The 72,089-nt window shown below is 37.6% G+C and overlaps 4 protein-coding genes and 2 long non-coding RNA genes across 7 annotated transcripts in view; 1 reads left to right on the top strand and 5 right to left on the bottom strand.

Moving 5' to 3' along the window:
• The window catches only part of LOC105436534 (basic helix-loop-helix transcription factor scleraxis-like), a 19,339-nt gene extending 14,278 nt beyond the window's left edge, over positions 1-5,061 (bottom strand). Inside the window, exon 1 of the mRNA XM_030990163.1 lies at positions 3,684-5,061. Within this exon, the coding sequence (XP_030846023.1) occupies positions 3,684-4,220 (537 nt within the window). The 5' untranslated portion in view covers positions 4,221-5,061. The remainder of the gene's footprint in view (positions 1-3,683) is intronic.
• Positions 5,062-17,683: 12,622 nt separating this feature from the next.
• LOC105438946 lies at positions 17,684-28,880 on the bottom strand. Its single transcript, XM_030990162.1, has 8 exons — positions 28,782-28,880; positions 26,987-27,085; positions 26,013-26,119; positions 25,179-25,306; positions 24,000-24,112; positions 22,692-22,904; positions 21,783-22,083; positions 17,684-21,116 (listed from the first exon to the last, which is right to left on the bottom strand). Exons 2-8 carry the CDS (start codon positions 27,068-27,070, stop codon positions 20,827-20,829), a joined length of 1,236 nt encoding a protein of 411 aa, XP_030846022.1. The 5' UTR covers positions 27,071-27,085; positions 28,782-28,880; the 3' UTR covers positions 17,684-20,826.
• Positions 28,881-34,169: 5,289 nt separating this feature from the next.
• Positions 34,170-46,618, top strand: LOC115925907. 2 transcript variants are annotated; one of them, XR_004064848.1, is made up of 4 exons: positions 34,170-34,278; positions 43,760-43,895; positions 44,215-44,280; positions 46,141-46,618. XR_004064848.1 is itself a non-coding variant. In XM_030989951.1 (4 exons), the coding sequence occupies exons 1-4, from the start codon at positions 41,319-41,321 to the stop codon at positions 46,152-46,154; spliced, it is 333 nt and encodes a 110-aa protein (XP_030845811.1). In that variant the 5' UTR covers positions 41,281-41,318; the 3' UTR covers positions 46,155-46,618. The 2 variants fall into 2 exon arrangements, 1 of the variants encoding a protein (XP_030845811.1); XM_030989951.1 differs by lacking the exon at positions 34,170-34,278 and adding an exon at positions 41,281-41,435.
• A 2,978-nt stretch (positions 46,619-49,596) lies between these two features.
• On the bottom strand, positions 49,597-50,570 carry LOC115925996. Its single transcript, XR_004064918.1, has 2 exons — positions 50,366-50,570; positions 49,597-49,688 (listed from the first exon to the last, which is right to left on the bottom strand). It is a non-coding gene; the product is annotated as an uncharacterized LOC115925996 (long non-coding RNA).
• A 2,008-nt stretch (positions 50,571-52,578) lies between these two features.
• LOC115925994 (sulfotransferase 1C2-like) lies at positions 52,579-67,072 on the bottom strand. The gene is made up of 8 exons (XM_030990160.1): positions 66,965-67,072; positions 65,037-65,216; positions 57,556-57,683; positions 56,925-57,038; positions 55,408-55,534; positions 54,616-54,710; positions 53,466-53,664; positions 52,579-52,704 (listed from the first exon to the last, which is right to left on the bottom strand). The coding sequence occupies exons 2-8, from the start codon at positions 65,200-65,202 to the stop codon at positions 52,598-52,600; spliced, it is 936 nt and encodes a 311-aa protein (XP_030846020.1). The 5' UTR covers positions 65,203-65,216; positions 66,965-67,072; the 3' UTR covers positions 52,579-52,597.
• Positions 62,743-64,583, bottom strand: LOC115925995. The gene is made up of 3 exons (XR_004064917.1): positions 64,499-64,583; positions 63,255-63,350; positions 62,743-62,969 (listed from the first exon to the last, which is right to left on the bottom strand). It is a non-coding gene; the product is annotated as an uncharacterized LOC115925995 (long non-coding RNA).
• Positions 67,073-72,089: the final 5,017 nt, after the last annotated feature.

Below are 72,089 nucleotides of genomic sequence, written 5' to 3'. Positions count from 1 at the left end.
TCATGTTTTCCCCCAACTAGTATAGTGTACAAAAATCTGTGCCTCTGTAAACGGAAATAGCAACATCATTAGGTACTAAGTTAATGCAGGGTATCAATTATCATTTACCGACTACCGAAAACATCCGTTTCCTTCTGTTTTACGCACTTTTGATTAAAGACCCCAGGGCCCCGTCTTACAAGGAGTTGATATCAATCGTAACTTATTTGCGATTGATATCAATCGTAACTATGTACATAAGAGATAGGAGACTGCAAACTTGCGATTGATTGGAGGACTTACGATTGATTTGGATCGATCGTAACTCTTTGTAAGACGGGGCCCAGAACTACAAAGCGGTGCCGATAATGAGGGTATTATACCTGTATTTGCGGTTAGGCGGCGGAAACACTTACAGCATCAAGTGTTACATAATCATAGAATCCCTAGGACAACGTTTTGACCAAAACAACAGCAAATAGTACGGTTGATTCCAGTTGGGATTATATTTTGAAATCTATTTTTTCTCACTTATTCATTCTTTTTTTCTTCTTCATATTGCAGTACGCTTGTATAAAATAAACAGGGAAAAAGGGAACATATAGCCCTGAATAATGATTTCTTTGGTCACTGTTGGAAAAGTTAAAGGAGTTCTCTAGTCCACTTTGAAAGACAGCCGTCAATAATATCGATCTTTTCTAAGATTTGTACTTTCTGGAAGTTTGCATGTCTTTTGATATAAATATCATACCATGAGCTCTTCTGCTGGAGTTCTGTATAAACCACATGGTCTAAAACAAAACTAGAGACTTGCATTGAGTTCCATCTGTCCATGGACTCGTCTTATCTTCCAAAGTACATTTTCTGAACATTGATATCTATTATGATATGAATAAATATCTGAACGTTATTCTCTGACTGTGTTACTCATAATCTTTAAACTCCCTTGGAGTTGTGGGTGGCCAAATTGAATGGATACAACAGCAGGACTATGGACCACGGGCATGCTGGGTTTGCATACACCCTACCGCATTAATGTAGTAAACCGTATAAAGCAGGCTCTTTTGATGTAAGTATGAAATTCTGCAAGATTATGTGATATAGGCCTAAGTTTGTTTGTGTATGATATTATACGATCAAGGAACACTGTGAAAGGGTTTTCTTAAAAGAAAATTTGAAAGAGAATTATCTGGACATTAGCTATTCTCACCCGAGTGTTTTAGATCAATCGTGGACTCTCATGATTGTGATCACGAAATGGATAACTCCTCACAATATGGCCCTACAAGTTCTAAATGGGGTAATAGCTGGACCTCAAAGGTAAAGACCAGTTCTGGTCATGCGATTGCATTGTGAAAGAAACGTTGTGGAATCGATCAGAATTGGTTGATCCTCTAGCATAAGTATTGGTGTGTACCGCAAGATTCTGGAATTATCAAAATGATAAGAAATTTGACCCAGTCTTGGTAAAGTTACAAGCACTGTACACAGAAAGATGTATATGGGACTACGCGATATCTATCCAGGCCGGATAGATATGATAATTTACCAAATATATTCATTAGTACTAGTAGAAGGCTTCACAAAATGTGTATCATCACGTATTAGTAAAAACATATTCTTTCACATGATTGGTAATAAGAGCTTCCATTTCATTTTTGAGAGGGGGGGAAGCGTTTCCAAAACATGTCTATACTTTTAAAGTACACGGACCTACTCACTGTCAGGTCAAGATTCTCTAGATGTTTTTAATCTATTGTCACCTCCATACTTGACGCCATGGAGGCAAGGCCAGCATCGCAACGGAAGCCGACAATTGCAGCGGGCCAGTTTCAATAGCAATCACCCATTCTTGATCTGAGTAATCACATTCCTATGGACCAGGATACAATCCCAAAACATTGCTATGAATCCTGAATGAACTATTTCGAAGCCAATGAACCAGTATAAATGGGAATCAGATCGGAATTTATTGAAACATGTTTCTGTTTAGATACAACTAGAACGAATAGAAAAATCGAAAAGAAATAATAATAATATTAAAAAAAGTGCATCGATGGAACCATTTCGAAGCAAATGAATTAATGAACCCAATATAATTTTTGTACAATTACAACAGGCAGTGGCGCGGCACATGGCCTCTATCGAATAAGGAAAAGGGGTGAAAGAGAGCAAAATAGGGGAGGGGGTCGAAGGCGGAAGGCAATTTGTACAAGAGAGGAAAAGACGCCACGCCCACTCCCCCTTTACAGTTTACACCATTCGACACTACCGCATGGTACTATCGCATATCATCACCTAACACTTCAGACCCCCCCCCCCCCCCGCATGAATACCACATTCTATTGCTGGACTTTTGCTACGCCAGTGACTTTACTGCAGCAAAATCGTAATAAAGTAAATTTGTTGATACAAAAATACAATGATAGGAAAATTGGAAATAAAAATCAAACGAGTAAATAATTATGTTTTAAAAAGGAGGTTTGGGGAAGCAAAATCTTTGCTCAGTATCGGAAGAGATTGGGAAGTATGATTCTATATATATTCCTATTTAAAATCATAATAAATGCAATTCCCAATTAATGTTTTTATCAATACGTGAAGGGAACACGAGTCACCTTGACAGAGTAATGTCGGAAATTCATAAATGAATTGATACACAAGTAGATAATAATATGGAGAAGTAGAAAATTAGAATAACATCCACCGGGGAACTCCAAAACAGCGCCCGGCGAGGATAGCGTATTTCCCACTAATCTTTGGGACTATAAATAATACTACATTACGTATTTCATTTCAGCTATTCATAAACGAGAAAGAAAAGAAAAAAAATCCCCCCATGAAACAGGCCACTGTTGGTGCCACCCCCCCCCCCCCCCCCCCCCCCCCAATAGAAGGGAACGATGCTACTGTCCGTAAAAGACCTAGTTTTCATGTACCCGAAACTAAATGAGAACTGCGAGACGGAAATGCCTTGATATATTTTGTCATAGATGCTGAATATAGAGGGGTTTATTTATATACATATGTTTTTGTTTGATTGTTTTTGTTCATTGTTTTTATTTTATTACAAAATGCAGTGAAAAACTTCAGTAAATACATCTCAAATATATTCTGTGTTTTCTATCCATGTATACAACTAAAGCATAATTTCAGAATTATACGAATTTCTTTTAGGAAAACGAATCAAGGGTTATTCAGTTGCAGATCATATAATTTCTTGATCATAGATAATTATGCAACGCTACAATGAGTTAATGTAAGATCAGGAGACAGCATATTTGAAGCATCATTTGACATCGAATATATTGTTTTAGTTCCTTTGTTCTCATTCATTGTGTTACTAAGCTTCTTATTTGTTGGTACACACTACACATTCCTACTGAACCTATGTTTTTAAATCAATAGAGTGAAACTCTTTGATCATTAAATCATTTTATCCACAAAATGAGAAAATAATCCCACGGCGAGTATGTTTCGAAAGAGTTAGGCTTGCTCGTATACGGATTGTTAGATGTAAACAGGCATCAAACCCAAAACAGTTCAAACATTGCGCGGAATAATGAAGTAATATCTGTTCATATAGGCCTACTAGTACTGTACTACTTCGATTTTTAAAAAACAAATTTTCGTATAATAATCATTTCAGTTTCTTTAAAATATATTTTTGAGAAAAAAAAATCGTGAATAATGGGAAATGTTACCTGATGGTGTACGTTCATGACAGCTCTGTTCCTCATATTGCTCATATGATTCTGCAGGCAAAAGGTACAGATAATCCTAGGGCCTGCCTCGCTACCAGGTCGGAGCATGGCCCGATGCATGCACGGCTGTTCAATCTCCTCATCCCCGACGAGAAGGAGAGTACCTAAATGGTTGATATAACTTGTCGCTAACCTTAGGGTCTCGATTTTAGAAAGTTTTCGATCCCTGGGTTCAGTGGGGATAAGATCCCGTAACTGCACGAAGGCGCTGTTGACGCTATGAGTCCGGTCGCGCTCCCGGGCGTTGGCGGCACCGCGCTGCCGAGGGATACCCTGAGAGTCAAGCTCGTAGGTGATGTTGGAGTCCATGTTCATGTTGTAGTTGTTGGCGGATGGTAGAAGGGGACGATCGCCGGAGACTCGGCGATAGCCTCCCGGGTCGGAGCGGTCTGTTGACGAGGAACTCTCGCTGTCGGAATCAACGCCTCGGCCGCCTTCGCTTTTCGAGAAGGCGTCGTGAACTTTCCGCTTCGGCATTTCTTCTACTTTTGAAAATATAATTCAAAGATCTTGGTTGGTAGCTGAACAAAAATCAAAAATTGGTTTGCAAATTTAGTCATAAAAGTGACAAATCAGTGATGTCCAATGATCAATCCTTTCAGAAAATTCTTGCGAGGCGCTGGCTCAATCTTGGCTATAAATACTTCCCAATGAGTCAGTCGTGCTTAGAATCTGATCTCCAAGAAATAAAGCTGTTGCATCCACAATTCATTTAAATAAACGTGGCACAAAAGTTGGATTACGAAATAATCAGCGTCAAATTTATCAGTCACCAGGTCCTGGGAAGAGGTTCTCAATCAAACGTTGATCCTATTTTTTAGTTTTGGATATAAACCACGGACCTTATCGTCTGATTTCGTTATATCCTCCAACAACTAAATCTAAAACTAAAAGCGCGGTAAAGAAAGAAATCGCATTTATTTTACAGACTTCTCCCAGTCGACGATGTAGATTTTATTCCAGTTTTCAGCCAAATTCTGGGCCGGTACCCAGTGGGTGAAGAAACGTTAATGGTCTTGCTTGAGGGGTAGAAAGTGCAACCCTCTCTTCACTGATCCAAAGCCGCAAATGGGACCAAGTGTTGTCGCCATAAATCAATGGTACGCAGCTGGTTAGAGCACGAGGGAGATTCGGCACACAGCAGACATGAGAGACGGACTGCTAGGCACAGGTTCTCGTCAGTCGATGTGCATTACAGTGTCTGCACGGTGAGACTATGATGACGGCATACTGCATAGGCTTTGTAGTTTAGCTGCCCCGTACTTGACAGGCTAGGAATAACAAAGCCAGGCTCTGCTCAAGGGCAAGGTGTTTTTTTAGGAATTGTAGTAAAGTGTCAAATTGGAGTGCGTGCCTGCAGACTATACCTGCAGCGCGCGCGGGAACAAATAATATAGCAACATTTAACTGCCAGGACGCTGTTCAGAATATACCAAACTATTATAGAGCAGTGGGGGGCAGGGGGTTCAAATGGCACCCCCCCCCCCCCACGCCCAGATATGCCTTGATCCTCCACTGTATATTTACTCATCCAAGATGTGAAGTGGGGGGGGGGGAGGTGCCCTTTGGACCCCCTGTCCTCCCCCCCCCCCCCCGGCCAAAGTATGACTGGGTAATACAGTGGCGCACGTGGGTCGAGACATTGAGGGGCTATGAAATCAAAGGGCGGGAGGGGGGCATCGATCTTACTACTTACTAGGTGGATGGAATCTAAATTAACAATGCCCTTCCCTCTTAATTTTTTTTTGACCAACCACTAGTGTTCTATGAGTGTAAGCAAAGGACTGGTCCTAGCAGGGACGTGAGACTTTAACTCACATGCCCTGGTCCTAGTAATATCCATAACACTTCAAACAGTTTATTTTATGTTTTAAGAATAGAGCATATTAGAAAGATAAAAGCAAGAGGCTCATTGTTTTGAACTCTCTTCTTGCTCATTATTTAGGAATGTTAACTCCAGTAGGCCTGTTAGACTGTTAGATAGAAATTTGAGAACTGTTGTATGAGATATCCTTTTTTTTCTATGACAGATTTGTCGGTATTGTACAGCATTGTTGTTGTAGCTACGAGAGGGACAGAGACCCACTTGTAGCCCCCCCCCCCCTAAAAGAGAAAATATCACAAAAGGACACGAAAGAGAAATGGGAAGAAAGGAGAGGTGCGACGCAAAAGTGAGATGATATGACCATGGACCTGATAATATTGATATGACCCTTTCTAACACCCTACCCCACATCCGAATACACCTCATGTTTGATCCTGACAATAATGTCTGCCCCATTTGGCAGAACGACTGTATCAAGCCAGTATTGAAACACTGTCATGAAATAGAAAGACTGGAACCCTTTCTAGCACAAACCCTAACCCACGATACTCTCTCTCAGCGTAGTAGGTCCATGCTCTAAGTCACTTTACAGGTACAGATATGATTTCAGTCTCTTTCATATTTCTTCTGTTGCGTCATTTGACCCAAGAAATTAGGGCGAACCATCTCGACCTCTGCTCTGAGGCGCCATCTTTAATGAGTGATATTTATTTCGCTCGTTACTCTTATACCGTCATGCCGAACAAAAGGTAATCCATTGTTTATGTAAGACTCTGTCTTAAACGAGGTTAAAGATGTCATCTGATATTTCCGAAAAATTATCCTGAAGTAGATTCGGGCATAATGTTTTTGATTTGTCTCGAATAAATTTGTAATTTTATCAGTGATGATCAAATATATTGGAAAGTAAGTTGTAACCCTAATGGTTAATAGAAGGGGAATTTGTGCCTTTTTTTTGGGGGGGGGCGTTTATCATCATTAGGCTACTTTGTTCACTATAACGTGAGGAAAGGTGCATTTTGTTTACGAATGTCATTTTATTGACATGCGTTAATCGGGTCCCGAGTTGATCTTTAAATCGTATAAGAAATAGTGATGGCTAATTTGTGCAATACTATAATGATTGCATAATTTAGATGGTGCCTTTAAGATGTAGGCCCATGCAGAACCATCATGAAAAGTAATGTGATGTCACCCAATTACCTTTACATTTTATGCACATTATGAGGTCTATAAATCTTATTTTCAGCTCGGGCAAGAATATGCGGACCAGTCAGATTTTTAAGCCACGAGTATATATAACAAAGCAGCGCATTTTTACCAGACCAAAGATTACATAACGTTTTAGAGACTTCGGTGGTAAGCGCTTTATAAGCACCGTTTTTATTATTGTTTATTTATGATGGCTAAAAAATATTTCAATTTGACGCAGAATTCAAGTTTCTATTTTAAAAGCTGCTGAAAATATAAAGCTATACTGAAAATAAAATTTCTCAATATTTCTGAAATGTATAGTGATCCGTCTATCCAGCTGAATTGGAACAACGGCAGCCTCTATTGTTAGTTTTTACAAGCAAATTTCATTTGCAATGGTATGATTGAAATGTAATGGTATGATTACAAATACTAGTTTGATTAAAAACAAATTTCATCACAATCTTGACCGAAAGGTATAAATGCCCTTTGTATATCACATTCATAAGTATGACCAGGGATGATGGAGCTACAACCAAAGGCCTTTTGTTACTTTTACTGCAGCTAATCCATCAATTTTATATTAGCAATCTGTCTACAATTAACATTAAACTCAAGCGAAGGGCTCCCTGCTGTTTGGGGTAGTTTCTCAATGCAAAATCGCGGATTAGTTAGGGCTTAAAATCTCGACATGTTGTACCGTGTCAAAAGGACCGCCCCTTGCCAAAATACAATCGCTTTCTATTCTGTTCCTTTTGCGGGTCAATTTCTAGAACTGTCGTAAATCAGTAGGACTTCATCTTTAAATTTCAGAGTTTTTCGTTTTTCTAGATTTTGGTAGAATGCGAAGAGATTGTTAATTAGAGACAGGAAATGATGCGTTCATTCGGCTCAAATAAGAGACGAACACCTGCTTAGACATTTCAAGTTCGGTGTCATTAATGTTCAATTATGGAAGGTGTTTTCAAATCTTTCTTTCGAAAAATAGAGAAGAAAATAACTGCAAACTTGAGCGATATCAGTGGTTCGTTTTAATAAGGTTTACAATGTAAGAAAGTTTCCTTTTTCATCCTTTCGGATGTTTATTCGAAAAACTGTATCCACTCTAAAAACAAAAAAGCAAACAAAATGTTGGTATTTTCCCTCTGTTTATTTAAAGGTAAAGACCAGTTATGGTCATGCGATTGCATTGTGAAAGAAACGTTGTGGAATCGATCAGAAAAGGTTGATCATCTAGCATCTAGCATCTGCAAGGTTCAGGAATCATCAAAATGATAAGAAATTTGGCCCATTCTTCGTAAATTTACAAGCACTATACACAGAAAGATGTATATGGGACTACCCTATATCTCTCACAGACCATGAGAGAAACAAATTTACCAAATATATGAATTAGTAGGCGGTTTCCCGGCAAATTTGTTATCATCATGTATTGGTCAAAACATATTCTTTCACATGATTGGTAATGAGAGCTTCCATTTCATTTTTTGAAATTGGGGCGTTTCCAATACTGGTCTTTACCTTTAACACATTGGAAAAAATACGTAATATAATATATGGGAAACTATATCGTTGTGTTTATAATCATAAGAGAAACATAAAAATAAAAGGTATAGACAAAATAGAGTAGTTATAATAATGATAATAATTTTGTTTACCGAAGGACGCCTCATCAGCTTCAATGCTGTTCTCCCTGAAGGCTCTGCAATTATTATTACCACGACAAATGCCTGGTTTCCATTTACACCTGGATGGAGAGTGGCTATTATGGATTAATGTCTTGCCAAAGAACGTTAATGAATAGAATTGAGGAAAAAGAAAAGAGAAGAAGAAGAAGAATAGGGTATTTAATGTTTATATTTTGTATGTATCCCCCTTGCTTTCATTTTCATATATGTTTAGATGCCTTTTGTTTTACAAGCCTTCTGCTATTTTGGGGAGTATCTTTTCATCTAATTTTTGCCAATTTGTGTATTCATGACTGTTATATGTGTTTTTTACACTGCTGAATGATGAATAAATAAAATTGAATTGAAGAAAGAAAATGGACGGTCTACATATTGACTAACAATCACTGGAAAGCCTGAGAAAATATCAAATATCTGCCATTTCTAATTCATCATCAGTGCAATTTATGAGGGCGGTTTCACTAGGTTCACATCTTACCATTTTAGTACGTTTGGCGTGGCGTCAAAGAAAGAAGACTGGTTCTGAACATTTTACGGAGGAAACTTGATACATAGTATCTGCGCTGACCCTGCGAGAGAAAGGATTGAATACCACTCTTGCTTACTTCATTTTCATGACACAAGCATGGGGTATTCCAATATGAACGCGGTTTTACTTGGGAACTCTGCAGAACACATTGAAATCTTGAGTTAGCGACCCAATGTTAAAACCATCTAGAAAGCTGCATTAGCTTTAACTTCATTATCCTGAGTACACGGAACCCAAACAACTTCCGTGGTTTTAGCATCATTATGAAAAAAGGGGAATTTGATTACAATATCAGATTTGATCTTTTTGTGCATTACTTTTTTTTTTATCATTTCATTTTTTGGGAAGTGCAAGCAGGCGCCGATCATTTTGACGCAGGAAGCTCCGGGCGCCTGTCTGTCCGGCAGGATGGTGAAATCATTTCTTTCGATGCAGGTACAGTATGATTCCAGGCTCAATCACATACGTCTCTGCCATCACCTCTTTACAAGGATTTAAAAAAAAAAAACACACATTTTATTCCCATTTTCTTTGGGAAATCTAAAAGCAAGGAGGGGTGGTGTACTCTTAGGAAATTCATGTAATTTTTGTGCCAATAGGGCGGGTTCAATATGGTGAAGTTATATAAAATAAGACGCGCACGGGACACGTCCCCCCCCCCCCCCCCCATCGAAAAAACAGATTTCAAAGAAAGAGGTTAAGAGGATGAAGAATGATGATGATAATGATAATTTCATTTACCCCTGGAAGCCTAATCAGCATTGATTCTGTCCTTCCAGAGGTCCCTGCAGTTATCATAACAAAGGAGTTTCACCTTTAATTATCTCCTTGTTATAACCTCAGTGCTTACCAGGTATAACCCATTACGATACACCTGGGTGGAAAAGGGAAAAACCTCGGTAAAACCCAATGAGATCCTCGGGGGAAAATATTAAGTTCAAGGTTTTAAGCACGAGAGAGGAGCAACATCAGGACCTCTCAATTATTATGAGAGGCAAGAGCCTTCAAGAGAGAGAGAGAGGGGGGGGGGGGTCCACCCTGATATTGAGTTGGTTTCATTACAAGCAGAAAATGCAGAAAATGCAGATTATGCTCAAACTTTCACTGATCTATTTCTCTCATTTTGCTGTTTCTATTAAAACCGATGTAATATCAGGCTGGGCCTCTCCTCTCAGTGTTTAGACGTTCTAGAAGAAAGGGAAGGAGAGAGAGGGACTTGAAACGTAGACGAGAGGGGTCCTTCCCATATCTTTCCCATTGTCGATGACCCTGTTAGATTTGCGTTTCGTGCACCAACTGTGACCGGAACCCTCTCCTGCCCCCCCCCCCCCCCCCATCTGCCCAAACTTAACGTTTATACATGTATTCACGTTTGATTTATGATTTTTTTTCTTTTTTTTTCGTATGTTAAGTTCGACATTTTATAAAATTCTTCTTGTATGATTCTTCATTTAGTAGTATTTGTACATATATGATTATGATGTTGCTCTGAATCTCCTCTTATGCCTTTTGTAATATATTGATCACTTGTATACTTGATATATTTTCAACTAATCTTGTGTTACCTGATTTGATTCTTCTTTTGTATGGTTATAATCCAACATTGAGAATGTACTTCAATAAATTTCATTAGCTTTGATTTTGATTTGATTTAAAACAGGGACATGAATCACTGCAATGCCCTCATCTTAAGACTGAGGAGGGGGGGGGGGGTGGTCGGGGTCATTTATCCTAAACGTTAAACTCTCTCGATGCCGAACGGAGATGCCCTGCTTGTCTCGGCTTGACCCGGCTTCAATCGGATGTTATCGTACAAACCTCCGAAGCCGTCCGCTTCGGCATTTCAGTCGCATACACAGCCAACATATTTTTAGGAAAGGTAGAAAACAAGGATAGCATTGTATGTAGGGGTGAATCGTATGTTTGTAGCATCATTCTATCTGAAGAGGAGTAATCCGGGAACAAAATCAAAGCCTCTAGATATTTAGTTTGTCCTTTTAAGAATGTTTCGTCTGACATAGAATGGCATTCCGTCATGCTCCGAGCGACTTTTCTCAATGAGCATGATGAGCTACCACGGTGAATGCTGACTAGGCTATAAATATAATGTAATATCTTTTTCATTATACATATACCTTCTCATTCACTTATTTTGTTCCCTCCTTTTTTCAATAAGCAAGTTCCATTGGACATTTTTTGTTAGCCTTTATTAAACTTTACTATATAAAAAATAAAAAATAATCTCCAGGAACGTATATAATATTTGATTTTAATGAACGATAATGTCAGAACACTGCCATTATTGATTTTTGGTTTGCTTGTTTGTTTCTTTTTTTGTGTGTGTTCTTTGGGCAAACAGATTTTCCTATGATAGAGTATACAAATCCATCTTTTAATTTTCACATCAAGAAACGACTAAAGAATAATGATATTACATCGTTGAGATACAATTATGTTATACCAATTGGGATTTGTTTTAAGGGATACCATTCATAAGTGTCATACGAAATCCATGAGTTTCAACTAATTATAATTTTTCCATTTTATGTATTGAGAGGATCGGATACTACCGTATATTCGCCGTTTTTTCTAATAATGATTTAGGCCTACATTGATAATTGTATGTTTCTTCCCCAAAATTATTCCTTTTTTATTATCGGAATATATAGATCGAATCTTGAAACGTGAAATAATTTCCAGTGTTATCACTGCTATTTTTTCGGCCAACACAGCATGAATTCTAATGATTTTAATTAATTTGAAAAATAATAGTAGGCCTATACGAAAAGAACGAAAGCTTGCCATTTTTAGATCATTATGCCTATCCGTTAAAATACAGTTGCCCTACATCGGTTCAACAATGAATTTTGTAAAATAATTCCCTGTGTATAATCATTTCATTGTTATTGTTTTTCGGTTAACAAAGCATGAATTTTATTGCTTCTAATTAATATGAAAACACCAGTCAACGAAAACAACGAAAGTATATGATTTACAGATCACAGACCTATCCGTTCAGCAACGAATTTTGTATATAAAAAAAAGAAACAAAATATTGTTATATTCTAGCATTTATCATTTTGTTACAATACAAAGTGAATCAAACCAACCAAAAATGTTACTACATGCATAATGGAATTCAGTTATTTTCAATGGAAATTGTATACACACTGCAATATGATTCAGCTCTGCTATACATGGCTGTATAATGATAGAGAGTGCTTTAGGCCTTAGGCCTTATAAACAGAAAACGAAATCCCCATCTTGTCATCAAAACAAAAGGGGGCATCGCGTCGGTTCTCGCAGATTTTAGGGGCATTTATAGCAGGTTTTAGGGGCATTTTCAATATTCTATAGAGAAGCAATGTTTGAATAACTTTCAAGTTGATCATTATTTAGTTCATAGGTCGCCATTTAGTTGGTTGAAAGGGGGTAACTTTTACAAGATTATCCGGGGGTATTTTAGGGAGGCACTGTCTACCCCCTCTGGCCCCCTCGCTCCTCCCCCTTTTGGCTGAACAATGTTGAGATCCAATTGCTTTTGCAGATGGAGTGAGTAAATGATTTAACGGTGCTCTTTCCCGCGTGAACCTGTGAGAAAAATTCATTAAATATGGAAGGGGCTCGATTAATCCTAGATTATCATGATTCTGTCAGACACGCAGGGCTAAACTTCTTGATATTTAAGGACAAGATTGAGTTCTAGGGTCGTTTGATAAATACTAAGATCAATTTAAAGTTGAACTTGAACTATGGCATGCCGTTCATGTGACTAGTTGCCCGCATCATTCATGACAATGAACTCTCAAGGGATTTTCAAATCATAGTAAAAAAAAAAAATCTTCAAATTTGACCTTTTTTGTATAGATCATTGCGGAAGAAAAACAAATTACATAAAATGAATTTAACTGAGGCTTACACTATCGTAGGCACCCCCTCTCCCCCCCCCCCCCCAAAAAAAAAGAGCCTTGAACCAGATGTTATAGGAAATACGCATAAGTTCTTATAAAATTCTTTCAGACACTTTCTTTCACAATATAATCACATCACCAGTACTCAAATTTATCTTGGAATTATTTTGCGATGATTATTTGCGCTACTCCAAAGTATTCATGCTTCGTCTCATAATCACAAAAGACAACCGATGAACATCATTAGTCTTTCGGGAATCACACGATATGGAATCCGATCTTGGTTTTCACAGTAGTTGAGTTGCAATCGGATACTAGAAAACGGAATCAAATACGATCTATTAAATACAGTGACTGATCAGGGACGCACAAGGGGAACATGCCCCTTCCCCTGATGAAACCCATATGGTATGCCTCAAGTAAGACAAAAGAAAGACAAACTATGCATATAGTTTTGGTCCCTCCCCCCCCCCCCCCCCCCCTCCACCGCCCCAGCCGCAGAAATCTTGAACCAAGAAGGCACCTGAAAATGTCATTAGTTTTGGAGTAGTAAATTAACGAGAGTTACAAATATCCACGAGTCATCTTCTAAAAGCATGTCTTATTATTGTTACATAAATTTCGCCAAAAAAAATGATTGAATTATTCATAACAAACAACACATCCATGTCCCTTTTTTAACCCAACTTGTTAACATTTTACCCAAATTGTACATGTTTATACTTTTGATAATTCAGGTGTGTCTTTAGTGTACGTGAAAACACACCCAAATGTTTTAAAAACTAACAGAGTTTGGTGTTTTGATCTCGTTGGAAACATCGTGCCAAATCAAATATATACATAACCTCAATACAATAAATAATATTGTACAGGTTGTTAAACTAATAAACAAGTCTAGCGATTTCAGCTTTTCCTTTGGAACGTGTTTAATCTGAGATAACGTAAAGTCAAAATATATATTTTTTTAATGTAAACAATGTCTGTCAATATTATTTTATTTTACTTTCAGTCGGCCAAACACTGCCAAATTTTAATCCTTGGATGCATGTTGATTTGCTTACCAGATTCTATCATTTCTGTGAGAAATTTCACGATTTTTAAACTATATATTTATAGTTCTTTTTTGTATGTATGTTTGCATGTTTGTTTGTTTGTTTGTTTGTTTTATTTCGATTTTATTTTTGTTCGACACGCACTCTTTTATACTTGCCGTAATGATACTTCATGCAATTACCACTATCAACATGCAATGAATTAAAATAACCTTCTTTTTCATAGCTGTATGTTTTTAACAGACTTTTAACACTTAGGATCAGGAAAACAATAAATAAAAACAAATTACATTGTCTTGAATGAATTTGACGAATCTTGAAGGTCAAATTCCTTCAATTACTTGTCAGGTTTCGGAGGGCAAGGATAATAAAATATTATGATAAGTACTGTCCTTTTAATTAAACTGTTTCTCGTTTTCTTTCCTGCTTGTAGGAATGTTTGACTTCCGAGGGCAGACATTTGGCGCAGGTCTTCTTCCTCTCAAGTGTTTAATTCTTCCTTTCTAAGTATTTATTATTCCTTTCTAAGTATTTATTCTTCCTTTCTAGTATTTATTTCACCCTTTCTGAGTATTATATAGATTATAAAGATGGAGGAAATGAGTACCACAAGACCTTTATCTTAGACAGACATACAATCTCTTATATTAATATAAAGGGAACGAGGGAAATAAAAAGGAGAATTCAGAAACAAAACCAAGTTTTGTTGTTTTAACATGTTTGATGAAGTAAGCACACTTTAATTCTCCGAAGATTGTTATTCCTGACGGAGATCACTTTGTACATGGTTTGTGTTTTTTTTTACAACGACTTTAGTCAAAGACCTTATTAAAAGTAACGTAAAGAAAAGGAAAAAAAATAATAAAGAAGAAGAACAACAACAAGAACAAGAACAAGAACAAAAACAAGAACAAGAACAAGAACAAGAACAAGAAAGAAAAAAACAAATAGAAGAAGAAGGAGAAGAATAAGTAGTTGAAGTAGTAGTAGTAGTAGTAATAGTAGTAGTAGTAGTAGTAGTAGTAGTAGTAGTAGTAGTAGTAGTAGTAGTAGTAGTAGTAGTAGTAGTAGTAGTAGTAGTAGTACAAAAGGAAGAAGAGGTAGAAGAAGAAAATTTTCCTTTTACATGGTGATTCAAGACGGTCTAAGGTCCGGGTATATAGGGTTGTATACTGTACGGTGAACATGATATTGATTCCTTTTGCCGAAAATTGAGATGAATTAAGCTTGAAATAAACCTGATGTAGGCCTAAGCTCTGAATAAGCAATGTTCTAAAATTCGTATATTTCTGACGGAATACGTATTCCACCTTCTCCCTGTAAACTTTTCTTGGAAAAGGTGGATGAACTAGGAGAAGATGAATGCTCATTTGAAAGAGAACAAACTACACAATAGATCAAGTATCAGCATGGTCACTGTGACAGTTGAATAGTCAACAAATTATGAAATCCTTTCTCTTGCTTTCATCATTGGTGGTATATTTTGCAATTTTACAAATATGATTTTAACCACTGCAACTTATTTTCTACATCGGAGTTACCATAAGTAGAGCCAAGATATCTTTTTTGATACACTTAACCAGAAATTGTATATAATCGAAATCATTTAGAAAAATAATAAAGTAAATGGCTGAATCAATATAATTGTTGAATATTACTGTTATACCCATCATACTCGGAGACTATTTTTAATTTGATAATTTATGAAATATTTACTTGATTGCCTAAAACATTTATTTCCTGATTTAACATTTTAATAATTTTGTCTTGTATGTTTTTTAATAATAATGATAATTCATGAGATTTATATAGCGCCATTATCCATTCTAATTAAATGTCAAGGCGCTTCAAATTCGTTTACTTCTAATTGTAACTTTGTTTCATCATCCTTTGTCTGTATCTATACCGTCCATATCATTTTGTGTTAAATTCAAAATGTCTTCAAGGAAAACAGTGTTGTAATCACTGATCATTAAAGCCACCCTGGTTTTAATTTTAAAAAAGGTTTAAAAAGATTTAATTAATATTACTGCCTATTTTCTCATATTTTGTGGAAGTACTTTCGAGTGCAACTCCCGATCAACGAACCCTTATCAGAATATGGAGCAATATTATCCCGAAAGGTGTGAATTTGATGGGAATAGGTTCGCTTTTATTGATTTCCCGTTTTCCTGTCTGTATGATCGAAGGACAACGCGACTATTAACAGGTTCCGCAGCCATTGTTTTACTGTCATCAAAACGTAAAAACAGATCGATGTACTTTATAACGCGGAGGAGTTAGATATTATGGAGAAGTCGGTCGGGGAGGGCGGTATACATAATGGCTATGGCCCATGGATCTAACGATGGATCAGTACAGCAACGATCAGTACAGATCACTTTGATATTAAAAGTAAAAAATCAACCGTAGAGATCATTTCCTGGGACTCTGTGGATGGCTATATATAATTGAAAGGTTCAGAGTACAGGCACTGATCTGAGATAGTGGTTAGAGATGTAGATTAGGGCAGGGTAATGTTTATAGCGATGATAACATGAAAAGTATCGATACCAACGACTTTGCATTGATTATCAAATACGGTTGTCATAATTGTTATGATTCAAATTCAGGAATTGGTATTAATTGAATAAATGGATGAATAAATAGATAAAAGCTTACATAACTTTTTTTGTAAATACAATAAAATCAATGGTTGATAATACTTATGTCGAAGCTTTGTAATTTATTATGGTCTTAATAAATAAAAGTGATTTTACTACAACTAGTCGATGCCTCTGTAGTGGTTTACCCTACCACCATCACATATAACTACCACCCCTCCCCTTTCTCTCTCTCTTTCTTTCTTCTTGCTTCCATAATTTTTTAATAACATAGCCTTCCTTCACCTCTTCTCTCATCTCCAAATTAATTTCATCATTAAATAGTATAATATTTACAAACACCAAATTGATTTATCATTATAGATCATTTATTTTCAATAAAATATACAGATTCTTCATCCTATTTTTTTTTTCTTCTATTTCTTTTCAAATAATTGATTACAATTATATACAGCATCAGTACAAATCAATGGACAGGAAAAAGCAATGTAGTTCAGAAATGTTTTTAAAATATTTTGAAAAGAATTAACCCAGACACGACTCCCAAGAATTTCATTAAAAATGAGTAACATATACAAACATAATCAAATTATATATTTTCTCCATTTCCCCTGTACAACATTTGATGTAAACTACGAGCAGAACGCCAGATCATATTGGTGCATTATCAAAATTACTTTTGTTTCATACTTTTAAAGTTGGCAATGCGTTCTAAATACAATGTTGTATGACACACACATGTTTTTTATCAATATTTCTCCTTTTGAAACAGCAGGATACAACAAGTATAAATACAGATGGAGTACAATATGCATGAACAGTCAAACCTGCTTTAGTGACCACCTGTCTACAAAGACCACATTTTTTGTTTCCCTTGAAAACTGTTTCTCATTGAAACATGTACCACTTTTTGTGTTTCCCTTGGGCGGTCGCTATAGACAGGTTCGCCTGTATTAGGATATACATGTACATCTAAGGCAATCACATAGACTTTCAAAAAGTCGACTCAAGCCAGGGGCAATTTCAATAACCTTTTGTATGAATTATGTTAAGATTACATAATGCATCAATCTTATGTTCACAGAATTAAGTGGGTGATGGAAAAAGCTCTTGAATTTGTCTTGGGTTACTTTTTCCAAAGTCTTGCTGCAATCATGTAATATCTCATGATCTTCCAATCTTCTTTCATTTAATCAACTCTGCTGTTAAAGATGAAACTGGTAAAGATTTAAGTTCAGCTCTATTACTTGAGGACCTTAAAAAAACAATTGGTATTAATTCGGCTTGAACTTTTGATAGTGTTCAGTTCTTATATTTGAAAACTAATAGTTACTAATAACACCTTTAAGATAGAGTCTTTGCTCGACTTCTCAGATTACAGAGTGTTCATTTTATATTTGCACTAGCTACATTATAAAACATTAAAATAATGCTTTAAGTTTTCTTTTCTGGCATTTCATTCATTTGAAATCACTTAAAACAAAATCAGATGGTATCTCTTTATAAAATCACAATGCCAGTATAATTTAGGTGAAACTATTGATGACTGTCTACAACTACAATCTTACAGAATTTTGGCAAAATTTTTAGTCACTTTAAATTATATAACAATATATGTGAATAACAGCATTAGGTGAAACAATTATATAAGTTAAATACATGGATAATATGACCAAGTAATTCAGTTAGTACATTAATAAGTATTGCTAGCAACTCAGGACACTACACACAAAGCTGTAACTTAGCTCCTCAAAAAAGTTTCTGCAATTCAAGTTTGATCGATTGTATCTCACTTTTCATGGCATAATTATCGTTTTGTGTAGTATCAATAGAAAGTATGGTTATTCCTCTTTAGAATGATATCATGTTTGGTATGATGGTGTGTCCATAGAATGAGCAGTGCATCAAAATAAGGGGCAGGGTCAAAAGTAAAAAGTTGCCAAATGCAGTGGTAAGCACTGCGGAACACTCTTCTTTCTTCGACATAAAAGAGTACGATTTTGATCATGACAGTGGGCTACTGTTCCCTACTGGTCAGCCGTGAATGCCAACTTCCAAAGATTCTGAAACTAGAATTCATGCACTATGGTGACATGTCAGGCAAGATTCACTGTTGTTTGGTCATCAACTTTCTGAAGCATTATGCCTAGGTAAACAACTGTTGAAAAGGCCTGGCCAAATAGGGCAACTTCAACTAGGGCACAGTCTAACAAGAGCTGTGCATTTTGCAACTTTCCGCTTTCGAAATTGCCCCATATCTACTGAACTTTCCATGCCTGAAAAATCATTACAAATGGGGTATCATTTTCAAAAGGAATAAACCCAAATTTAAATGATACTAAACATAGCGATGGTTATGCCATGACGAGAGTGATATATTTGATCATACTCAAATTTTCCAAACTTTTTTCCGAGAGGTTTATATAAAAACAATAACAGACACAACAGTATCTTCTGTGAGGATGAAATATAGCACTTAATCCTATATTTCTCAACTAAATGCTCACTTAATTTCTCAACTAAATGCTCGCTTAATTAAACAAGCATGCAATAGGTCTACCAGCATCTCTTCCTAATTGACTATTGGAAGACAACAAAAATTGATATTTTATTTACTTTTACATACATGTAAATACATTATGTAATTGCCTACTTTCTATTTTCAAAGCCTTAATGTACTAGAAGCACTATCATAAAAAAAAACCTCTAGCGCCATCTCAGGTCAGCTGTAGCAGTATGGTCCCGTAACTGTTCGTAGAGTCCAAGGAAATTTACCAGTCTCAAAGCACGTATCCATTTTTAGCTTAAAGCGCAACCATTGCGTCCTTTATTGTATGCGCAAATAGAACCATGCCTGGTCAATATTTTTTCGCTATACTGCCATGCAGGCAGTAGTAAATTTCATGCTTACAGTTTTGACCAATCAGAAGCCTAGAATCTTCATATGCTGTATGTAGAAGAAAATATCACTCCAGTGCCGAGATCGCTTCTTTAATTTCAGAATATACAGTAATAAGCAGCACCGAATATATTTTGTCTACCTTTCAAAATGTATCAATCTATTGCGCTTACATAATTCTCTTTATGATCGAAAGAATATTTAATAGTTTCTAAATGTAATGTTACCTTTTGGAACTATCTCGTAAGAGATAACAAATAATATTCAAATAATATACATATAATATGTGAGGAGAGAAAATATGATTTTAATTATGATAAAAGCTGACATAGGGGCTCTTTCATATTCTTTGCCTAACCCATGCTGTTCTATCACTATGGCAGAATCTCACCTTTTTTTTTAAATGGAAATATACAAATGTATGGTAATGAGTTGTACAATGCTAAATTAAGAAACAAATGTTCAGAAAAGCAGAGTAAAGGGAAATATAGGGAATGTAGTCTAACATATCTTGTCAATTTTTAATATATCAATATGCTCTCTCATGATGTAATACAATTCTATTTAAAATACATTATTTTTTACAATTCATGTGTATTCAGATTTTGACAGATCATAAACAGGCTATAGACTAAAGAGTTAAAAGCACAGAGTTTTGCCAGCTCAGCTTCAGCTGGATCCAACTTGGCACATATTCTTTTGCTGTGTGCTTGCCCAACAAAGCAACAGGCACAATCACTGTGGCCACATACAGAGTTTACATGACTCCATACAAAGGCAAAATTTGCTGTCATCACAGGTTTGTAAATTGAGTATTAAAGCGAAATATAACAACAAAATAGAGAGAGTACGCTAATAATATGAGAACTCTAAGGACCACAGGAACAAGCTCCATTGTTATGGCCAAACTTTGCGTAGGGATAGCATAGTCTACAATATTACAACAGAGTTGAAGGAAAATGATAACGATTTGGCCACTATAAAAAATGACAGAAAAACTTTCTAAAGTTACAAATAATTCCTCATAATGCACCAACTTCAGAGCACTATTTGGATCAGGCACAAGACAGCATGAATCTGAAATAAGAAGACGATTCAGAGAGGAAAATGGGCAATCGATCCCAGTATGAAAATAAAAAGGGCTGTAATCCCTTTTTATCAATGTATATAGGATTACTAAAATGTTATATCACATCTTGAAATGATGTTATTTGTTAATGAATCAGAATCGTAAAAAGCTGCTGAAATAAGTAGATCAATGGAAAAAAAATGGAAAAGGTCTTTGAAGAGTGCCAAGGCTTGTTCATCCATGCCGCAGTAAACCGGTTTATTACGGCATTTGTGAAGGAGCCTTTAGGTGGGCAAGGCTGAGCCTGAGATACTCAAGTGATAAGCTGATCTTGATCCGTGGACTGTCCCATCACGTAGTCGTACGATGGTAGCTCCGGCTGCGCAGTCGCAGGGGCCCCCAACGGCTGGCTGTAACTGGGCGGGGCTTGGGGTTGGGCCATGGTAGGGGGTGCTCTTTGCACGCCTGGTGGTGGTGGTGGTGGTGTTGGTCCCATGGGATTGGGGTGCATGGGTGCACCGGGAGGGGGTGGGGTTGGCCCATAGCCATAGGGAGAGACTGGATGCTCTACATGGCCGTTTTCATTCATTGGATGGGGAGCATCTGAGAAATTGAAATAGTTGTCATACATTATGGATCTGGCTAGAATAGATAAATGAATGGATAGACATTATTTTGCAATAATGGGAAAAACAACAGTAGTTTTTATCTGTAAGATCAAGAAATGTCATCATTGAAATTAGCTGTACATTATCATCCTAAATTCTTCATCATGCAGTCATGTATCCATAAAAATCAAAAATCAAAAATTAATCAAACGTTGTACAATTTGACACATTCCTGACATGGACATGTGCACATCGTTTAAAAAAAATGTTTCTTGTACATACTCACACGCATGTTACATTGTAACATATGTTGTAGGTAAACAGTAACCCTTCAACTTTATTGTAGTGAACAATGCCGCTTCAAGTGACTCCACAGAACACAAAAAGTTAACTACGCATGTGCAGCCACCCCCCCCCCCCCTTCTTCCCAACCTCCTGGCAAAATCAATCTGAAAATGATTATCTTCACTACAACTAATTTAACAAACAAGAGATTTCAGTCCAAAGAAGTTGCCTGGGAATGTACAGAAACGTAATAAGGTCCCTATTTTTTTAAAACAAAAACCAGTCTGATATACCTTCACTACACCCTAAGGGTGCGTAAATTAGTCCAAAAGGCATCTGATAATGAGAAAACCTTTCGCACATGTTTTATACTTACATGGTTGGAACATCTCAGCAGGATGCTGCGGGTACCCCCTCCCCTGTGGTGGTGGTGGTGCACCCCTAGGGACCGGTGCCCCACCCCTAACACTGGGCTGCCTGGTGACCTCGGGAACCCCAAGGTACGCCTGATCCCTGCTTCCCCTGCTACCTTGCTGCATCATCTGCTGCACCAGGTACTGACGGAACATGTCCAGGAGTTCGTCCTGCCTTGTGCGCTGCTCGCGTTTGAACGTCAGGTAGGACACCTCGCCGTCGATGTCAGTGTCACGGTCGACCGTGGTAAGGCAACGAGAGATCTGGAGATGAAACAGTATCAATATATTTTAAAATGTGTCTGGGAATTGTAATCCACAGGGGACCAATCACTTAAAATTATTTACAAATATCACCAGCGCTGGACCTTTATCCTTTATTCGACACCGTTCAGGTGTTGTCAATCACCAGGATTACCCTTCAGTTTTGTGACCAACAGGCCTTATGCAATGCTCTGCCGTTTCCACTAATTGCCCCGTATGGAATAGTCATTATCTTACATTTCCCTCAACTGATGGGACTATGGGTTTGCTGTGTGCGAGGCTTGTACACTCATTAATGGTATTTCCACCAAGTCAGGTGTCAGCGAATAATGACCCACTGCACATGAAACTGATAACCCACTCCCTTTAAAGCTGGACTGCACTACTTTTAGCTACTTGGGCCCTCTATATAGCAAACGGTGCCTAAGCGGTTCCCGTTGGTTCCCCATGATGCCCTTCTTCTTATGTTAATTGAGAGCTGATTTCACGAGACAACCATCTGTCAGTGACCTTGCAGGGAGGTCTAATCTCCCTGGCTAAACTAGTGCAGACAGGTTTTAGGAACATGAGAATTCAGTAGTCAACAGGTTGCCATCTATTTGACTCACCCTGTAGATTGGGCACATGAAGATACAGCACGGCAGGCACATGAGAAACATACAGACACCTTCCGGCGAAAAGGAATACATGCTGTTGAACTCGGTCGAGTTGGTCACCACAATATTGGCATAAGCGCAGTGGTAAGTCGTATTGAAAAGGAGGCTATCTTGCCCCTGGTGGACTGTCCTGAACCAGCCTTTAAGAATGCTGTTGAAGTTGAACTGTACATTTAGAAAGAGAAATACACGCAGAAATCATGTGTTACTTATAGAATGTTAATCGGAGAATGATTAGAAAAGAGAGAAAGAAATACATAGAAGTATATATTTTATTTTTTTAAACACTTAAAGGTAAAGACCAGTATTGGCAACGCCCCAATTTCAAAAAATGAAATGGCAGCTCTCATTACCAATCATGTGAAAGAATATGTTTTGAATAATACATGATGATAAAAAATTTGCCGGGAAACTGCCTACTAATTCATATATTTGGTAAATTTATTTCTCTCATGGTCTGGTGAGAGAGATAGGGTAGTCCCATATACATCTTTCTGTGTATAGTGCTTGTAACTTTACGAAGAATGAGCCAAATTTCTTATCATTTTGATGATTCCAGAACCTTGCAGATGCTAGATGCTAGATGATCGACCTTTTCTGATCGATTCCACAACGTTTCTTTCACAATGCAATCGCATGACCATTACTGGTCTTTACCTTTAATCAGTACTTTTTTCATAATAAACATGGAAAGTGGTACAAAGAGATTACAACATACTTTCTGGGACCAAGGAAATTACCAGCACTTTAATATCAAGGCTGAAAACAATGGAATAAAACTGAAATAGGACCATGAGAATTACTGTAAAAACAAAAAAAATTCTGTGTACATAAATGATCTTAGATTCACCAAGTGGTTAACATTTTGGGTTTCGTTCATGCCCCAACTAAATTGCAAACGCCGTGGAAATAGCTGTCTCTTGTAAATTGTGAAAGTTTCATGTTGTCAAAGTTTTTCCATTTTACAATATTTAGTTACAAAAAAGTTTGATACTGTAAAAGTAGAAATATTTGGGGTACATAAATTTTTCACGGATTTTGCGCTGAGAAAGTTTAAGCAAGACTTCTTATGCATGTTTTGAACGGCTGAAATGTGTGCAATGCGCATTTAAGAACCAGCGAAAATGTTTTGGGGTCACTCAGCGTGAAATATTACAGTACATGATTATACTAATATCTTTTATAATGAGATTTCACAGAACTACCACACTACCACTGCATGACATGAAGCTAAGCTCTGATTCTCTCGTAAAAACTTACCTCAAGGGCAAAGTTCCGACCATTGACAATGTCCTCTCTTCCTCCATCAAAGATCTGCATCATCTGAGTCTGGATGACAGGATGTGATGTGTTGACTGTCACAATGATGTCACCTATAATACATCAAACAACAAACAAAGATGCTATCATGCAAGTTCATCTGCTATCATGAAAGGTCAAGTCAGGTCACATCGCTGACTAAGGCAGTAGATGAACAGCTTAAAGTTAGGAGGTAATTTTTTTCTTCTTCTATTGAGAAAGATGTTTAAAGATAAAGACCAGTTATGGTCATGCGATTGCATTGTGAAAGAAACGTTGTGGAATCGATCAGAAAAGGTTGATCATCTAGCATAAAAGTATTGGTGTGTACTGCAAGGTTCTGGAATCATCAAAATGATAAGAAATTTGGCCCAGTCTTCGTAAGTTACAAGCACTGTACACAGAAAGATGTATATGGGACTACGCACACGTGCGCGACACGTTCGTTTATCTCTCACACACCAATAGATAACTAATTTACCAAATATATCAATTATTAGGCAGTTTCCCAGCAAATTTGTTATCATCGTGTATTAGTCAAAACATACTCTTTCACATGATTGGTAATAAGAGCTTCCATTTCATTTTTTGAAATTGGGGCGTTTCCAATACTGGCCTTTACCTCTAACTTTAAAAATATAACAGAGCAGATGGACATGTAGTGACTTTGGCAATGTAAGTATAACCAATTTGCCTGTACTGTATATAACTCTAGCCAACACAATTTTTCAGTGTTAAGTCCTACAAACTTTTGAATGGCAATTTCTGTAGCACAAATGAACTTTCTACATGTATTTGCCATCTAGTAATAACAACTGTAAGTTAAGCAGCAACACTAGTCATAACTCTCCCAATCACCTTTTAGTCATGATGCCAGGAGACCAACAAATCCATCTTTATAAACCAACCATCAGATTTCCTCATTATTTCTGTCTTCCTCTGACTGCCATTTGTTCAGGTGTATTCCTAACACTTCTTTTACGCTAGAATGTTCTTAATAAAAATGTGTTGACTCCAGTCCGAGACTATTAAGAGTAGATCATCCCCCTTCTCTCTCTCTTTCTCTCTCTCTCTCTCTCTCTCTCTCTCTCTCTCTCTCTGTCTCTCCCTCCCTGCTTTTAAACAGACAGAGGCACTTACATTTCAAGATGTAGCGGGTCCTTCCTGACTTGTGCCTCCTCTCCAACTTGACATCAAACACCAGAGGGCGTGTCAGCAATCTCTGAACAAGCTGGTCGTACTGGGCCACTGTTGAAACTTTCAAAATTCTGTAAGAGCAATATAAAAAATATAGTTGAAGAGTAACCTACTTGGAGAAATAATTATCCATTTTAAAGTCATGATGGAGATACACAGAAGCCTGACATGAAAAAAGAATCACAATCGCATACCCTGTATGTAATATAGCATACAATTAAAGACTGGAAAAGAATGCTAGTTGGACTTGAAAAAAAAAAATGTAACCGTTTCTAATATAGCACCTTATCAGTTACAATGTTAATGACAGAAACTATTATGGGATATCTTTTTGTCTGTTAGTACAGGGGTCTTCCACAATTTTGATCATATGAAATTAAATTCCAGACATAGCATTTGTGCTCTTCGCAATCTAAACCTTACCAAAAATAAAATTGTTCCTCTTGTAGAGCGCCTAATTTAAACTCATCGGTCTACAATAGCGTGGAGAGGATGAAGTATTGATGAAGTAGTGTATTAAGGGTGATGTAAATGTAAGGGGACCTGTTCATATATGGGTCTCACCTTTCCATGGAGTCTGGAAACTTGGGACCAGTTTCTGAAAACTTTCATTTGTCTAAAAATGAAGACCCAACTGACATGCCGTTTATCAAATCAAAATGTGTTTTGATGGGATGTCCATAAACTTTCACTTTTTACAGTTTCAAGAAACTAGTCCCATAATTCATGTTAGTTGTCATGAACAGAAAGACCGACCTGTTTACATATGGGTCTTACCTTCCCATGGAATCTGGAAACCAGGCTTCGTGTGATTTGTCATGAGCACAGAGATTGACCCGTTCGGGTACGGGCCTTATCACAGGATGCCTGACACAATGCTGAACCTGAATTTGAAGGAAAAAAATGTAACAAAAACAAAAAGAGACAACATAAAAACTGCTCAATTATAACAAAAAAGACAATGAGAAGAAGAAGATTGTTGATAATTACAATGATAATGACAACAATTATGACAACAATGATGAGGATATATTTAATTTGCATAACTTTATGGCTCTCCTGCTGTACATGAATAATATTTAGAGCTGTTTTTGTTCTTTAAATAAGAATTCTACCCTAATAATTAGCCAGTATTAATAAAAGCAGAACACTGAGAGAAGCAAATAAGTGAAAGTTTGAGCAATATCCAACTCAAAATAGGGAATTTTTCAATTGTTGAAGTTGTCATCAGTAAAACACAAATTGGCATCGTTTGATTGATCTCAACTTCAAAACTTAATAACTCTTCTTAATTTTAATAGGATTTCGCTCCAACTTTCACTGACCTGTTCCTCTCATTTGTCTGCTTTATCAAAGCAATTTAATATCCAGCAGAGCATAGAGTCAATTCTAATGTGTATAGACCTCTAGCACTGTACTACATGCTGAGAGGCAGCAATTGCAGACAATACACACATTGCACACTAATGCACACAATGAATACAAAGTGGCTGATTGGCAAGTTTGATAGTAGACTCACGATTTGAATTTTAAAATTATTCTTTCTAACATCGGTAAGTTGAACAAAATGTATTTACTGCTATTTAGGTGTCATCAGTTGTCACTAAAGTACCGATTTTGAGTGAAATCAGTTGAGTTTTGTACAGTGGCCTTTGAAATGTTGAGAATCAATGGAACAGTTTTTGATACACAGCCAGGATAGTAATGCAGCTATGTGTGGGTGGACTTAGTACATGAAGTGATGTACAAACCTGGAAATACGGTGGAGGGTTCTTGACGAAGTCCTCCACAAGAGTAACCCCTATCATTGGGAGTGCTTGTTGTGTGTTGATCATGGTACTAGCCACTCTCTGCAGGAGAAAGACAGAAAGAATGGAGAACAAATTGAACTAATTTGAGGTCATGTATATGAATAGTCATTAAAAGAAACATGCTTTTGCCTTTCAGTGATGGCATGTGCTCAATACCCAAATATAATCTGTTGCTTTACCTTTACCCAAGACCAGACGAAAGATTGCCCGACTCAATATGATGTACAAATTCAACGCAAACCTTGTAGACGTTGACTGGAACCCCTAGTTAACCAGACCATCTCGCCAACATAGATGCACACACCCATTATCCTTCCAGAGACCTAGAACCAACTCAACAATTTACTCAAATAGCTTCTTCCCATGGACTGTTAACTATTGGAACGACCTGCCTCATTACATCCTAGACGCCCAAACATAGATATTTTTAAGAAAAGGCTCTGCGATTTTTTCACAAACACCAATCAGAAATAATTCTACCAGGTCAACCCCCAGGTCAGCCCTCTGACGCGATGCGGGATCCCGCTTTGTCGGAGTAATATCCAGAACCAGAACCAGAAGAATATATGTTGTGTTCTCAGCAGTCAGGCTTCCAGTTCAATTGTGTGTTTCTAACTTTCTTCCTTCTCGTAGTTGGGTGTCTTCATCTAGACCAAAAGCTTCCGTCTCTCTAATCGTCGGTTGTTCCACTGAGACAGGGGTGATAGTGAGCACTAAAAAAAAAATAGGTTTTTTGATTTCCCCTCAACCATACCCCCCATTTTCGAGAAAGAAAATTGGGAAAAAATAGGGCAAAATAGGAAAGATTTGAGAAAATAACGGGGAAATCCGTAAAATCAGGATAAAAGAGGGAAGAAGAAGAAAAAAAATCTGGTAAATTTTTTTTTTTTTTTTTTTTTTTTTTAAATTGGGAAGAAAAAAAAAATGAGGAAAAAATCAGGAAAAATTTAAAAAAAATCGGGAAACCGATTTAAATCGGGTTTTTATCAGGCCTGCTGAGACTACGTCTGGCTCCACTAGACCTCCGATTATGGTATATGGGGAATGTCAACAAATGTCAGTTTTATTAAAGAAATGACCCGTATCAGACGGTTATCTCCGTCTATCTTCATCTTGCTGCTAGTTTTAGATTCATTGCCTTGGCATTAACATTATTAACCATTCATATTAATTACTACAATTTAGTATAAACATATTGCTTCATCACCAAGAGCCTAGACAAGTACAAGTGCAAAATATCATCATTGACATTAACATGTACCGGTACCTGAAATATGAATAGATCTAGGCCTAGGCTAAACATTGAAATACGCAAATGATAATCATAAGATAAAAATTAAAATGCAAATGGAAGTAGATCTAGAAGATCTAGAACTTAAACTACAAATAAATGATAGACAATTAAACAGCTAATCCTAGACTAGTAAGTAAAATAGTAGACAATAAAAATTGATATTTATGGTCTGTGCCTTTGTTTTGGTTTTGCACGCCTCAATGATCACCATGTCACGAGACATGACGATCACTCAGCACAGCTCAGCAAACTCTCTAAATAATCTCCACAGACTACACAATTCTCAATATGTGGGAAAGTGTATTGTTTCAATTTCGAGCGTCATGGCATTATCAGTAGAATTTAAAGCACATCATTGGTAGTTAGACAAACATGATCCTTTCAAGCAAAGTACCTAACAATAAGTGGCATTTTTAAGTGATGTAATAATGCAACACTTACCTATCAAACACAGATTGAATTGTATTTATGAGCAGAAAATTATTCTATTGAACGAACGTCGTCGATCAGTATGGGTAGTCAGTAGTCTTTATTTTGACATGACGTCATGTTCTAGGCGAACTCGACTCGACTCGACTCATCATCAATCATCGCATGTCATTGGTTGTCCGTAGTTTGCAGACACAAACCCTTGTTAGATATTGATGAGAATAAGGTCTGAATTAAGAAAGTATGCCGACTGAACGGTCTAGCGCTATCCATAGGCTCTGTTTTCAAGCTGATTGACACAGCCAGAGTGTGACAGAGTTAGGCTCTGCTCAAGATTTTATGGAATTGTGATTCAGTGTCAATTTGGAGTCTGTACTTGTAGACTAGCTTGTCTAAATGACGTATTCAAATTGAGGGGGGGGGGTACTTATTGAATTCAAAGTTTCTGGGATAACATTGAGAAGGAAAACGAAAGCAAATCAGATTCATACAAAAGAGTAACAAACATAACGGGTAAATAACTTAAATGAAGTATAATGCACGGTGGATGATAGCAAGGTGTTTCGGGAGAAATGTTGATGAGATCGATGGGGAAAATGACAAAACGGGGACAGGCGACTCTTTCATCCCCCCGTTTCTTTTGTTTAATTTTCTCTTTTTTCCCCTTTTTCCCCTTTTCTCCTTTTCTTTCTTTTCTTTCGCCGGCCGACCGACATTATACGTTACACCGAGTTCAAAGTTCTGCATTAATATAGTACACGAGGATAGAGCGAGAATACCGACATTAGCTGACCCGACACAGCAACATTATAATAATAGACATTTCTATAGCGCCGTCTATCTAAAAATTCTATTCCGAGGCGCGTTTATTATTACCCCGGCTTTAATAGCCTATAGCTGCCATTACAGCGCTCCAGCATTTCAAGGAATTAATTCCTGCCAGGTACCCATTTACCTCACCTGGGTCGAGTGTGGCAAATGAAGATTAATGCCTTCCCAAAGAAAATTAGTACCGTGTCGTGGATCGAGCCACGACCTTTGAATTTCAAGTCAAGTGCTTAAACCACTCGACTACGACACTTCTACGTAATTATCTGCGTATCTTTCTTGCTCCCTCGACGAGATGACTCCACCCAACAACCCCCTCACCCATCTCTCTCTCTCTCCCTCTCTTACTTCCAGCACTCCTCTTTCATGCTCTTACCCTCCTCTTTCTCTCCTCTCTTTCATCCCCCGTTTCTTTTCTCTCCTTTTTTCCGTTTCTTTCTTTTCCTTATTTTCCTTTCTTTTTTCTTTTCTTTTTCTTCCCCTCTCTTTTTCCCTTCCCCTTTTCTCATTTTTCCGACGACAGCGCAATTTTACCGACAATATCCTGATAGGTGGGGGTGTCGCCCCCCCCCCCCCTCTCCCTTCTAGCGACACTCCTGCATGAATGTACAATAAAAGTGCGTACAATGCCATCAATCAGCCTGGATACCATTAGATTTTGACCATAGCGTGACAAGGTGTAGCAATCAAAATATAATTTGTGAACCACCAGAATATATAAAACCAACCTTACAAACAAAACTATACCCGGCTTTCTATTGGATCCCAGATAAGGAGCATGCAGAAATATATGACCGGCGCGCACGGAACCCCAGTCGGACGTGCGGGACCCGTATATTACATGGGAACGTTTGGGTGATTAAAATAGTCCACTGAAATATACCCATAGCGATTAATTGGTACGGTTCGATTGTATTGTTATTTTATTGCATTTCTTTACTCGAGGTCGGCTAAAAGCAGCTTTCCAGGTAGGTCATAAAACATTTTGTTTCCAAATTAAAACATACCGTTACACGAAACAAAATTAAGCAAATGAGAATTACACGACTATACAGAATTAGGCTATAAAAAGGAACATTGTGACTTCCACCATGTGAACTCAAATGGATTCAAACAGAACTACATTACTGTCTTGGCTCAATAATTTATTCATCCTCCAAACATATACCGAATTCCCAGATTAACAATGCAATGCAAACAAGAGCTCTCTCTCTCTCTCTCTCTCTCTCTCTCTCTCTCTCTCTCTCTCACACACACACACACACACGCGCGCGCGCGCACGCACGCACGCACACCATGTGTATTAAACGTATATAATGGTCTACGTAAGGGTTATATAAGGATTTATACAGAGAGAGAGAGCAAAGAGATAGAGAAATAGAGGTGGGGGGGGGGTGAGAGATAGAGAAAGGAAAGTAAACACAAAAAGAGAGAGGGAGGAAAGGGAACAGCGAGAGAGAAGAAAATAGATAGGGAAGAGAGAAAATGACGAGAAATTAAACTCCTAGACCGCTTCCAACACCTCTTAGGAAAGTCAATTTAAATTTTCAGAGTAAGTCCAGAGGTAGAGGTAGGGTGGAGGGGTGGTGGAGGTAGGGTGGAGGGTGGTAGAATTGTGAAGGGGTGGTAAAGGTAGGGGTGGTAGAGGCAGGGTAGTGGGGTGGTGGAGGTGAGGTGGAGGGGTGATGGAGGTAGGGTAGAGTGGTGGTAGAGGTAGGGTGGAGGAAGGGTGGAGGTAGAGTGGAGGGGTGGTAGAGGTGAGGCAGAGGGATGGTAGAGGTAGGGTGGAGGGGTAGAGGTAGGGCGGGAGAATGGCAGAGGTAGGATGGAGGGGTGTTAGGGGTAGGGTGGAGGGGTGGTAGAGGAAGGGGAGGGGCGGTAGAGGTAGGATAGTGGGGTGGTAGAGGTAGGGTGGTGGTCGAGGTAGGGTAGAGGGTGGTGGAAGTAGGGTGGAGGGGTGGTAGAGGTAGGGCGGAGGCAGGCGCGTACGCAGGGGGGGGGGGTGTTTTGGGGGTTAACCCCCCCCCCCTTGGTATTTTTATGTGTATAAACCCCCCTAAAAAAAATATATATATATTCACATGGCTGACCTAATAAAGGTGACCTTACCCCTCCCCCCCAACGGAGCAAAATGTCAAATTTTCAAATTTCGAGACCAAAAAAAAAAAAAAAAAAAAATGTCCTCTTAGGGGTAGGGTGGATGGAGGAGGGGTAGGGTGGATGGAGGAGAGGTACAGTGGATGGAGGAGAGGTAGGGTGGATGGAGGAGGGGTAGGGTTGATAGAGGAGAGGTAGGGTGGATGGAGGAACGGTAGAGTGGGTGGAGGATAGTTAGGGTGGGTGGATGAGAGGTAGGGGGTGGAGGAGGGTAGGGTGGGTGGAGGAGAGGCAGGGGTGGATGGAGGAGGGGTAGGGTGGATGGATGAGAGGTGGAGGTAAGGTGGATTGGAGGAGAGGTAGGGTGGTTGGAGGAGAGGTAGGGTGGTTGGAGGAGAGGTAGGGTAGATGGAGGAGAGGTAGGGGTAGGGTGGATGGAGGAGAGGAAGAGGTAGGGTGGATTGGAGGAGAGGTAGGGTGGATGGATGAGTGGTGGAGATAAGGTGGGTTGGAGGAGAGGTAGGGTAGATAGAGGAGAGGTAGGGTGAATGGGTAATACTGAAGCAACATACACAAATTGTGATATTATAAGTGATTTATTTATAACAACTTTACCATAAATGGTTAAATTTCTCATCTTTCAGAAATTTGGAATCGATTTAACCTTTTTTAGTTTCACAGACCAGTTCAGTCGATCACATTCTTTTTTAGTCTAGTTAAATATATACATAATTACTTGACTGGATTATCATCCCATCTTAAATCTTGTATAAACTCTATTTTAGGTGTCGTTGTTATTACATTTGTTTTCATGACATTTAAGCCTGGCCCAGCAAAATGTCCAAACCTTCTGACTTCTTCAAGTGAAATGTTAGCAGATTCAATGGAATTAAGAAAAAGGACAGCGTCATCGGCTAATTGTGATATTTTAAAAACTTTTGACATACCGTTATTTGCAGAGACGACCGTGATACCATGTATTTCATTATTTTGCTTGATTTTTAAGGCCATTACTTCAACAACAAGGATGAATAGTAACACAGAAAGCGGGCAGCCTTGCCTTATTCCTCGTCTTATTTCAAATTTTTGAGAAACCCAACAATTGTTTATCACACTTCCTATCGTATTAGCATAAATTACTTTGATCCAACCAATAAATTATTCTTTGAAATTGAGCTTATTCAATAATTGAAACAGAAAATCATGATTAACTACATCAAACGCTTTTTTAAAATCAAGAAAAAGAAATATACCTGGCGAATGACAGGATTCACAATATTCAATAATATCTTGAACTAAACGTAAATTTTGCATAGCAGAGCTTGTTTCAAGTAACCTGTCTGATCAGAGGATATCAATTTACATATAACATTTTTCAGTCTTTTACATAACACCTTAGCTAAGATCTTGTAGTCAGTGTTCAGTAAAGATATTGGTCTCCAGTTGTCCAAACACTGTTTATCCCCTTTCTTATATAACAAAGTTAGAATAGCTAATCTTTGGGATTCAGATAGTTTCTCTTGTTGAAAACCCTCATTTATACAGTCTATAACCAGATATTTTACGTCGTCCCAAAAACATTAAAAGAATTCCACAGACGAACCATCACTGCCAGGTGACTTGTTGTTTTTCATGGACACAATAGCCTGCCGACATTCTTCTTCAGTAACCAATCCTTCACATGACATTGCTTCATCGTCCGTCAAAGTCGGGATTTCGATTGAATCTAAATAATTATCAATTTCCGACAGTGTAGCTCCATCGGGCTTTTTAGAGTACAAAATTCATAGTACTTTATGATCTCTCTAAGTATAGTTTCTTGGTTAGTGAAATGTTTGCATTCTTCTTTATACAATCTATTTCGCCCCATGGATGCTCATCTGACCTTAATTGAATGCCTAAAACCCCTGAACTTCCGGGGGGCTCCCCTGGATGCTAATCTAACCTTTATTAAATGCCTAAAACCCCCGAGTTTCATGGGGCTCCGCCCCTTGACCCCCCACCGAGGCCTTTCCCCTGGACCCCACACCAATTTACGCTCCACTTGCTTCGCTCGCTTTACTCTACCTGATCGTAAATATTTTAGCCCTCCCTCCCCACTTTAAAGAACGTTGGCAGGGCCTTCGTAACATGGCTGCTGGTGATGCCGAGTTTTTTCTCCCCCCCCCCCATCGTTTTTGCTATTATGCAACTGCTCCCTCGTCCCTCGCATTTCGTCCCCCCCCCCCCCCCCCCACCGGTCATGAAAAGAAATCGCCGCCCTTGGATGCCAGAATGATGACATTGAGCATGATTACAATTTTGGATAAAAAATAATCAAAAAATATGTTCCGAGGTCATATTTATTACAATTTTTAAAAGTTTTATCCACCAGCAAGTTGTTGAATACTATATCAAAATATTCGGTGATTTTGTTGGTTACGAGCAGATGATCATGGCAGGATGTGATATTCTATAATAAAACTAGATGCTATCTAGACAGTACTTCAACAGAAAGCTGGATAGAGACACTCCGTCACATCAAGCTACGAGAAAGTATATCATCATCTCACAGAATTCTGCTCGAATACCGCATCGAAATCAGGTAGGCCCAATAGCCCTTACGTTATGCCTGTTGCATATGAGTCGTCTTTCTGCTTTCTGATTGCGTCAGTTTGTGATTGTACTGATAATGATATCGATTATTTAGGAGCGCTAAAACAAAGAGGACTTTTTCGCTCACCAAGTAACAGAATGTGAAGAGAGAAACTTAAAACTCATAAATAGGTAAATCTTACTTTATTACTGAGGATAGAGGTATTTTTAAGGGATCTTTTGAAAATGGTAAGACAGGTAAATTCTTTGATGGAAAGGGGATGTTTTCGATGCAGCCACTGTAAAACGTTTTTTTCGGTATAGTTGAGGGTCTGGATTTGGGAATAATTAGAGTAAATTCAGTTGTAGAGCATAGGTCTGCATTTCTCCAGACATTTCTTCGCCTCTTGCGCAGCGGGCTTTTAGTGCACATTAATCAGGAGCTTTGCGTTTGCAACTCTAATGAGTGAGATGGCCCAGTATTAAAACTTAACCGGGAGGTACCATGTTCGTAACACTAAAAGGCGCTAGATGTCCTTTAGTAAGGCATTAATCCTCATTATTCATACTGACTTATTACACTGACTGATTACTCACACTGACTTACATCTACTTTCTTAAAGTTGGCAACACTGTGACGTATCTTGCGAACCCCTCTCCAATTTGGTCTATACAGAAAATTTCATGAACTTTCATTTTCTCAGTTTTTGATGACAGAATAGATTGGTTTCATTCATTTCTGGATGTATAAAACATATTTGCAGCGATTATATTCAGGGTGAATGTATGATTGAAAATTTGTTGATGGAATTTATAAGCTTTTATATTTTTTTAGTACAGGGAAAATGGGTGATGGCCTCACAATTATGTTACAGAATTGCCAATTTGCACCGTGTTTGACTGATTGAATCTTCAAAAACTCTAAACTTTCTTATTTTTAATCGGTTTTTGCTCAATCGGTATTTACCCTGAACTTCCGGGGGCTCCGCCCCATGGATGTTCATCTGACCTTAATTAAATGCCTAAAACCCCTGACCCCCGCCGGGGCTGTGCCCCTGGACCCCACGCCAATTTACGCTCCACATGCTTCGCTCGCTTTGCTCTACCTGATCGTAAATACTTTAGCCCCCTCCCCACTTTGAAATGTGTTGGCAGGGCCTGCGTAACATGTAAGAGTGGTGGTGATTCCGAGTTTTTTTCTGCCCCCCCCCCCCCCCTCAACGTTTTTGGTAGAGGATAGTTCCTGGTTCTCAATATTACCTTCCAATAATAAAAAATGCAATATAAACTTATGTTTTGAAATAATTAAAAAAAACACAATATAAATATATGTTTTGAAAAGGGAATATAGGTGGGATAAGAGGAGGGAATCATATGCCTACTATAAGAGAGAGTTGAAGACGTTTTAAAGTATAAAGCCGTCATGAAGTGACTTTGTAAATGCTTGCAATTAGTTTTTTCTCACATATTTATACAGCATTGCAGAAAATGAAAGAAGAACTAGAAAGGAAGAAACAAACAAGCACACACACTAACAAACAAACAAATTGAGAAAGATATGAAAGCAAGAGTGAAATATTATTGAAGAAAGGAGAGAAAGAAAGATATGAAGGAAAAGTTGGAAGATATATCTTTGGCAAGCTCTGTCTCCTGTACAAAAGTGGTTCACGCATATCAGGGGCGTCGCCAAAGGGGGGGTGTGGGGGTGCGACACCCCCCCACCTGTCAGGATATTGTCGGTAAAATTGCGCTGCCGTCGGGAAAAAAAAAAGGGGGAGGGGAAAAAAGAGAGGGAAAAAAAGAGTAGGGAAAAAAAAGAGGGAAAAAAGAGAGGGAAAGGGAAAGAAAAAAAAAAGAAAAGGAAAAGAAAAGAAAGAAAGGAAAAGAAAGGAAAGAAAGGAAAAGAAAGGAAAGAAAAGAGAAGAAAGAAAGAGAAAAAAGAAAAAGAGGGAGGAGAGGAAAGAAAGGAAAAGAAAGAAAAAAGATTGAAAGGGAAACAAAAGAAACGGGGGATGAAAGAGAGGAGAGAGAGGGAAGGTAAGAGCCTGAGAGAGGAGAAGTGGGAGTAAAAGAGAGAAGGGGGTTTTGGGGTGGAGTAGTCTCGTCGAGGGAGCAAGAAAGACACGGGTAAATATGTAGCTGTGTCGGGTCAGCTGTGTCGGTATTCTTGCTCGATCCTCGTGTACTATATCAATGCAGAAGTTTGTCGGTGAGATGTATATTGTCGGTCGGCCGACAAGTTTTTTCCCCTACGAACTGTGACTTCTTATCCGCTGTGACGACTTCGAGAGTGACTACAACTATCCTATAATATCAGCTAAAGAAATCAGAGGTTTAAAATTTTCGGGGAAACTAAATTCAAACAAGGTTTAAGAGTCAACAACGGTACAACGAATCGTCTTCCTTTCTCTATATTGTGATGAAACGCCAAAAATTCCGCGCTTCGCGCGGAAGGGGAATCTTCATTTAGACGAGTCGAGAACGGTACAACGAATCGTATTCTTTCTCTAATAATTTAAGGAAACGTCAAAGCTTCCGCGCTTCGCGCGAGACTGGGAAACTGAATTCAGACAAATAGGGCTTATTAAAAGTCGAAAACGGTACAACGAATCGTGTTCTTTCTCTAATAATTTGAGGAAAAGTCAAAGCTTTCGCGCTTCGCGCGAGAGGGGGAAACTGAATTCAGATGAATAAGGCTTAATAAGATTCGAAAACGGTACGATGAATCGTCTTCCTTTCTCTATATTATGATGAAACGCCAAAAATTCCGCGCTTCGCGCGGAAGGCGAAAACTTCATTTACACGAGTCGAGAACGGTACGACGAATCGTCTTCTTTCTCTAATAATTTAAGGAAACGTCAAAGCTTCCGCGCTTCGCGCAAAGAGGGGGAAACTAAATTCAGACAAAATTAAAAGGGCTTATTCGAAAACGGTACAACGTATCGTGTTCTTTCTCTAATAATTTGAAGAAACGTCAAAGCTTTCGCGCTTCGCGCGAGAGGGGGAAACTGAATTCAGATGAATAGGGCTTAATAAGATTCAAAAACGGTACGATGAATCGTCTTCCTTTCTCTATATTATGATGAAACGCCAAAAATTCCGCGCTTTGCGCAGAAGGGGAAAACTTCATTTACACGAGTCGAGAACGGTACGACGAATCGTCTTCTTTCTCTAATAATTTAAGGAAACGTCAAAGCTTCCGCGCTTCGCGCAAGAGAGGGAAACTGAATTCAGACAAAATTAAAAGGGCTTATTAAGAGTCGAAAACGGTACAACGTATCGTGTTCTTTCTCTAATAATTTGAGGAGACGTCAAAGCTTTCGCGCTTTGCGCGAGAGGGGGAAACTGAATTCAGATGAATAGGGCTTATTAAGAGTCGAAAACGATACGACGAATCGTCTTCTTTCTCTAATGATTTAATGAAACGTCAAAACTTCCGCGCTTCGCGCGGAGGGGGGAAGCTTCATTCAGATAAGGATTAAGAGTCGAGAACAGTACACCGAATCGTCTGTTTTTTCTCATAATTTAATGAAACGTCAAAGCTTCCTCGCTTCGCGCGGGAGGGGGAGAAACTGAATTCAGACAAGGATTAAGAGTCGAGAACAGTACACCGAATCGTCTGCTTTTTCTCATAATTTAATGAAACGTCAAAGCTTCCGCGCTTTGCGCGGTAGGGGGGAACTGAATTCAGATGAATAGGGCTTATTAAGAGTCGAAAACGATACGACGAATCGTCTTCTTTCTCTAATGATTTAATGAAACGTCAAAACTTCCGCGCTTCGCGCGGAGGGGGGAAGCTTCATTCAGATAAGGATTAAGAGTCGAGAACAGTACACCGAATCGTCTGTTTTTTCTCATAATTTAATGAAACGTCAAAGCTTCCTCGCTTCGCGCGGGAGGGGGAGAAACTGAATTCAGACAAGGATTAAGAGTCGAGAACGGTACAGCAAATCGTCTTCTTTTTTATAATAATTTAATGAAACGTCAAAGCTTTCGCGCTTCGCGCGGGAGGGGGGGGGGGGGGGGGGGGGGAGGGGAGGGGGGGACTTCATTCAGCCAAGGATTACAAGTCGAAAACGGTTCAATTAATAGTCTTCTTTTCCATATAATTTAAGGAAACGTCTAAGCTTCCGCGCTTCGCGCGGGAGGCCCATCCACACCCCCCTAATGAGCGCGCTTTTAAGTGATTCTCTTACTCACTACCGCCCCTCCCTAAAATAAGATCCTAGCTCCGCGCCTGCATTAAAATATATAGCTATGATGCTGACTAAATTGAAGAAATAATTCGTATATTTATGTCGTCGAGGAAAATGACAATTTTGCGCATATGCAAGTACTATAGATAGTCCATAGGAAAAACAATTTAGCCTTCGGCCCCAGATTTATAGGGTTGACTTTGTAGATATTGGACATTTAATTTTGTCGGTAATTGGTGGCTAGTTTTGTCGGTAATCGTTGGCCTCTACACCCCCCCCCCCCCCCCCCCCCCCCCCCCCCCTGAAAAAGGTCTAGCGACGCCCCTGATAGCGCATGCGCAGCAGCTTTGTAAGGTAATATTAAGACCCAGGAACTATCCTCTACCGTTTCTGCTCATTACGCCACTGCTCCCTCGTACCTCGCATTTCGTCCCCCCGGCCATGAAAAGAAATCGCCGTCCCTGGATGCCAGAATGATGACATTGAGCATGATTACAATTTTGGATAAAAAATAATCAAACAATTCGTCGCTGTTTTCACGAAGTGACGGTAGTGGAAAAAAAATGCATTCACTTTGCGTTATGATTTTCCTCGCTACCGTCACTTCGTGAAAACAAGGACGAATTTGTTCCGAGGTCATATTTAATCCAATTTTTGAAAGGTTTATCCACCAGCATGTTGTTGAATACTATATCCAATTATGCGGGGATTTTGTTGATTACGAGCAGATGATCATGGCAGGATGTGATATTCTATATGAAACTAGATGCTATCTAGACAGTACTTCAACAGAAAGCTGGATAGAAACATTCCGTCACATCAAGCTACGAGAAAGTATATCATCATCTCACAGAATTCTGCTCGAATACCGCATTGAAATCAGGTAGGCCCTACATCCCTTACGTTATGCCTGTTGCACACGAGTCGTCTTTCTGATTGCGTCAGTTTGTGATTGTACTGATAATGATATCGATTATTTAGGAGCGCTAAAACAAAGAGGACTTTTTGGCTTACCAAGTAACAGAATGTGAAGAGAGAAACTTAAAACTCATAAACAGGTCAATCATACTTTATTACTGAGGAAAGAGGTATTTTTTAGGGATCTTTTGGAAATGGTAAGACAGGTTAATTCTCTGGTGGAAAGGGGGATGTTTTTAAGCAGGCACTGTAAAACGTTTTTTCGGTATAGTTGAGGGTCTGGATTTGGGAATTATTAGAGTAAATTCAGTTGTAGAGCATAGGTCTGCATTTCTCCAGACATTTCTTCGCCTCTTGCGCAGCGGGCTTTTAGTGCACATTAATCAGGAGCTTTGCTTTTGCAACTCTAATGAGTGAGATGGCCCAGTATTAAAACTTAACCGGGAGGTACCATGTTCGTAACACTAAAGGGCGGTAGATGTCCTTTTGTAAGGCATTAATCCTCATTATTCATACTGACTTATTACACTGACTCCTTACTCACACTGACTTACATCTACTTTCTTAAAGTTGGCAACACTGTGACGTATCTTGCGAACCCCTCTCCAATTTGGTCTTTACAGAAAATGTCATGAACTTTCATTTTCTCAGTTTTTGATGACAGAATAGATTGGTTTCATACATTTCTGGATGTATAAAACATATTTGCAACGATTATATTCAGGGTGAATGTATGATTGAAAATTTGTTGGTGGAATTTATAAGCTTTTATATTCTTTTAGTACAGGGAAAATGGGTGATGGCCTCACAACATATGTTACAGAATTGCCAATTTGCACCGTGTTTGATTGATTGAATCTTCAAAAACTCTATACTTTCTTATTTCTAATCGGTTTTTGCTCAGTCGGTTTTTACCCTGAACTTCTGGGGGCTCCGCCCCAAGGATCTTCATCTTACCTTAATTAAATGCTTAAAACCCCTGACCCCCGCCGGGGCTGTGCCCCTGGACCCCACGCCAATTTAAGCTCCACTTGCCTCGCTCGCTTTGCTCTACCTGATCGTAAATACTTTAGCCCCCCTCCCCACTTTGAAAAAACGTTGGCAGGGCCTGCGTAACATGTAAGAGTGGTGGTGATTCCGAGGTGTTTTTCTGCCCCCCTAACGTTTTTGGTAGAGGATAGTTCCTGGTTCTCAATATTACCTTCCAATAATAAAAAATGCAATATAAATTTATGTTTTGAAATAATTTTTAAAAAACGCAATATAAATATATGTTTTGAAAAGGGAATAGAGGTGGGATAAGAGGAGGGAATCATATGCCTAGTATAAGAGAGAGTTGAAGACGTTTTGAAGTATAAAGCCGTCATGAAGTGACTTTGTAAATGCTTGCAATTAGTTTTTTCTCACATAATTATATGGCATTGCAGAAAAGGAAAGAAGAAATAGAAAGGAAGAAACAAACAAGCACACACACTAACAAACAAACAAATTAATAAAGATATGAAAGAAAGAGTGAAATATTATTGAAGAAAGGAGAGAAAGAAAGATATGAAGGAAAAGTTGGAAGATATATCTTTCGCAAGCTCTGTCTCCTGTACAAAAGTGGTTCATGCATATAGCGCATGCGCAGCAGCTTTGTAAGGTAATATTAAGACCCAGGAACTATCCTCTACCGTTTCTGCTCATTACGCCACTGCTCCCTCGTCCCTCGCATTTCGTACCCCCGGCCATGAAAAGAAATCGCCGACCCTGGATGCTAGAATGATGACATTGAGCATGATTACAATTTTTGATAAAAATAATCAAACAATTTGTTCCGAGGTCATATTTTTTCATAAGTTTTATCCACCAGCAAGTTGTTGAATAATTATGCGGTGATTTTGTTGTTTACGAGCAGATGATCATGGCATGATGTGATATTCTATAATAAAACTAGATGCTATCTAGTCAGTACTTCAACAGAAAGCTGGATAGAGACACTCAGTCACATCAAGCTACGAGAAAGTATATCATCATCTCACAGAATTCTGCTCGAATACCGCATCAAAATCAGGTAGGCCCAATAGCCCTTACGTTATGCCTGTTGCATATGAGTCGTCTTTCTGATTGCGTCAGTTTGTGATTGTACTGATAATGATATCGATTATTTAGGAGCGCTAAAACAAAGAGGACTTTTTCGCTTACCAAGTAACAGAATGTGAAGAGAGAAACTTAAAACTCATATATAGGTAAATCATACTTTATTATTGAGGGAAGAAGTATTTTTTTGAAGGGATCTTTTGAAAATGGTAAGACAGGAAAGGGGGATATTTTCGAAGCTGAGTTGAGGGTCTGGATTTGGGAATAATTAGAGTAAATTCAGTTGTAGAGCGTAGGTCTGCATTTCTCCAGACATTTCTTCGCCTCTTGCGCAGCGGGCTTTTAGTGCACAATAATCAGGAGCTTTGCTTTTGCAACTCTAATGAGTGAGATGTATGGTGGCCCTGGAGGGACATCGCGAATAGACGAAATCGCGAATTATTCACGACAAAATTGGCGACGAAATTCACGACGTCGTCAATTTCGTCGTGTATAATTGGCGATAACATTCACGACGAGATTCACGGCTGGCTGGTTTCGTCGCCAATTTCGTCGTGAATAATTCGCATTTTCGTCTACTGGCGACGTTGTGAATTTTATCGCCAATTATTCACGACGAAATTGACGATATCGTGAATTCGTCGCCAATTTCGTCGTGAATAATTCGCGATCTCATCTATTTGCGATGTCCCTTCAGGGCCACCATAGAAATGGCCCAGTATTAAAACTCGTAATGGGGAGGTCCCGTGTTCGTAACACTAAAGGGCGCTAGGTGTCCTTTGGTAAGGCATTAATCCTCATTTACTCATACTGACTTATTACACTGACTCATTACTCACACTGACTTTAATACATCTACTTTCCTAAAGTTGGCAACACTGTGACGTATCTTGCGAACCCCTCTCCAATTTGGTCTGTGCAGAAATTGTCATGAACTTTCATTTTCTCAGTTATTGATGACAGAATAGATTGGTTTCATACATTTCTGGATGTATAAAACATATTTGCAACGATTATATTCAGGGTGAATGTATGATTGAACATTTTTTGATGGAATTTATAAACTTTTAAAGTTTGTAAAGTCGTTTAGTACAGGGAAAATGGGTGATAACCGTGTTTGATTGATTGAATCTTCAAAAACTCTATACTTTCTAATTTTTATTCGGTTTTTGCTCAAACTTTCACTGACCCGTTCCTCTCATTCTTCTGTTTTCATTTTGTTTAACAACTCAATATCAGGGGGACTTCCCCTTTTAGAAAATTGAGTAAATTGGTACAAATAGGAGGTTAAAAAACACAATTGTTTATTGGGAATATTATACCACCACTAGCTAATGTATGTTTACCCAATTTCGGGTACATTTTACCAAACAAACATGCTCAAATTATAATGGCTCATACCCAAGCATGAATTTGAAACAGTTAGTGTTTTGAAAGTAGTTAATAATTTGGGAAGGTAAGTTTAAAGATAATCTTGAGTTCTGGTAAATATAGAAAATAAATTCTCACAGAATCCAACGAAATTTACACAAAAAGTTCAATATTACAAATAAATGACATGTGCAAAATAATTTTGGTAAAAAATGTATAGTGGCTAAGAAATGAGCATAATATGAAGATAAGGAAATCTGCTGCAGGATAAACAATCCAGAATAAATCGTAGCAATTTTCTCTCAAAATACGATTTCCATACCAGAGCTCACTGAGATTAGCTTTACGTAAGTATGAGTAATGTTTCAAGGTAGTATATATGTCAAGCACTGTTTTTAGATCATTCTTTAAATTCATTTTCTAAATATTTTCTGTGCCATGATAGCATGTTAAAGACATTATATTCTCCTACTTCTATTCTTTGGAAAAATGGAACTATTCGTTGAATCATTATTATCTTATTATCAAGGAGGGTGGGGGTAAAGACAGCAGTGCAGAAGGGAACAACGTCTTTTAACAGGGCATTCAAAACATACTCAGTTGTTTGATTTCAGAAAGCGGAGAATATGATTAAATGGAGACATTCGGAAGCCTTCCGCCTTGCATTCATCACAGTAAACCGCAATTCCCGTATTTTAGGGCAGCCTGCCGTCTTGCTGCCCGTTATTTTTGGCCTAATTTGTTCTTTAAAAAAATTTTTTTAATAATATATTGTTCGATTTCGGCTTTCTTTTCATTCTTGATGAGTGGTAAAAGGAAAGTTTCAGTACGTCACTATTCTATGCTGACATTTTTAATTGTGTTGCAATGTCACCGTAACTTCGACCAAATGATCAAAATGTGTCATGTTTATTCTATTTTCCTTAGACTTTGAAAATGGCGTCAAAAACCATGATTGCTCTCTACTTTCTGATTGCCTTGGCCGTGGCAGCAAGTGTTTTAGTCCAGGAAGATGAGATCGAAAATTCCGCTGCGTTGAGTGCCGAGGAGAACCATATCAGCGGTAAGCAATTTATTTATAATGGTATTAACCAACTAAACGAATACGATTTCTTTTTTTTTAACCTAAAGCAATACCAATAGTCGTATGCTTGTGCGGTCACCTATTGAAATGTGCCAACATGGCAATGATGTTTTGACATAATCCGACCAGATTTGTAGAAAGTTTGCACTTTTAGAAAGATACTTTTTATCACTTCTTATCCTGGCCGATGATATTTAGTGATAACTTTAATTACCAACCAAGTTTTGTTTGATTAGATTTGACTTATTGATTTATTATTGTTTCGGTTATTTTGTTGTCTTTTATTTTTGTATTGCAGTTACAGAGGATGGAGTTTGTGATGGTCTGAGTGGAAATGCAAAAGATTTGTGTCTGCATGGCGGAGGTATGAACAATATTTCCAAATCTAAAGAAAAATGCATACGACATAAAATGCTCCTTCTATGAATGATAATAATCCACCTCTCAATTTTTTGATTCGACACCTCTATCACGTAGTCATGAAAATGAGAAAAGTCAAGGAAGACAAGCTTGTAAAGTGGGCAAGATAATATTTCTTCCGCTGTAATCTATACACCTCCGTTACCAGCCTCAAAATGATCGATGACATTTTTAACGTAATGATTAAGTTGATGATAACAATACTTTTAAAGATAAAGACCAGTTATGGTCATGCGTTGCATTGTGAAAGAAACGTTGTGGAATCGATCAGAAAAGGTTGATCATCTAGCATATAAGTATTGGTGTGTACTGCAAGGTTCTGGAATCATCAAAATGATAAGAAATTTGGCCCACTCTTCGTGAAGTTACAAGCCCTGTACACAGAAAGATGTATATGGGACTATACGCACACGTGCGCGACACATGCGTTTATCTCTCACACACCAATAGATAAACTAATTTACCAAATATATCAATTAGTAGGCGGTTTCCCGGCAAAATTTGTATCATCATGTATTAGTCAAAACATATTCTTTCACATGATTGGTAATAAGAGCTTCCATTTAATTTTTTGATATTGGGGCGTTTCCAACACTGGTCTTTACTTTTAACGCTGATATATGATTCGTGGATGTCCAGTACACGCATAAACAATGTTATTGGTAATATTGACGATGGTCATGATCACCGGCATTGTAATTATAAATTAGTGTGTTGTTTTAAAGACTACAAATTAAGTAGTACTCGACAAGCTTGACACAAGAAGGCTTTTAAGTGCGGTAATGTTTAAACAAGCATGCATCTTCCCATTTTTACCTCTTATATTCAAAATTGTACCAAACTCTACACTGCTTTAAAGCCCAAGTCCACTCCAAAATAACTTACTTTCAATAGAACCAGAAAAATCAGACAAACCAATCAAAAAAAGTCTGAGCAAAATCAGATAACTAATAAGAAAGTTATGAATTTTTAATGACATTAAAAACTTTGAAAATCACTACACAAATTGGCAACTCACTCATGAGTCTGCGACGTATGGTCCTCACTATCCACTAATTATTTTCTTTATATTGATAATATAAATTTCCTATTTTCACCCTAAGAATCATATTTCTTCACTCCAGCATCCAAGTTAGATTGTTAGTATTTTTTGATGTGTGGATGCACAAATAAAGAGTTATTTATGTCCAGTTAAATCATGAAAAATTTTGATAAACTATTTATATAAAAATCAATAATTATGAAATACAATATTCAAAAAATAGTATCAATTCTTCAAAATTCATAAAAGTTTTTGGGAAATGTCATGCACGCAATATGATACAAATCATATAACCTGGGCAAAGGCATTGGGAAATCAAGTTTTGGGGGATAAAAAGGGAAATTAATGGGATTAAACTATATAAAGCAATTGATAAGTTGTGAGGACATGACGTCACAAACTGATAACCATCTTGACAAATTGTGTTGTGATTCTCATTGCTCCATAGTTTTACATACTTTTTCAAAATTCATAACTTTCTTATTAGTTATCCGATTTTGCTCAAACGTTTTTTGATTGGTTTGTCTGAATTTCTGCTTTTATTGTAAGCAAGTTATTTTAGGAGTGGACTTGCCCTTTAAGAGTGCATATTATTATACACATCTTCATTATCCCGCTAGCAGAATCACACCATATCATATAACACTACTGTTTCTGAAATGCAATCGGTGCATGCGCATTGTAAGGATACAGCAAAAAAATACCTTAGAAGATAATTATATGTTTAATAAATCTTTATATTGTCCCTTTTCTTTATTACAGCTCAGGGGAAATAAGCGCATCGAGAAGTTCGTGAAGCTTACTAGCTGGATCTTTTCCATGTGCCTGTGGTCACACGTCTTCTCTGTTTGTTGAGACCTTTCTCAAATCGATGCGAGAAAAAAAAATCATCGGTGATCAGCCATCACTGACCTTAATCCTAACCCCAACGAATTCATAACTTTGCCTCTAAAATATTAAAAAAAATCAATAACTATATCTAGTCCATTTTGAATCTCGTTTCAAAAGTAAAGTATCAATATGCTTATATGAAGCCCAATATAGTTTTGTGTTGACAACAGGTTCGTCAATTCACTAGAAATTTGATTGTTGATATAATGCATTAAAGAGTACAATTTTGTACATGTGCTCCATAATTTATGTAGAAAAAAACGTGCAAAGGAAACCATTGAGGTGTATACATCAATAAGAATCAATGATCTAAATTCTAAACAGTATGTTCCGATTGTAAATTGTCAAATTTTTGATCAACAGCTTCATTCTCTGACACATTGTGCACAAAAGGGTCTCATTAAATGCAATGACGTAATAATTCCTCCTCAGGTAATTTACTTTTGTTCATGTCGTGAAAGGAGTAACTATGAAAAGTAGAGAGGAGAGAGAGATGGGGAGAGATATAAATATGGAGCAGGCATATCAGAGAGGTAGAGAGAGAGATTGTGGAAATCTTATAGAGAAGAGGATATGAGAGAGAGAGAGAGAGAGAGATATGATAGAAAGAGGGAGAGAAAAGAATAAGCATGGAGCAGGCATATAAATAGAGAGAGAGAGAGATTGAAGCAAGTCTGTATAGAAAATACGAGAGAGAGAGAGAGAGAGCGAGAGAGAGAGAGAGAGAGAGAGAGAAACAGATGAGGCAGGGAGATCTCTATAATGTTCAGTTTATCAGTTAAATACAAACACCTTCAGAAACTATAGTAATAACTGTCCATTGTCTATCTCTTTACGTTATGTTGATGATGATGATAATGGTTTCTTTGATCTGTTAATTCACAGACGTAATCATCCAAAGATATCAAACAGGAAACTGTGTGAGAGAGAGAAAGAGAGAGAGAGAGGGGGAGGAGGAAAGAGAGAGAGAGACAGACAGACAGAGGATGGAGAGAGAGAGAGAAAGAGATCATACCTGTATATGTCAAATGTGAGTTGCGTCTTGCTGATATTTATTACATCGATTAGAAGAGGAAATAGACCAGATAAATACAATTTTTTCTTTAAATTTTGAAACGTTTCTTCTGAGAACCATTCAGCATCTCTTTCAAAAAACATACAATATACGAAATCGCTCATTATTGATAGAACCTTTGTTTTAAGTCAATTTAGATCATTCTTAATTGCATCTACATGGCAGTTTACAAAGGTTTAAACATATTTCTTACATGTACATCACCTTAAAATATTAACATTACATAGTTTATTATATCTTAACCGAATGTAAACATATCTTTGTATCATTATTACATGTACCATCTTACCTCTGCAGTAACTGACATTTAAAACTTATATCATTATATTTGGCATTGATTGGCAGATGTTGAAGTTGAAAAAAAGAAGAATACAATACAGAAAGAAAGTATAATAGTTTCATGGTCAAAAGCATATCCGGAAATGCATTGTACATTTGAAAACAATATGATTTTGTAATACAATGACAAACATTTGTGTATGTGCGCGTGTGTGTGTCTGTGTGTGAGCGTGCGTGAGCGTGTGCGTGTGTGTGTGCGTATAGGAGCGGGCAGTCACGCGCAAGACTAAACTTTATTGGATTTTTCTCATCATTATTTGAATAAGGTCATACAGAAAGATGCACACTCTCATTTTATTGAGCGACAAATAGACATAGGATGCGGAAAGGTTATTCATGTTAATGGTGCTTTGGTAGAGTGATTAGAAAATATATCACTCCACTCTGAAGTCCAATCACTTACATGCCAAGGGCTACTAATTTCACTCAAAACTTGAGTGTGCTGGGACTCAAATTGGTTACCTTTTCTTCCTGATAAAAACAGGTTTCTACAATTTAAAGTTAGGCTACAGAGTGTGACCAAAGTGCTAACGTCACATTCGCTCGTCGATCCGGTTACTGGTTCTATAAAAAAAAAAGTCTGCGCATTAGGCTCACCGCAAAATCATTCAAGCAGCAGGCTGCGACAGGGCGAATTCATTGTTTGGGGCTGGTGTGGTCGAACACAACACCATTGTTTGGAACCATCAATCTTGACAACTTGGCCAGCACGATGTCATACTTCTGTACTCCGTTCAACAAAGATTGTGGTTAAAAAAGGGTTGATGAACCTGGCTTAGGGTAGGTCACGATGAACAGGTCATAAGGTCGAACGGTGAAGCTCCTCACGCGTTTAAGGACCTTAAGAGGCATAATATTTGGTAGGATCACGCCTTCGCGCTCGTAACACGTCTCGACGCCGCATGCCGGAACATTGGAAGAAAATCCAGCGCTCATATTTGTTTTTCTGCCTTAAACAGTATCCGCGTAAAAAATAAGATAAAATGCCAGCACATTAGTAAAGATGCAGTTGCTTTGGAATATTGATATCAAAGATCGGTAGGAGGCGTAGCCTAAATGTATTAGGTTGTGTTCTTAGGCCTATACATAGGTCGTTAACATAGTATTCAAAAATAGATCTTTTTCAATAGCGTACTAGCTACAGGGTGCGCGAGGAGGGGGACACGGGGCTCTAAATCCGTGGGGTGAGGAGGGCCAAACAGAAAGAAAGAGAGAGAGAGAGAAGGACGTGATAAGGGCAACGTTGATGTTTGCATTATTGTTATATTCTAATAAGGGAAGTTAACGTTCTTGCATATAAATCCAAATGTTGACAAACGAATCTACCCTACCCACCCCCTCCCCCTTCGACACGAATAAAGGACCCTATTCACAAAACTTCTTATCAATAACAAATACTACGTTTCTATGACATGTTTGCTCCTAGCAAATCAAATGCCACGATTTCAGTAGCTGAAAACAGTTATTGTAACTTGTTATTGAGAACAGGTTTATGAAACGAGGCCCAGGTATATCATGCCTAGTACATTTGGCATGTGTAATAAAAGTGACAATTAATATCAGTGACAGTCCTTCCCTTTACAGTAACGTATCTTTATAATTGTAGGTATGATAGGATTCTGCTATATTTGAATAAACTATGTAATCCATTGAGTTTGAAATGATAAATTACATGCTTTTAAATAATAATAATACTACAAAACTATTATAATAAAGATACTACTACTAGGCCTACTAATAATACTGTCAAGAATAATTATTACAAACATTATCGAGTATTTAACCCCACCACTCCATCCCTCATTCTATTTTTTCTCTCCCACCCTGTGATGGAATACGGACTCAAAGGATTTATGTGACTTCTAGTTTAAACACGTTGTTGCAATTCAATGATGAAACAAAGGAGACATCCGTTTAACTCATGTTGGTTCCTTTATTGTGACACTGTCGTGGACCATCATTGGAAAGTGAAGAGAAAAAATTCAACAACTGTGTGGGATAATTCCTGCAAAATACAACAAATGAAAACACTAAATATATGTTCTAGCAATACGTTTAACACTTAGCAATCCAATTTCCACATATACTCAAGTTCCATTCTTGTGTCAGTGAATCTAAATTTTATAGTTATAATAATATGCCAACTTTCAATAAACCATAAATCTTTAAAGAAGCATTAAATGCATAATCATAGACAAAAAGAATAATCAATAACACAAACAAGAAACTTTCTCAAGCCCTAAAACGAGACTAACAATCATGAACTTATCACATTATCTCTAAAATGATATTCATCCGCACATTAAATCGTGCGTGAAGAGGTTCTCGTAACTAAGATACCTTCACACGTACATACGCAAGTAAACATAGTTTGGTCTTAACTTATTCAAAGTCTACCCATGCTCATAATTAACTAAGTTAAATTCACATATCATCTTCCTGACAACCATCAATTTTAAACTACTTTATCTTTTCACAAAGGAAAAGGTCTTCAAAAGACCGTCTTAACTATCAATCAAACTTTCAACGAATCCATGTTCGCGATTCGTTTCACGTCACTACACACATTCATATAGGCTATCGCTTCCATCGTGCGACTGTAATCTCTATAACTTGCAACTACTTTCAGTGGCATTTTAAAGCACTGTATTTTAAGAAATATAACTCAATGAATAAACATACCTTAAGGATTATCTAAAGAGTTCCCAACTCAACATAGAAATGCTGGAACTGCAAGCAAACTGCTAAACTGTTAGCGACTGTCGTCGCTGTTGGCGAACTGCCATTACGTAGATAACAACTCTCGTCTTCCCCTTCTTCTCCGAACTATTTCTTCTAGTCTCGTCACAAGTCTTAAACATAACTTTCAGAACAAGAAAAGGGTCATTCCATGAAACACCCCCTCCTTCTCTCTGTCTCTCCCTGTCTCGTTTCCTCTACCTCTCTCTCTCTCTCTCTCTCAAATCTCTTCTCTCCTTCACTCTTCTACAAATCACTTTGAGGAAAGAACACCCTAGGATTCTCCTTGGTCAAACTTGAAGATGTACCAACAGAAAAAGAAAATAACTAACCCTAACTGTCGGAATTCCGTGATGTGTAAACTAAGTTAGAAAACTACACTTTATAGGCCCTACTTCTTTTAATGGGACGAATTAACAGACTGTAAAAAACATGGTGGTAAAAATTTACCCAGTATTCGACTTTAAAAAATGCAACATGCATGTTTGGTGGGTAGAATTTCACAGCTGTGCTAAACAAAATTAAATTTACCCAAAATAGGGCAATGTTTTACCCAACAAACATAATATGTTCTCTTTGTAGCTCATATTGGGTACATATTTTTTACCCCACTTATTTGCAGTGTAAAAAAACCTACCCTTTCTCGACCGTCTTCTTATATATGTTTTGAAATCTTGGTAATAATATACCAGCTCCGTCATTAGAGTACGATTCATTCAAACCGTTTACAATGACACAAACAACTTACACATACAGAGGCATTTTAGGAGATAGATCAAATGCTGTTAATAAAGACATATGTCAGCAACCTTTCCAGCAGGACGTTTAGCAAACAATGTCTACTGATAGAGCTTAACATGTACAAATTTACTTTGACAGTGATAAACATTAGAATGTAAATGTAACTTTAAATGCACAAACATTTCCATGAAGATATTTTTCAATGCACTAGATAGAACAAATTAAGGTGAGAGATACCTGGTATAAAACGTGCAATTACCTGTAGTTTAAATGCTGAACAAATTCAAATTCAAACTCAAATTCAAAATCAAACTCAAATTAAAATTCAAGCTTTATTGATTCCAATCCAAACAGATAGGATCATGATAATGAGTAAATGATAGCATGTGTAATTGAGCCCACTTGTGACAACAAAAATTTTTTTTTTACACAAATTAAGTTGCAAGCAATAAATCCCCCCCCCCCCCCCCCCGAAACTTTTTTTTTTTTTTAAACGACAAGTAACAATCCCAACTTGATAGCAAAAATTGATGCACATCTGAAATAACAATTATCCCCAATACATATCCTTTGTTATATTCAAAATTACTGCGAAGTTACCTTTTTATTTTTATTTATTAAATCTCTAGTGGTATGATTCTCGGTGGGTGCGAAAGGTCCTGAGTTCAAATCCCGAATCACAGCAAGGTGACATTATATCAAAATACCATATCATAAAATCATAACCACACAACAGTAACAACATTATGAATTCCAGGAAAAAAAATGTCTGTGCAGTTTGCAAACTGACTTAGTTTTTTTTAATCAGAAATCATCATTCTACAGTTCAGTCCTCTGCGCATGCACATAATTTACATTAACATACATGAATATGTATAAGGTTCGTAACATAAACATGAATGTATTTTACACTATTTCGAAAGAAAGGTGATGCTGATGCCGATGATTATATTCCTTTGCATTGAAACATATCAAGAACAAATTTTGTTCAGATTTATCATATCAAAACATAAATCATTTGATGACAGAATTTATGTAAAACAATTAGATAAATTCAACAATTTGATATTTCAGCCCCCCCCCCAAAAAAAAAAAAATATATATATATATATATATATATTACGTTACTATAAATTATTAAATGACGATGCAGCATTAATCTATAGCAAAAAAAAAATAGAATTATCAAGAATCATAATAACTAGAATTGAAGTCCTGTTACAAGAATTATACAACTGTCTACTGCCCTCTTTTGAGAGCTGGAGGTGAATGTGTATCACAATTTTAATGTCATTTAAAAAATTTAAAAATCAATATTCACTCCGGTCGACGATCTATCTATCTATCTATCAGGCTATAGTTCATCCAGACGTTGGACAAAGCCCTCCTCATAACATTTCAATCGACGATGGCAATGGTCAAAGACGGCAACTCCTAAAACTCGAATTCAAGTCCAGAGCCAGCCATTTCCTTATTGTACAGCTCGTCAAATCGCTTGTTCTGTTCGTCAGTGAAATAATTCTTCCAGTCTCCAACCACACCTTGTGAGGAATTGAATGTAGGATGATAAAAGGAAAATAGAAAGAAAGAAAGATAGCAAGAAATGAAAGAATAAATAATGAAAGGGGTAAAAATAAGTATGAATATAACACAAAATATTATATAGAGAGAATGGGTTAGAGATAAATAATGCTAGCTAAAAGTGGAAGGAGGGGATGCAGAAAATCAATTTAAAAATATATTTTTTATTTATAATATCACAGTCTCATTTAGTAATTTTTTTAAAAGGATATAAGCCCGGCATAAGATAAGAGAAAGACCACACGGAACAAGAAAAACATCAAGACAACACAAGCCCAGAGATTGGACACTGAATTTGGATGTCAAAGGTAAGCTATATTAGTGGTTTAAAATCATGATGGTCAAGGTTTTAACCCGCGGTATCAGAAAATACCGACGGACTGTGGCCAAAAAAGAAGAAGAAAAGTGCTCATACCCCCCCCCCCCCCCCCCCAACACTGAACGAAATATCGGCCGGCGCGATGTTCAAATTTTTGGGGGGCAAAAAAAGAAAAGAAAAGTGTTCTCGTCTACGACTCGTTCAATATTGACATAGCTCGAGCAATAGATTCTTGTATCACGCTCAAATCCGTCCAATATTATATAATAATTGATGTGATCTTCTATACCTTTCCTCGTAATAGAAGAGGGTCCAATCTAATTTACTCCAGTGTAGGGGGGGGGGGGTTAATTTCAATTTGTTTTGTATTTTGCCAATACCGTCTATTCATTCATCTGATACCTTTTCTCATGAATGAGGATGTACTTGATTGTCCGAGTCCGGACTCCCGGTTGCCATTCTGCAGCAGAGTGTCGGGATTTGATAAAGGGTTCTTCTTCATTGCCTTAAACGTAGAAGCTTCTGAGATGTTCTCGATGACGTCATCTGAAAGGGGCTTTCCCATGAATTCAGCTATCCGTCGAACGGCTCCTTGTAGGTCCTACAATTCGTATGAGGAATTAAGAATTATCTTATTTAACATTATCAAAATGTTTTCACCATTGAAATTATGATATATTTTGTTAATATGGTCTCAAGTTTACAGACATTGTTATTGTTTCTATTACAAAACTAGTTTTGTATCATTAGAAAAAGAGCTATAAAGTACGAATATTGTTGTTATTGTAATTATTGTCATCGTTATCAGTATCATTATCAGTATCATTACTATTATTAGTCCCAGAAGTAGTGGTATTAGTAGTAGTAGTAGTAGTAGTAGTAGTAGTAGTAGTAGTAATAGTAGTAGTAGTAACAGTAGTAGTAGTAGTGATATTATTGTTATCATTATCACCATCATTATCTTATCGTCATCATCATCATCATCATTAGTAGTATTATCATTATTAGTGTTGTTCTTGTTGTTGAAAATATAAAACATAATGATTCCACGTGAAACTGAATCTAATACGTTTACACAAAGATATCTGTCATCTGTTAGGGGTCATATTCTAAGGGGGCTTTTCGCTGAAGGAGTAACTTGTCCAGCAAGGCAATTAAGGCACATTTGCCACTCTCCACCCAGGTGTTTTATGAGCACCTGATGGGAGCTATTTCTTGAAACGCTGTGCTGATAACGGCTGCCAGAGCTAAAGCGAGTGTTATAATAATCAAACATTTTTGGAAGTGCATAAGGATGTTATATCATAATGCGCTATAGAGGAACGGCTTAATATGATTATTAGTTTTTATCACAGGGGGTATTGTCTTTTGCTATTAGATCCAAACCAATCCGAAAGATATTTGATATAGCGCCTTTTCATTGCGGTAACATAAAAGAATTGGCCGGTTGTAATTGTCATGTTGTAAATGTCCGGACCCATTTATGGTTCAAAGTTGGAATATAATGTACTATTTTATATCATATTTTAGAGGATACAACGATACAACTCACCTTTTTCATATCTTCGTACTTGAGAAAGAGAACGTTTGGATGATTCCTTCTCTTCCACCATGGCAACACGTTTTCAAACCAAGATCCTTGAGGAGCTAAGGTAAAAATAATGCAATCGCAATGACTTTGAAGAAATCATCTCAAAAGTCATTTCAATAATTATTGCCAAAATAATCTTGTTTGATGCATGTGTTTACAGTGTACCCATATTTTAAAGCCATGCTGTACTAGCAGCATAACCGCAAAATCTCCTCTAACGCCACCTCATGTCAGCAATAGCAGTATGGTTCCGGGGCTCGCTGCTTCCGTAGCTGCGCGCTGTTGGTTTTCGCATCGAATCCTTCATCTGCGAAATGGGAATTAAAGGGGGAAGTCCCTCGGATAGCATCTTATACTATAGAGGGGAGTCACCACTTTTGCACGTTAAGAACACACTGCACTAGTCGTATAGGAGTAAGGGGGAAACCCCGGTAAAGTGGTCCACCTGTACACCCCAATCAGTTATATCGAGAGAAGACACACAAGGATTACAGTGATCCAGTTCGCTCTTTACCTCCCACGCACAGGCTACACCAAATCCTTAATAATAATAATAATAATAATAATGTATTATAGAAACAATGTTCAGATTGCGTAATACCTCATTAGTGCGACCACACATTTCAATAAGTAATTGACAAAGCTTTTGAAATAGTCTTCGGCTGATTATTTGTAAGTATCTGCGATCACGTTCAGTTTTAATTTTTCAGAAAATGTCCCTTCTTGGGTATAAAATTCTAAATGACGACTTACCCCTGTTAGCTAGAAACTCTTCAAAGAACATATCCCAAGAATCATAGCTCGGCAGGGGTGGAATGTAATGGCAGAAATGGTAATTGGAAACAGCCGTATCCTTTGGGTTCCGGGCTACGTAAATCACCTGCAAATCAACTCAATATTTTCGTAATGTTACCAAATTGTATTCATATGTAACTGTGAAGTGCCTAGATTATTTTATTTTATGCACCTTTTACGAATAATTTTATCTAAGTAGTCAGAATGCGAATTGCATACATTATAGATCATAATCCAGTAAAGAACCCAGGGAAGTGGGAATCATTCCAGCCCCAAATGTTGAATTTTCCCTGCCCTAATCCAGCCCGTTGCTTGAATGGTTTCGTGGTTAACCTCGTGCGCAGGTTTCGTTGTTTAGAACCAGTAACCTTAGCGACGAGCGAATATGAATTTAACACTCCGGTACTCTATATCTGACACGGCCGGAGATTCTGGACTGTGACAAGGGTCTCGTTGGTGTGACTAAGGCTGCGTTCATGCTTAAATTTTGAAGGCAGAATGAGCGATCTGAAACGCTCATCGTAAACGCTCATCGTGATCGCAGTTCCACGATGTAGTGTTCATGCTTACTTCTCTGGCTCCCCCAGGCAATTCTCAGTGTGTGGCCTTAATTGGTCTTCCAGCTGGATTCGCAAACCTTCACTGTGCATGCTACGTAGACCCACTAGAGGTCAGTGCGTTGACCCCATTTAAACGCGTTTACAAATTGTAAACGCATCTTTTTGTGAGTTTACGATCGGCGATCGTGATCGCCGTTTTTCGGTGATTCTACAAAAGTGAGCTAAGACGCAACCGTGTTTTAAACTAAACGCGTAACAGATGCCTGATTCTGGCCGTCAAAATCAAGCATGAACGCGCCCTAAAGCGGGTTTCACACCGGGCCATACGTAGAACTGCGTAGTGTTGCGTACCGACTACGCCAAACGTACGTTACCCTACGCTGGCCTTCGTAACTATACGCTGAGGGACGCAAAAGGGTACGTGACTTTCGGCATAGACACTAGACGCAGAAAGTACACATTGTTTACGTAAGTCTTTCCAACACTACGCTACTGTACGCCATACCTACGAAATAGTACGCTACCCTACGCCAGTCCGACGAAGCAGTAAAAGCGTACAAAGGCGTCCTAGATTCTACCTGCACACAGTAAGCAACTATACGCAACCGTAAGCAAACCTATGTACCCTTTACCCCAGGCCTACGTAAACGTATGCAAACTTACGCCTGTTATACGCAATCGAACATGTAAGCACGCCAATTGCATATGCCGTAGGTACGCCTTCGCACAGGGTACGTAACCATTGGCCATCGTCCGCAAGCCTACGCATTACCTACGTAGTGACTATGCCGAAGCAATATTGTTTTCATGAATACGCAGCTTACTTTTGGCGTATTCGGTACGCCACACTACGCAAGTCTACGCATATCCGGTGTGAAAGGGGCTTAAGGTATTAAAATGTAGCCACAAATTTACCTTAGCTTTCGGATCATCGGTGCTGATATCCTCGGGTAGGAAAGGCGAATGGCAGTGAGATTTGAGTATCCTTGGTGACGCCATCTTTTCAGCCCTGTCGATTACTGGCGGTGACTAAAATGACGTCACAATATAAGAATAGTCATTATCAATTCAATCAATATGATAACAGTCAACATGAATATAGTCAGTACGGAAATAGTCAAATCTTACAATTGTGAATTAACATGCTAAAATAAGGGGCCTTGAACCACCTGAATGGACTTACACCCACTTTACAAGGTGATTGCACGTACTCTCATTTTTTGTATTTATATGCGGATTGAAAAACATTAAACATTATGTGGATTGTTTTTTAACATGCTCTCATAATTTAGAAAGGTAGGCTATCCTCGTTTAAACCTCGTAGTAGACTACGCGACAGTTTTTAAATATTTTTTTCATGAGGACGTAATGTAATACGCTTTCGCTTCTTATATTATAACAAAGAGCAAAGTTTATAGGTCAGATTGGCATTTATATATCTGTCGGTAATTGGTGGCTAGTTTTGTCGGTAATTGGCGGCCTCTTCACCCCCCCCCCCCCCCTCCCCACTGAAAAAAGTCTAGCGACGCCCCCTGATTGTACCTACCGATGGGTTTCGGTTGTCTTCCACGATCTCAAGGAATGGAACCGCCTTCATGACATGGGTGCCTTCCAGTTTGCTGAAATCACCGTCATGTTGAATTAACAGACACAGCTGCTCCACCCACGTTGTGCCTTGTACGTGAAAATAGAAATTGTCTTATTCAGGGGTGATAGTGAGCACTAAATTTTTTTTTTCCCTCAACCACGCCCCCTTGAGTAAAAAATAGAAGAGGATTCGGGGGGGGGGGGAGACATGTAACACCATTCCCCCCAACAACAAAAAATTGGGAACAAAATAGGGGAAATAGGGGAGAATAGAGAAAAAAGGGAAAATTCGGCGGAAAAAATCGGGAAGAAAAAAACGGGAAAAAATCAAGGATTTTTAAATTTTTTAAATCGGTTAATTCTCAGGCCTGCTTATTAATCGGCAAATCGTCGAGCTCTGGCCCTAGCTATGGCTCGAACTGATAGGGTTTCATTATTATGTATGAAAATTGCAGTGAAATTTACTTCTTCAAACACTTCCTAAAGTCCTGATCACTGTCCGATTGATTATTGAAATCACTTGCAACTGCATCGCTCTCATTGTCTTCTCTAGTCATTTCACCTTTTCTTTCACAATGAAATTCTTACATAACCAAGGAAAGAATTATCCTGAGCGGGCGTACCTGCTATGTTTTCTCCTGCAGTGACGTCATATCCTATTGCGTAATACAGCTCCGAAACTGGGCTTTTTCTGAGCGGTCCGAGTTGTATTTTTAAAGCTAGATTCCAGAATATTGATGGTTTCTAGGAAAAATCATTCATATTCGGAATGTCCGTCAAAAACTCGTCTACACGTCTTTTTTTCAACGGTAAGCCCGTTTTGATTGGAGGGGTCCTTTAAGTTGGACTTGACCTAAGGTAGGCCGTTTATGCCATGGCTGGCTGCTCTCACCAATCCTGGCATTAAACTCGCAAGTGTGTGCAAACTGTTACTTTGAATCTACAGGATTTACGTTTTTTGATAGTTCATTTGAGAAAAAATATTTAATCAAGTTCTATTTATAAGACTTGGGCTCAAACAATGGTAAGTAGTTTATACCCCCTATACAAACTATTAAACCAGATGTAAAATTAGATGAAAAATACCAAAGAAATTATGATTTAGATTTTAAACATTTCTTTTTTCTTCATTGATAGACTATAAACAAATTTCAAATCTGTAGATTTGTGACCAAGATGTGCATGTCTCTTTGAGAGACCAATGCCAGGAATGGCAAGTACAACCAGAGGCATGAATGGCCTGCCATAATTCAAGTCCAATTAGAGTCGATCTTACCCGGCCCCTCCACTCAGTGTTATTTAGGGTATACGCATATGCATGTTTCCTCCTTTTGAAAACACCCCCTAAGTCCGGTGTGTAAATTTTTTGTGTGTGTATGTACGAGCCGGACGTTGGTGCGTGAAAAGTACCCCTGTACCGGACATTTTGATAACACGCATGGTATCCCTCCGTTCACGGAGTGAGGGAGGGGGGCCGGGCGATCTTAGGCTTTGTGAAGAGACTAGATGGGATATTTTCAATTGAGTTCTAAAGTCTCTGTTTTCTGTTGCCCACAATACTTACCTTTTTCCATAAACACACTTCTTTTTTGCTTTTTGACCTTCCACTTTTTCATTATAAGTATCGTGCATTATTTGTCACTGATGGGAGTGAGATATTTAGTAATACTGCTGGTTACAACAGCCTTTGATTATGCTTCATTTAATGTATTAATGTAGCTAATTTTAAGAACCTTTGAAAATTTGAGAGACTTAATATTACTGTTTGTATTATTGTATTTTACTTGCACTGTAAAAAAAAACATGCACAATTAAGTCTGTGACTGCCTGTGTTGTTTTAATGGGCCTCTACTGATTGTCCGATTAAACGATTCATATTTAAGAACCAAGTTTCAATAACCTAGTTACATTTTTGCATGATTTCTAGACAAAATGATATTCACATTAAAGATAAAGACCAGTTATGGTCATGCGATTGCATTGTGAAAGAAACGTTGTGGAATCGACCAGAAAAGGTTGATCATCTAGCAAACAAGTTGACGTTGTTGTGTGTACTGCAAGGTTCTGAAATCCTCAAAATGATAATAAATTTGGCCCAGTCTTCGTAAAGTTACAAGCACTGCACACAGAAAGATGTATATGGGACTATGCACACATCCGCGACACTTGCGTTTATCTCTCACAGGCCAATAGATAAACTAATTCGTCCCTGTTTTCACGAAGTGACGGTAGAGCGCGCAACTCAAAAAAAGTTAGTTTTGAATAAATCGCTTTCAAAGTTTCAAACCATAATCTCAACCTCTTTAATGTATCAAAGGCAAATAAATTTTATATCCTGGGATAGAAAATATCTCAATGTTTAGTTCTATGTTTAAATATTTCCATAATTTCTTATATTTTTGGGGGAAATGAGCTGTAAACATTACCGTCACTTCGTGAAAACACGAAATTCAAGGACGCGCTGTGATTTTGTTTTCACGAAGTGACGGTACGTAGCCGCGCGCGTAAAACATATGTGGTTTTTCTCTCGTGGATGGAATTCCCGAAATGGACACTAAATACGGCAAAACGTTTTGTTTAATTGATGTACAGATAAAATAATTCAAACTGTGAGAAAGAGTACATTTTCCTCTTTCTGTAGCTGCTTTTTCATTTCTCTGTGTGAACTGTTAACACAACCGTCATTTCGTGAAAACACAAATTGCATAGAACGCTTTGATTTTGTTTTCACGAAGTGACGGTACGTAGCCGCGCGCGTAAAACGTATGGGACTTTTCCCTTGTGGATGGAATTCTCGAAATGGACACTAAAAACGGCATTATGATTTGTTTAATTGATGTACAGATAAAATAATGCGAACTGAGAGATAGAGTACATTTTCCTCGTTTGGTAGCTATTTTTTTTATTGATAAGAATAAACTGAATGTCTCTGTACGAACTTTTAACTTAACCGTCATTTCGTGAAAACACAAATCACATAGAACGCTTGTATTTTGTTTTCACGAAGTGACGGCTCGTAGCCGAGCGCGTATAAAACATATGGGATTTTTATTGTGTGAAGCAATTTCATGAGATTGACACTGAAATACGGCAAAATTACTTGCTTAATATATGTATAGATAAAATAAGAGCACCTTTTCTTCTTTGTATAATTATGTTAGATGTATGATGTCAGTTTTGGTTCACAAAGCTACAGCTCACAATAAATTAACTATCAATAGCACAGATGGATATTGGCACAAAGTGCTTTTAAAATGATTAATAAGCTATTCTCTTTAATCTTAAGGTAAAAATGGATATGTATTTAATATTCTTTGAGGTTTAATTATCAGGTACATTGTATGTATAGGGACTAAAGATTGCACTAAAGTTACTATATACTTTCCACTTAAGAACACGTTCAAGTAGTCTCCCCCTCTCTCTCTCTCTCTCTCTCTTTACCCCCTCCATCTCCCCTTTAATATCACACAAATTCTGCCATTTCTTGTTGAAATTCATGCGAGTGATATCAGGGCTTTTGCTACTCTATTACTATAAGGAATTTCTAAAATTTTAGAGAGGGGCCTAGCTAAATATAATTTTTCAGATAGGAAATAAAGCAAATATGTTAAGAAATATTTTTGAATGAAGGAAAAAGATTCAGTATTGATCATTGACCATAATCTGTAGCTAACTACTCAACTCTGCAATATAAACACAGAAAATGAATTTCGACTGAGCAGTTTTAATTCAAACATTTGGAACCAGAACAGCAAGTGGAAAATGGAGCATAAATTCAAAAATATTAAATAATTCATACCAAACATATCATCATCAATTATCATCAATACTGTATTGCATTTTGAAATGTACATTTAGGGTTTTGTGGAAAAGACTCATCAGTTATACATCCATGGAATACGAAGGTTATTTCATTCATTATACAGTACTTGTAAATATGCTAAAATGTCTTTATCTAATTCTTTATATACGACTTGGTTATCATGTTTATTCAGCAATCGTAGCGAGTAAATGCCACATGTGACATACAAAATGCTCGACATACATGTACTACATGTATCATGAAGTTTTTCAATGGGAAAAATGACTAATATAATCATCATCGTTACTTTTTTGTTCATCACTGTTTTTCATAAATATATCTTGTGAGTAGAGTATCAGAACCAAGTCAGTTTTAATACACAATCTCTTTCTAGGGTATTTCCATAAAATTTAGTACACAGTCTCAAACGCTACAAAGTTTACCAATGCTTAAAGGTTGTCTTCACCCAGGTAAACACGTAATCTCTGACTAAACTATTATCAGCTAAACAATGCATGATAAACATGGAAATATCAATTTGACTAAATAATTTCATTTCTCATCAAACAGATACAATTCAAAACAGCAACATTATATTGTATGATCATTATAGGATAGTTTGAAGTACCAAATACAATTATGATGAGAATGACTATAGAAGTAACAAATTAAAACATTAAATGTGAACTAGTAACATTGTGTTTTGAGAGAAAACCCAATTGTGGAAATGTAACTTATATTCATGTTCTAATGAAGGCATCAACCCCTGTGAATACAAACATTTAAAGAAAATGGATAAACAAATTCTTCAATACAAAGATACGATATGAGGATTCATGGAACTGGAATCGAAAACTCTAATATGCATTACTGATTGAGGTAGGTATACCTGATAAATAGCAGTTCTGAGCTATACATTTGAATATTAAAGATTTATGTTTGCAGGAGTTCATCACAATACTGTAACAGAAAACTGACACCTGTACGACCATTCAGTTCATTGTTTCAGAACTCATGGAAAATGTTACCAGTTTGCTTTAAATCAATTCATTGATTTTATAATCAATTCATTTCATTGTGATTACTAGTACACACAATTACAATTATGAGTGGAGTTTGCTTTATTTATGATATTCAAAATGTTTAAAATCAAACAGTATAAAAGAGAGATTGAGGTATTGAAACATTGAAGCTTTGCCAAAACGATCAATGTAATTGATTCTAGTTTCTCAAGCATGCCCTTCAACACAAGTTCTTCAAGTTTCTTCACACATAATGTCATCCAAGCGATAGTGGTTGAAGCAGAGAAGATCCTTGATCTAGACTGCTTGAAAGTAAAATCATCAGAATCGCAATCGGAGCCATCAGGAGACTTTAAGGGTCACCATGCCAAGTCACACATGCAGCTCTGACTGTGTTCGGTGAATTGCTTCAACAGTGTTCGGTGAATTGCTTCAACGGTTCCATACCGCTCCCACTCTTAGGTCACTATGCCGAGTCACATCTGCAGCTCTGTGTTCAGTGAATTATCGAGGACCCATCTTAACAGCATGTCGGTCCCTGTATCCAATCTAATTCTGTAGAATGAAAGAAATAATTACAAGTTATTTTCTTTCATTTTTTTGGTAGCAGAGGTAAAGAAATGAATCCAATATTATCTTTTGTACATCAAATTAATTAATAGGCATAACTGACCCCAAACAGAAGTTTTCAATTGCCCCTATTACCCCAAAATAGAATTTTCCAATTGCCCCTACCAAACAACAACCACCCCTATGCACATAAGCAGTGAGTGTGCTTTAGTACTTTGCTGATAAAGTGTGATTTTCTTGAACAGATCATGAAAATATTCTCACCTGGATTTGTGTCTGGCCTGTGGCATTCTTGAAAAGTAGATGTACTTTCCCAGTCTTCCTTCATATAAGTGCAAATTGTATCTACTGCATCTGAAACTAAGTGAAAGCAAAAACATCATCATAATTTCATTACCACTGAAGTGTAGGTAGTGAGACATGTACATCATCTGGTATGGTGCTTGCTTGGAAAATTCTTTAAAACACGAAGTGGAGTAGGGCAACATTTGCTGGTATCAAGAACAATTGTTTAAAATACTTTTTGTATAGGGTGAGGGACCAAGGGTACTAAAGTAAAGTGCTGCCTTTGAATATAACAGACACAGAGTACAGATAATGAGAGAAACTAAGCTAAACATGTGGACATTGTTCCCCAAAAGGTAGACTTCTCATGATTACTTCAGTCTAAAAAAAAAGTATTCCTTTTTCGGTTGGTGCCATTTATTCATTTTCAGGGCAGGACCATATCTAATTTTCAATTTTTAATTAAATGTTCATCCATGTCCTTCTTTGCTTGAAAGGCAAATCATTGAATTTCCTAACAGTTAACCAGGAGGGGCTACATCCCAGGTCATCTCAGCTCAGCATGATGATCATTTTCATAACTCCCTTTGCCCTTGGCCATGTTGATGTTGGCCTTGGGCTTGGAGCCCTGAAATTTCTTAAACCCCAGGCACGCGCGCCTTACAAGAAAGGTCCGTCTTGTCTAGATCCTGATCTACTCACCTCTAGATTCTAGATTGATGAGTAGTGGCTGACATAAACTGATAATTATAAAATGATGATCTAGAGTAACTAGAGTTCTAGACTCTAAATCAAATTTATAATTAGCTAAATAGTAAATTACTGAAAAAATAAAAGTAAAACTCTAGTCTCTCGAGTCTACTCTCTAACTTTCTGTAAAACTTTGTTCAAATTTATAACCTAATTGGCTAAGCAGATATAAAAAGAACCTTATAGCATTAATATTTGGTGTGGAGCAAAATAAGAAAGACTCTCCACTTAAGTCATTTAGTCTAGATGCATATTTGTTAAGTCTAAGTTGATCTTTTTAGTTTTGGATCACATGATACTTCACTCCTTTATTCACTTACATGAAAATAAGTATATGGGGCGAAATGTGGAACGGGGGTGTATTTTTCACACATTTCTGTACTCATGGACATATTTATGGCTTACAAAGAATCAGAATGAATCAAAAGAGCGTACCACATTAATTTACCTGAAAAAAATGTTTAAAAACTCACCTTTTCATGGTCTGTGACTGTTCCAAACTGCGAAATTTTCACTACCGTCACTTCGTGAAAATATTAAAAGCATGAAAAAATGAAAAGAGCAAACGATGTTTTCACGAATTGACGGCTGTTAAGCGCGTACTTGGCCGTCACTTCGTGAAAACATTAAATCCTTTTGCTATGCATTTTCTTGTTTACGTCATCGTCATAGTGACATAATTAGACATTATTATGATCTGAAATTTTGTGAGGTTCAAGATGTTAGTGAATGATGTCCAAAAATGCAAAAAAATCAAAAGTGAAAATATATGCGATTTTCCTCACTACCGTCACTTCGTGAAAACAGGGACGAATTTACCAAATATATCAATTAGTAGGCGGTTTCCCGGCAAATTTTTTATAATCATGTATTAGTCAAAACATATTCTTTCACATGATTGGTAATAAGAGCTTCCATTTCATTTTTTGAAATTGGGGCGTTTCCAATACTGGTCTTTTTTTACCTTTAAAATGTTCAATTCTTAGGATCGCAATAAATCTGTATACCTACCTGACTTCGGAAAGGTCACGATAAACAGGTCATCGGGTCGACATTCGAATTTCCTGACGCGCTTCAGCGCCGACAACGGCATGAAGACAGGCATAATGACGCCTTCGTACTCGTAGCATGTCTGGACCACGCAATCGGGGACCTTTGATGAAAAACCTGAACTCATGTTGCTGCCTGTATCTGTATAAATACATAAAGAATCGAGAAGAAGGAAAACTTTTACAAAAATTACCTATCGAATCAAGTGGGTGGATGGATTTTCCAGTCAAGGTTATTCATAATCATGAAAATGAATTACATGGCTTTCTTATCTAGCAAACGCTGATGCTCATGGGGTTTCGACATCATTACACCGGTTATAGCGCGCGCTCAAGCATATTAGGAACCTATTTACCTATTTGGATGGAGAATAAAGACTAGGTCCACTCCAACAATAATTTGCTTTAAATAGATGCAGACAAATCAGACAAACCAATCAAAACAAGTTTGAGTGAAATCGAATAATTAATAAGGAAGTTATAACAAAATATATATATGAACAATTATGAAACTTAGCTAATCACTACACAAATTGCCAATTTGGGTATCCGTTTGTGACGTCATTGCCTCACTATTTTTTTAACTGCTTTATATATTTTTATCCCATTAATTGCCCTTTTTATCCCCCAAAACTTGTCATAATGCGTGCATGACATTTCACAAAATATTTTATGAACTTTTAAGTATTTTTCACGCGATAGTGTTATTTTGTATTGATTAACATTAATTCGATTTGTATTGTAAATTTCACAGTGTTAAATTGACAAATTCACACTGATTGTAAACTTCTCCAACACCCTAATGTGGGTGACATGAGAATAAAATTGTCATTGTCATTGCGCATTACTTTTGATTGAGCGTGTGATGTCACAATGCATATCTACCTGTACGGTACATGCGCACTGGCCTTTCAATTATATAGATAATAGTAATCTCGATAATTCGTAGCCTGTCTTTCACCTACGTAAGTGAATTATCTAGATAATAGACCAGTTCACGGTTAGCACATTACTGCAATGACCCCGAGCATCCACAGATCTTAAAAACATGAAGAGATCCCACTTTGGACATTTTTTAAATAATCACTCCTACAGCGATGGAGGTGCTACATAAATAGCCTTTAATTGTTTCCCCTTTCAAAACAAAATTCCATCTGTGTAACATTGAGTGCATAAATGATTAATGATTACATAACATTTATGAGCACGTATTCAGTACTTCGTATCCGTGTATTTCTCAATTTGTTCTGCAATTACCGTTATCTGCTCATGCTCAGACTGCAACCGTAAACTGGCGTATTCAAGAAAGATCGGGAAAATTGCTGGTATCTCTTTGGTCTGACACCGCCCTGTGTTATTTTACACAGAAAACTGAATGTAGTACGTTTTACGGCATACAAAAAAAACGCCGCGGGTTTTCCCGCATCATATGTGAACGGTCGAGCCTTTAATAGACCAGTTCGAGGTTAGCACATGTCCCAAATGACCCCGTATATCCACAGATCTTCAAAACATGAAGAGGTCCCACTTTGTTCATTTTGAAATTATCACTCCTACAGCGATGGGGTGCTACATAAATAACCTTTGTTTCCCCTTTTCAAAGAACACTTCCACCAGTGTATAATGGAGAGCAGTGATCGTGCATAAATGAATAATTATTACATAACTTTCATGAGCACTCATCCAGTATTTTGTCTCCGTGTATTTCACAATTTGGTTTGCAATGGCCTTTACCTGCTCATGCTAAGACTGCAACTGTGCACTGGCTTTTTTGGTAAAATTTACCCAATATAGGGCAATGCTTAACCCAACAAACATAATATGTCCCCTTTGTAGCTTATATCGGGTACATATTCTTACCTCACTTATCTACAGTGTAGAAAAACTTACCCTTTCTCGGCCGCCTTCTTATATATGTTTTTAAAATCTTGGTAATAATAGAGTGCCTCCGTCATTAGAGTACGAATCAACCAAACCGTTTACAATGGTACACACAACTTACACATATAGAAGCATTTTAGGGGATAAGATAAAAGGCCGTTTATAAAAACATTTGTCAACAACCTTTTCGGCAGGACGTTCAGCAAACAATGTCTGATAGAGCTTGATATGTACATATCATGCACTTTGACAGTGATAAACATTATAGGCCCGAATTCACAAAGGAGGTTTGTCGACAAACCTTGATTTTCGTACGTCATATGACGCGTTTTACGCGTTTTTCACAAACCTGGTTTGTAAAGAACAAAAGGAGGTTTGGCGAAACAAAAGGAGGTTTGAGCTCAAACCTTGCTTTGTGAATTCGGGCCTATAATGTTAATGTAACTTCAAATGCACAAACTTTTCCATTGAAGGGACTTTGTAACATTGTTAAGCGGTGCTAAGGTAGTGACTTCAATACTCGATGTACAATTAAAGATAATCGGAAAATTTGAGTGAAAAAGGACCATTATTAATGATACAAATTGGGAAAAACTGATCTGATGGATTCCTTAATTCCCCCCAACTATATTATTACAACTGAATTACATTTTAGGTGAATGTAAATTGCCACAAAGCAATAAATTGGCTCTACATACCATTCCAAAATTGTTTTATTGCCTGTTTCATATCTTTTTCTCATTGAAAAACGGTTGGGAAAATTTACTGTTGATCACTGTAAGAGGGTGTTGACCAGTGTCGCCTTCTTGGAAAACCATTAATATCTTTGTGGTTTGAGAATTTTATTCAGGATTTTTTGCATGTTAGAGGGTTGGTACATTAAAAGGAAGATAATAAGTAACATTTCATACCAAATTTACACAAATTTTTAATCAACCTTCATCAATGTTACCAAGTCACTTTACGATATTCATCAATGCACTAATTAGAACAAATGAAGGTGAAAAATACTCGTTATAAAACTTGACATTACCTGTACTTTGAATGCTGAACAAATTCAAATTCAAATTCAAATTCAAATTCAAACTCAAATTCAAATTCAAATTTAATCTTTATTTATTTCAATCCAAACAGATAGGATCATGATAATGAGTAAACAATTAGTTCCTCCTCATCTCGTGGCCGATGTCACCACAAATCTCATCCTCCTTGGAGTCAACGATGACCCACCCATAACTGCCCAGGCCCTGGATTACCATGCTGCATCCATAACATTCATCTTAGATATGCACTCGAAACATTCTGTTGTGAACAAAGCAGCTCCTGCATAAGTTGTCATCTGCACATCTTGTGATCTTTGATATTATGTACCCAGTTATGTATTGTCTGTCTATTATCTATTTACTCAATCTGCGAAAGGATACACTCCGCAGTTCTCCAAACCTGGAGGAAACCAAGAAGAAGAAGACGAAGAAGATAGCATGGGTAATTGAGCCCACTTGTGACAAAACTAATGTTTTTACACAAAATAAGTTGCAAGCAATTAATCCTGCCCGAACCTTTTTTTTTTTAAAGATAAACTTGAGTTCTGGTAAAAAAAAGAAAATGAATTCTCACAGAATCTAACGAAAAATACACTGAATGTTCAAGATTACAAATAAATGTCATGTGCCAAACAATTTTGGAAGAAAATGTATACTGGCTGAGTAATGAGCATAGAAAGATAAGGAAATCAGGGTAGTACTAGCCCCGACACCATGTGTGTTGTCCCATATACATCTATCTGTGTAAGTGACTGTTACTTTACCAAGACTCTGCCAAATTTGTGATGATTTTGATGACTCCAGAACCTTGCATTACACACCATTACTTACATGCTATATGATCAACTTTTCTGATCCAATTCACACCTTTTCTTTAACAATGCAATCGCATTACCAGTACTCAAGTTTATCTTTAATCTCCACCATGAAAAACCATCCCTACTCAAAGAAAAGATTGATGCACATCTGAAATAACAACTATCCCTAATACATATAATTAGTTATATGCACAATTACTGTAAAGTAAATTTTCGGGAGCAAAAAAAAATAAGTGCTCACTCCCCCCCCCCCCCCCCCCAAAAAAAAAAATTAATTAATTAATTAATTAATTAATTAATATTTCCTAGAGTGCTTAAAGTGCCCTTTAACTTTTCTGCTCTTAAAACAAGTTCTAAACTCGATAATTAAATGGGACGTAATAGTTGATTGTATTAAAATGTTAAGCATGCAAGAAATCCTATATAATTATTCTGGCAATATAGTGGAAGAATAATAACATATAACTATCACTGTTAAGGTTCCTCGTTATTTAAATCTGTATTGTTAAACGATTCCTTTAGTGCATTTTAGAAATTGCATTTTGTAAACCCCCGTGTAAACCTTAAAGAAAAAAGAAAACATATCGTAAGAATTTGTGAGGAATCATATTTTGCCTCCCGATGTTATTGGTATAAAAGATTTATTTGGTAAATTATCATACTCACGTTTGTCATGGAATTTTTTCTACACTGCTTTTAAATATTATTGTAACATGACACTTCTTTGCTTTTAAATTGCGTATTTCTGATCATATTTTTTTTGTGTGTTATCAGGATACTACCATTCTTTCTTAGAATCGTGTACCTGATCAGATCGACATGATAGTTTGACCTGCTTTTTGTTTGTTTGTTTGTCTAGTTTTGCTTGTATTTATTTTTTTGTCATTATTCTTTTTTATTTTCTATTTTTACCTTCATTGTGGTCGCTCTCTCTTTCTCTCTCGCTATTTATGTATATATTTCCTTATTTGTCTATATTTCGCTTTCTTGTTCTCATTTTTCTATCCGTCGCCCTACTCCGCCATTTCTATGTCTCTCTGTCTCTCTCCCATCTCTCTCTCTCTCTCTCTCTCTTCTTCTTATCTTCATTTCGCTTTCTCTTTCTCCTTCCCCTATAGCCCTACTCCCCAATCCCACTCTCTCACACAAACATACACTCCCCGCGCCCACACACACGCACCTCATGAGCCACATTAAGAAGAAACACATTAACAATTCTATGTGATGTTCAGGAGTTTATTTCATTGAACTATTTCTATTTTCTTTCACTGCGCAATGATAAAAAGACATACACACATAGACACGAAGTTAAGCAACCACCTGCAGGGGGTCTTGGAGTGGAAGTCGAAACATGGGTCGGGGCAACAGTGTGGCATCCGGGCCTGTTGTCATTTCATCTAGATACCATCGCCCGTGCCAGCACCTGTTTGAATTTTAAAGAAGAAATGAGGAAATTAACGGTTCCCAAATCTTGTAGCAAGACCGTAGTTCTTTAAAGCCACATTGTACTAGAAACACGTACTACCGCAGAATCTTTTAGCGCCATCTCAGGTCGACTGTAGCAGTATGGTCCCGAAACTCGCTGCTTCCATATTTATAACTACCTTTAAATTGGAATAGATTGAGTCAAACTTAATGCAAACACCCAGGGCATTAACCAGGATTTACAATCGCCATTATTGTTTAATCTCGGAAACTGCGGAAAAGAGATTTTCATATTGAAAGGTTTGCTCGGAATTGTCTCATAAAAGAAATTGACCATAAACTAACTCCCAAACAGTGATGTTGAGTACAGGGGTCACGGGCCACTAGTTTCATCGGGCAGGTTGTTCCATTATGTGAATGGGTAAATTCCTACAAAAATATACAACCAATCAAAACAAGTTTAGTACCAGAAGAAAGCTAACGATTAGTAAATTCATTAGCAGCTCACCCCAAAGCCGCCTGACCACAATGGAACGAGTGAGGGGTTGCGAGAGCTGCCGAAGCGCGCTATTTTGCTCTTCTCCAAGGCAAAAAGAGACGACATTGTGCTGGGTTACTATGTTTTTTCCGACAAAAGTGCAGAGAAAGTGCCATATATTTTTGTTATACAATAATCTTTGAAAGGTTAACTTAGTGACTCCCGGGCACCCACATGCTGGAAACGCAATTTTTTGAAAACTTCTCTTTTTTAATATGCAGAAATTCGTAATTGTTTTATGCCCGTCCCAGTCCCAGGTACGCATAATTTATGCATGTTCCCTCCTTTTGAAAACACCCCCCCCCCCCCTAAGTCCGGTGTGTAAAGTCAATACGGAACAGATATTTGGTACTAAAAGCCGGACTTTGGTGCGTGAAAAGTACCCCTTTACCAGACTTTTTGGGAACACGCATGGTATACATCCGTTCTCGGAGTGGGGGGGGGGGGGGAGGCGGGATGCAAGTAAGTCGGATTGAGCAGATGATACAACGCTTCCATAATTTCATTTTGAAAGTGAAGGTTGAGGATGCGCAAATAAATTCATAACCCGACGCACACAGAAAAAAACGAAAATTGTAGTTGTAATGTAAACAATTGCCAAATCCTTTTGAGATTCCCCTGCCACAAAAAAAAGTGAAATACATAATAAAAATGCCCCTTGGGGAATACTCTCCGCTTAGTACCGATTTCATTGTTAATAACAATATTTATATTTATAAGATTAATAATAGTAGATAACATATCATGAATTGCCTTGACTTTTCTTTATTGGTACACCTTAGCGACGTGCTCGCCCCCTCGCACACTAGAGTTAGTCCAATTATGTACAAGAGAATTGCGCAAGTATATTCGTGGAGAATGGTGGGATTCGTGAAGTGAGCATGCGCACGAACTCCAAGGTAAAATATCAAAAACGACCAGAATCTGGTCTAAATGTGTGACCCCGCGTGTGACCAGGGGGGGGGGGGTGTTTCACATTGATTTTAAGTCAAACTTAACTCTAAGTTGGACTTAAAAATTATGGAGAGCCATTTGTATCTTTAAAATAAAATATATTCAGAAGCGAAAATCCAAGTATTTTAGACTTTTTATAAATTCCACATCAAGAACATGACATCTCCCTGATAATAGATTAATATGAATGATTCGAATAAAAATGTTATGCCTTTTAACATAACTTTTACGAAATATTTTCATAGATGCTAACGGCTTTCCATAATAATTAATTCCAACTTAGAGACAGGTTCAACTTAGGATCTTTGTGAAACACCCCCCAGAACGCAACAACTTACCAGAGCAGTATGCAACTC

This window comes from Strongylocentrotus purpuratus, unplaced genomic scaffold (assembly GCF_000002235.5).
Source record: "Strongylocentrotus purpuratus isolate Spur 01 unplaced genomic scaffold, Spur_5.0 spur5_scaffold_19, whole genome shotgun sequence".
Taxonomy (NCBI): domain Eukaryota; kingdom Metazoa; phylum Echinodermata; class Echinoidea; order Camarodonta; family Strongylocentrotidae; genus Strongylocentrotus; species Strongylocentrotus purpuratus.
This window is presented reverse-complemented; position numbering and strand designations above follow the sequence as displayed.

Coding starts and splice junctions, on each gene's coding strand:
- LOC115925907 (XM_030989951.1), top strand. CDS start 41,319: ATGCTATCTAGTCAGTACTTCAACAGAAAGCTGGATAGAGACACTCAG. Junction 41,436..43,759: donor GAATACCGCATCAAAATCAG/GTAGGCCCAATA, acceptor TATTTTCCTTAG/ACTTTGAAAATGGCGTCAAA. Junction 43,896..44,214: donor CGAGGAGAACCATATCAGCG/GTAAGCAATTTA, acceptor TTTGTATTGCAG/TTACAGAGGATGGAGTTTGT.
- LOC115925994 (XM_030990160.1), bottom strand. CDS start 65,202: ATGAGTTCAGGTTTTTCATCAAAGGTCCCCGATTGCGTGGTCCAGACA. Junction 57,684..65,036: donor CGTGACCTTTCCGAAGTCAG/GTAGGTATACAG, acceptor TTCACGTACAAG/GCACAACGTGGGTGGAGCAG. Junction 53,665..54,615: donor AGTACGAAGATATGAAAAAG/GTGAGTTGTATC, acceptor TACGAATTGTAG/GACCTACAAGGAGCCGTTCG.
- LOC105438946 (XM_030990162.1), bottom strand. CDS start 27,070: ATGATCAACACACAACAAGCACTCCCAATGATAGGGGTTACTCTTGTG. Junction 26,120..26,986: donor ACCCTCCACCGTATTTCCAG/GTTTGTACATCA, acceptor CTTCAAATTCAG/GTTCAGCATTGTGTCAGGCA. Junction 21,117..21,782: donor TGCTGAGATGTTCCAACCAT/GTAAGTATAAAA, acceptor TCAATTTCTCAG/ATGCTCCCCATCCAATGAAT.